We start from the raw sequence: 60,948 nt of genomic DNA, 5'->3' as shown, positions 1-60,948 counted from the left end.
CTCCACTGGTTATCAATGAGATCTGATGACACTTGACACACCCCTTAGCAGTGTGCGGTCTTCCGTGACGTCACTATGAGATGATGACAAAGGTTGTTAAGTATTATTAACAAATAAACAAACAAACAAATAAACAAGTAAATAAGTAAACAAGTTAAGTAAACCGGCGGTAATCTAAGTAATTCCATTCGATATACGTGCAGACTATCGGGTAGGTAGCTAAGTAGGTATTTCGTGTGTGGGCGAAAGAGATGACTTGTACTATTTTACACGTGAGCGACAGAGATAGGTTCCTTTACGATTCGGAACACCCTTGCTTATTTCTAAACGCAGTAAACGTCACGGTAAGTTAAACGGAAAAAAATAACCGCGAATTTAAAAGTGCAAGTAAAATTTTCCAGGGGTCTATCGCCTTCATTAGTTCCAACAAGTACCTACTTTGTGTTCCAAGATAAAAAGAAAAGTAAACAGTAATTATGCCCGTAAGTAAAGCGATACGATTAGTGCAGTGTGGTATTCCTCCCCCTCCTAATGCTTAGTGATACTGATAATAAAAGTTACATATAATTGTTTACTTTATGCAGTCGAACTTAACGCTAGCAAGAGAGTGCACGAGCGCCCGGGTAGTGTAACTAGTATAAATCAAGTAAAGGGTAAACTTAAAAGTTTCTTAAGATGGAGCTGAACTTTGTAACAACATTAATAAAACATGATGTGAATCACAATGTTAAACAGTGCTTCAAAAATAAAAAGTCGTTCGGTAAGTGTAATATCATTATATTTACTTGTACAAGTATTTTTTTTTTCAATTTAACACCGTTTACTAAATACCTACAATGTTTACCTTCAAAATTTTACTAGAATATCTGCAACGTGAGTAGAAGAATGTAATTTAATCAAATTAAATTAAAGTTACGTTCAATTAAAATACTCAGTGAGTACTTATGTAAGTTACATGTTAAAATAGGTTTAAAACCCTAGCTAAGTTGGATAAGACTATACCCACAATTTTTTTTATACGACGCTGGAATCAATTCTGAACACAGCACCGGTAAAAATATAGGTCAAATGCGCATAACGGTAAATCAAGCATAACGGAAATCTCACCGGCACACCTGTAATTGTAACCATACCTCGCGAACATGACCTTATAGTTATTAAAATACAAGCATAAAACACGGATTGAAGATTACAGCAAAATAAACGAATGCTACCTTCTTTTCGTGATTTGGGAAGAAATAATAAATAATAATAAAAGAAGTAATAATGTTGGGTCGTTATGGAATGGATCTTGGCTAAACAAAATTTCATGGACAGAGTCCAACTATTTAGCAACAATAACATGGTGTTCATCAGAACCGTATTTCTTAGATATGATTGTTAAGGTTTTTTTAAGTAAGTACTTAATAATGTCTTACAGGCGGGCAGTAAGTTTGAGTTCCATCAAAAATGCGTGGTATTCAACTTTGCTGTGACCAAGCTGTAGCAAATATAGGGCAAAATAAATTATCAGTACATACAAATTTTGTAACAGCAACAACCAGTGCATTGAACTCATTTTGTTTTGACTGTGTGCGTGATCGAATAATTCCATTCTCGTATAGCGATAGTATTTGTATCTACAGTCGAGTGCATAAACTTGCGAGCAAAAATTTGATCAAAAATATCTGAACACGCTTCTACGTAGAGTCGTGTTCAGATATTTTTGATCAAATTTTTGCTCACAAGTTTATGAACTCGACTGTTCTATAATTAGGTATAGTTATTAACATAAATATCATAAAAGAGCAATTTCACTATTGTATATTTTATTAAGTTCCCAATCCGCACTGGGCCCGCGTGGGAACTACGGCCCTAGCCCTCTCATTCTGAGAGGAGGCCTGTGCCCAGCAGTGGGACGTATATAGGCTGGGATGATGATATTTTATATAATAAGACCTAATCCTAGACCTATACGATAATACCTGTGTGTTTAGGTACCTGAAACTGCAATGGCAGTTTATTTCATGAATCGGGTTGCTATTTGTTTATTGAAGCTATACTCGTATGTATCGACGCGAAGTGACTACGCAAACACAGACAGGAAATAAAAATGCTCAAAAAGTGATCCTTTCCCAAAATCCTCTGCAAAGAACCTAAGTCCTTTTTTAATTTAAAGTACCTATCGGAGTATTCGAAAATTAAAAAAGACGACAAGACGACGATGGTATAGGTACCATCAGCCAAATATGTGGTCATATCATAAAACAATAATGCCAATAGACGTGTCTGTCAACTTGAAAGTTCGACTTTAGTGACATATTCATTTGATAGGAACTTGTTTAAAAATTGATAGACTACTTATTTGGTTGATGGTACCTAAGAATAAGATGCAGAAAAACGGCTATGTTAGCTACTTTGGCCAGACTAAATTGAATGGACCAGCAATTATTGGCTTGGTGATTGCTTCCGCATGCTCGTTTGACCCCTCGTATACATATATAAAAAATATTTAATTCGAGATTTGCTACGTAGGGGTTTTCGGGGGTGAACTATAGTCGATCTAGCTTAGTTTTAACTTAGTTGCACCAAATTAGCTCAAAGTTTGGCAAAATTTATGGAGATAGTAGTGTTTACCGCCGCGTCTTCGCACACCTAAATCATTAGGTCCAGCAGCTGAATTGACATTTCGGGATTTTTGAAAATTCCCGTGGGAATTCCCGAAAATTAAATCGTTGTTTTCATTGACGTTACATTAAAAACAATCATGGTCAAATTTCATGACTCTAAGCCCAGCGGTTGCTGTTTCGAGATTTGAACCCTATCCCGTGGGAATATCGGAATAAAAAGTAGGCTATGTTTTTATTCCAGATGTCTAGCTATCTACATACCAAATTTCATGACTCTAAGCCCAGCGGTTATTAGTTCGATATTTTATCCCTATCCCGTGGGAACATCGGGATAAAAAGTAGCCTATGTGTTATTCTAGACGTCCAGCTACCTACATACCAAATTTCATAACTCTAAGCCCAGCGGTTGTTACTTAGAGATTTTATCCCTATACCGTGGGAATATAGGGATAAAAAGTATCCTATTGTTTTAATCCAGGTTGTAAACTAACTTTTTGCCAAATTTCATCCAAATCCATTCAGCCGTTTCAGCGTGAAGTAAAAAAAAAAGAAAATTACTTAACGATTTAAATTGATATTCAGTGTTTCGTAGCGCGGAAACTACATACGAGTAGATACAATGACTTGTGTGTGTAGGTATACGACACGTTGATAGTACATTTATCGAGTATCATAATGGGATACCAACAGATAAATGCCGAATTTCTCATACATTGCAATTTAGTTTTACTCAACTATCTCTAGGAAAACGCGTTAATTAGTTGTTTTCGCCCGGGCGAAGCTCGGTCGCGCAGGTACTTGGTCATTAACTGCATATACCTAAGCTATCTAAAACGATAACCCTGTATTAATATTTATCAGGAATGTACTTACATAATTATAAATACCTATTCTAAGATATCTAACAGGTTTAGAAACAATAATGGGAGTATATATGTACCTACGCTAACACCACCAGCACAACAAAAAGTAATTGAGATAAAACCGGCCAAGAGCGTGTCGGACACGCCCAAATATAGGGTTCCGTATCCGTAGCCATTACGAAAAAAATAAGTAATATTTTTCTAAGGATTTCGTATCTTATACGGAATCTTCCAAGTTTAGGTATATTTTATCTCAAGCAAACTTAGCAGTTATAGTTTTCCTTGAAAGTTTGATATACTTACTACCATTCTGAATTTTTTCAATTTTTTCCACACATCGGTTTAGATTTTGGAGGGGAGGGAGGGACGATCGATTTTAATGAAAATTTGCACTTTAAAGTAAAATATTTCGCAAACAAATCACTGAATCGAAAAATCGTCTTGGCAAATCCCTAATGGTTTAAAAATACCTATCCAACGATACTCCACACTATAGGGTTCGAAGAGAAAAAAAAAATCACCCCCACTTTACGTCTATGGGAGGTACCCTAAAAAATTTTATTTTTATTTTTTTGTTGTACCATTTTGTCGGCATAGTTTATATCCGTGAAAAGTTACAGCTTTCTAGCATTGATAGCCCCTGAGCAAAGCCGCGGACGGACGGACACATAGACAGACAGACAGACATGACGAAACTATAAGGCCTTTTTGGCGTTTTTGCCATTTTGGCTCCGGATAGCTTGTCTAATGAAACATGATATATAGAAATTATGAACTGAAAAAGATATAGAATATTAATCAGAGCAAATTTTAAATTTTAATTATATGAAATTAAATTTTAAATTTGCTAAACCTAAGTATGTTAAGGTCGTATTTTGCATATCATCACTACTTAAAAAAATACTCTTAAATAGATAATTTTTCTGAGTGAACTTTATGAACGTTATGTCAAGATTACATTTTATTGACATATTGATTTTAGTAGTGACGATATTTTCCTGTAGGTACCTACATACGTGGGTATTGAGCTTCTCTCGGAGTTCTTAGGGTCCCAAACTTAAGTGAAAGTAAATTATTTTTTTAACGATTTTCATGTTTAGGTAAAAATACCTAACGTCTCGTAAGAAAAGTTGTTGGATTATTGTATACTTATCTATAATCTGTATTACCTATTTTCATCATGTGCCAAGTTTCATAGGCGGGAGAATCATTCGGAAGTCTCCATACAACGAATCTCCTCGTAGACTAGATCACAAGTAAATTTTCAGTGGTCGACTTGACTACGGGTTATGATAAATTATATCCATATCCAATGATAAAGTAATACCACCAGCAAAAGAGTTTGAATTAAAAATTTAAATTATATTAGAAGACATATGTATAAGTTTCTCTATCAATAATTTTGAGGAAAATAACGACGTACACTTTTGTTACAGTTAGCAGAAAAGAAGAGGTGATGGCGATAAAAACCAAATTTCCAACAAAAGTACCGGTGAGTATTTATGAATCACGTCATTGTGTGATTGGCTAGTGAGGTGGCTAATTAAATCGTTTTCTGTCAACAGATAATAGTAGAGAGATACCACAAAGAAAGAACTTTACCATCATTGGACAAATCGAAGTTTTTGGTACCAGAAGACATCACCATGTCGCAATTCCTGGTTATAATACGGAACAGGATAAAACTGAAGCCTAACCAAGTAAGTTTCTTATAATCCACAATTGATTTGCTTGTTCTAGAATTAGGTAAATCCGACCATGTCCTATATCTGAATTCCAATCGAATGGTAAATAAGATTTTGTTTACCAGTTACCTATAGATAAGTATCTATTACAATGTAAATTTACTCGTTGGTAATGATTATGAAGGACCATACCTACAGACTGTCCATAAGCTATAGGTAGTGCCACTAGAGTTGAGGTCACGCACACAAAAACATGTCATGTAATTTAACAAACTATAATAACTCATTAACTATTATCTCATTTTCATTCATTTCATTCATTCTCCTTTTATGCAATCACTTCTTCGTGTGTGTAATCATTCACTTCACTCTCGTGGCACTACCTATAAAGATCGTACCTATATTAATTAGTGTATTATTCGCAGGCTCTGTACCTGATAATCAACAACCGGTCGATGCTGAGCATGAGTCTGACGATGTCGCAGGCGTACGAGAGCCACGGCGACGAGGACGGCTTCCTCTACATCACGTACGCCTCGCAGGAGGTGTTCGGCTACCAAGACGGTGAGTAAGTATTCTAAAGCCCCTCAAACCATCAGGGCAGGAGGTACCATGGGCGTAACCAGCTTCTGGCCTAGGGGGGTGCAAGTCAGATTTTTAGGTCAGATCACCCGCGCTTGTTTTGTCATACGGAGCAAGTTCATACATTTTCTGCGAGTGCGAGTAAAAATTTTATTTATTCATTTATTTTAATTTTCCAAACTTACAATTAATTATCATTACAGCTTACATACCCAATGGAATAATTTAGCTAAAAATACACGACTTAAATATTTTATGTAGACAGAATACATGACAGAGTACAAAAAATACATGAACTCGCCCTAATCAAAAATGTAAACGAGGCGTAATATATTGCAGAACATGCAATTGCCGTGAGGGGGGGGGGCATCTGCACCCCTTGCCCCCCCCTGGGTACGCCCATGGGAGGTACTGCTATGAATGAGTGGACTGAGCACAATCGTAACATTGTGTCGCTATTTAGTTACGAGTTTAGAGGCACCACATTACTTTTGTCTCACCGCCGGCGAGGAAGCGATTGGCTATCGACTATTTTTTCGCTCAAGAAACGAACAAATGATATAGGTCCTGTGTGAGTAAAAGAGACACATATGTATTGATCGTTGTCTGTTCACACTGCCAGCGAGAACTTTCACTCTTTTGTTGAAGCGGCAAGAGCTATAAAACTCGCTGAGCCATAAAACACAAGTGGTGCGAGTAATCGCCCATCGTGCTCGAACACTCGCTTACAGCTTAGCGACAAAACTACACTCGCTTCTTGCCCACTCGTTTCTAGTTACTAGCTCTAATCGCTTCTCGCTCATCGTCGTCGGCGGTGGGAGAAATGCATGCGGGCACTGCCGACTGCCAGCGGGCAGAGCGCGCGGCGAGTGTGTTCTCAATTTATTGCGCGACCGGCATGCTCGCCGCGCCGCACAATACAATGGCTACCTGGCAGCATACGTACCTAAAGAACTGAAAACACCTTCGCCGCGTCCTTTTAAAAAATATAATAAAGCAACAATGAACTAAAAGAATTTCCTTGCTCACCCGCGACCTTACGATAGCAATCCTATCCTAAGGACGCGGGTGAGCAAGGAAATTCTTTTAGTTCATTGATATGGACCTCCGCAAAGTAACGCCTGATTCAATAATTAAAGCAACATTCAATTTTAATAAATATAATAAACCACAAATTAGTTTTAGTAATGATATATACCTACGTTTTTTGTCTTTGTTACAGATAAAAGTGGGAAAAAGGAAGTTGAAGCGCTAAGACATAGATTCCCTAACAAAGTACCGGTAAGTTATAATGTCTGTATGTGTTATTGTTATCCGGTTCGATGGACCTTTGTCGTATTTTATACAATAAATATCCTATGAACTAACTTCTTGCAGATATATGTAGAGCGATTCTCAAAAGAAAAAGAAGTCCCAGCATTGAGCAGAAAGAAATTCCTAGTTCCCCAAGAGCTGACCATGTCGCAGTTCCTTTTCATAATCAAGACCAAAATGAAACTGAAGAGTTCACAAGTGAGTACTTATTATAAGTTATTGCTGGTTTCTCTTCCTTAAACGTAGGCCCAGCTTCAGTGGGGAAAGTATACCAGAGAGAAAGGGCGAGCAGTCTGATGGGTAGCTTACTTAGCTTGCCAAGACTAATTCGTTTGGAGTCTTTATTAACTTTTAAATTAGTGCGTCTGTCGCGGTCGCGAGTTGTAAGGGAAGAGAACTAATCTAGTCTCCTAGGCCATCTTGTGACAGTTTGACTGTAACCGGCCAATCAACGTCGACCGCCGAATAATTAGAATATTAGAATTCACGCAACCCATTCCAATAACTCTCGCGCCCCGAATTTAGACCGCGATCTAAGGCCAGAAACACTGAGGTCTTATTGTCGAAAGCACTCGGAATCACAGTCGTTTTAACCACTTCTTTCTGTCACACGGTATGGGATGAGCGTAGAAATAGATGGTGAATTCAATCGCGAGCGCTTGGGCGTTACAAAATACGGTGACAGTCTAACCAGACAGGGCCGTCTTAAGCCATGCGGAGGCTCTGGGGCACACAATCTTGGGAACTTTTAGAATTTAAAGAAAGCGTTTATTTTTATTATATCTGCCTTTCGGGGGCCATAATGGGGTTGGGAGACCTCGGCACGGGCCCCGTGTGCCCTTATGGTAAAGACGGTATTTTAACCAGATGGTTTCCTTAGGCGCTGTATTTGTTGGTGAACGAGCGCATATTGGCGAGCCACAGTATGACGATGGCGCAGGCTTACGAGCAGTTCCGCGGCGACGACGGCTTCCTCCGCATCACGTACGCCGCGCAACAGGTCTTCGGTTGAACATGGTAAGCGCTTCTTTCATTCAGATCTTATACTACGATTTTGAAATTCGAACTTTGATCGTGCCGTTCTATAAGGTGTAATAGGAATTTCGAATATAAAATTTTGGAGTAGACCCCTGGTTTCTAGCACAATAAACCAAAAATATAATATGCGAACAAAATCAACAAACCCGACCTACTTTTTCCAAGGAGTTTTAAAGATAGCGTTCATGTGAGATAATACATAATTATTATTTGTGCACATTTAGAATGAAAATGACTCAGTTCGAATCGTCCAAATTTTCAAAATGAACTTTGTATAAAACATAATCTGGTCGCCTTCATTCCAAATGTGTGGCAGTTATTCTGCCATGCTTGTGTCAATTTCAGAACTTGGGCACTGCACTAGCATTCTAGATACATACGAGTATATGCAGTAGGTAGTCCCTTAGCGACAGCAATATGGAATATTACATATATAAGTATGTTATTATCAAGAAGAACGATCCTGATTATTTATGAACTTGTTATTATAGATGCTTGGAAGAAAACACGCCGTGATTTATTAGACGTCAATCCATTAACGAGGAGACGATAAAAACTCCAACTGTTAATATTAATTTCCGACATGCAACATTGTAATAAGTACCGGACCTAACTATCATAATGGATTATAACTACTTTCCCGGTGCATCTTTGGATAGACTTGATTGTGATTAGATAGAATTTATTTTTACAACGTGTCTACGACATCAGACTTTTAAAGCGATGCAGACAATTCCACAACAAAAAACAATAATCATTCAATTAATTATCGAGTGGAACTCGATACAGACCTAAAATACAAAAATACAAACTGAGACATGGATGCACAGAAAAACCAGAAAAAGACACCAGCGCTGGGAATCGAACCCAGGTCCTCAGCAATCCGTGCTGCGTGCACCAGCGCTGGACAGGAGTCTAGACACGAACTTCTCCTATGCACACATATCTCAGGTTGCTTTTTTTCCACTATGCTAGTTAAGCAGCAGCACTAGCGCCATCTGTGTTTCGCTCTCATGGAGAGACGTCACATTCTTTTGGAACTAACCGCTCACCCAGACAAGAGATGGATGTAGCTACTAAGCAATCAAATTATGATTGGTTTTTTGGAGTATTTTTTTGTATTTTTGATTTCAACTCCAAATTCGTTACTTTTACGGGTATCCCGTGAAACCATATCGAAAATACAATCGTCGATACAGACGTATACATAGGCGCTGCGCTCATCTACATTGAGTACAATAACAAGACCAAAGGGTCGACGACCAGCACGATTGCCAGTTAACGAATAATTAATAATTCGATACTTTGTATAATAATCGTTTGAACTCAAGGTGGTCAATTTATTCGCAAACTGCTAATAACAAACGATAACCGCGTAACATGTTACTAACATGAAATAACTTGACATTTATAATAATTCTTAATGTAACTTAGAGCTTTTTATCTATAATGTGCCATGCAAGCGGCATAACGGGCACTTCAGCTTGTGACATAAAGATGTTGACGCGACCGGCTGCTTTCACTCTAGTACCTACCTACTTTGATAAGTCCTTACTATCATAGGTCGGGTTCTTATACTTAAAAGGGCAACAAACAATACGTGTGGTAATTGGTAAAAGATAACTGCAAAAAACTTAAAATAATGTTATTGGGTGCATACACTGAATGTTACAAACAATCGGTGCACGTTCAGTGGTCGTTGACTGCAGATAAGTCGAGCACGTCTAATCAATAACCAAATTCGTCAATAGCATTAATTTGCGCTAGCGAGTGCGAGATATTTCCAGTAAAGTCCGTCAGACAGATCGCGTCCATCACATGAATGAGCCCGTAATATTCCATAGGCGCTGGCCGCATGTCATAATTATAATTTTATCGCGGGACGCAGAACTTTAATGATAAGCAGGATTTATGTCCTTTGGAGTATCGCGAGCCCCCCCGGGACTGTCGCTGGGCGACGTTACATTGCATCGGAACTGCTCATGGATACAACCCCGCAAACATTCCCTTATCATAGTTTGCTCGGCACGTTTACGATTGTTCTTAACAAACCTAATCATAATCATAGGCTAGTTATAACTAGGTATTGTCTATAACTACCTAATGCATGTTGTCACTAACAAAAGAGAAATAAAATACTAAAACACAACAGAAAATAAGTGCCACTTGAGTTTCGTCGGTAAAATGAAATCAAAAATACGTTTGCGTTTTTATATTAATATACTTACGTAATTGAATAAAAAGTATTTGTATTGTAAAACCATTTTTCCGATAAAAAATGATATTAATATTAGTATTGTCGTTTTACCGATGAAACTTCGTGACCTCTATTTTCTTTTGTACGAGTAACCTGCGAGATTTTGAGTTAGGTTTGATGCTTCGAATTTTGTGTCGATGAGTCTTTAACGAAAAAAAAAAAACATTTTATTTCAACCTTAATCTAACTTAATCTTTTTCATTTCAGTTACTTTGTGGCTGGCTTAGTGAAACTTTCTGCAGAAGCGTCTTCAAGAGCAAAAGACCGATAGTATTTCATTTAAGTTCCTATTGTGATATTTTACATGATTAGATTATTTTACTTTAATACCAAGTCCAAATATTAAACTGCGCGTGGTCGAGTCGCCCTGTGGTTCCCAGGACAGCGAAGGCGTGACACATTTAAGACTTCAAAAATAAAATGATCGAACTGTCTATTTACTTCTAAGAAATAAATGTTAAGTTTGATCTATTTTGTCTGACTTAGAATTTTGTTTAGTGTATTAACTAGATTTTGGAGCAGATTTTCGCGACAAATTTATATGTGTAATGATGTGTTGCTGTGACTTGATTGTTTGTCGAATCATGTTATGGTGAATTTATTGTTGCTTAGAATAAAATACAAATCTCAATAAAAAAAACTCGTGATCTCAAAAAAAAATTTTTTAACCAAATTAATTGTAATTCGTAGACATAGAAATGGATATAAAAGTTTGTGTAAAATTATAATTTATGGTAAATCTTTATGGGTACCCTGAAATAATTATAATTGCCATTCCATTATGTATCCATTAGTCACTGAAATAAAGTTTTTTTTTATAAATCTACTGTTTTACTCTTATCTCTTACCTATAAGGTGTCATTCCAATGTTGGCTACCGCGACATATAATATGACTGCGACTAATGAATACTGCTTAGTATGAACTCAGTCAACAGCTGTCGGTATTAAATAATTTATTTAGTTCGGTATGTATTTAGTTGCACGACCTGAGACGGTATTGCCTATCGTTTCTGATGCTCGCAATCGCAATCAAATGACAGATTTCGCATACAAAAACTGTCATTTGATTGCTATCGCGAGCATCAGAAACGTTAGGGAATACGGCCTCCGGTCGCAGTCGCGTATCGTGGTCGCCAGCTGCGGTCGCCAACAACTGAATGCTACCTTAACGCCTCATTTAGACGGTACGAGAAATATCGCACGAGTTGCGGACTGCGGTTGCGGTAGGTACATTTCCATCGATGATCGATCATTATAAATCCATAGCCGCGCGACCTCACCATACGTATTGAATTTAATAAAATCATCGTTTACGTTTATTTGAAAATACTTTAATTTAGTCTTATAATAATATACCTAATCACTTTTCTTACTTGCTACATGGATGAATATTAATTTTTCTTGAGCCATTCGGTTTGCGCGGCTGCCACCAGCGTGTCGTGGATGTCTTTTGCGTAGGAAATTTGTAAGCGTACCGTGTTTAAATACTGCGGGTAGCTAAGAGTTGTCTCCTGTAACAAAATATTGTAAAATGAGTCAATATTTTTCTGTTATTGTACGCACAGACATTAAAATTAAGATTTTGTCAGTGTGTAATGCGTATGTAGTGTTTTGCATGTTTTCGAGTTTATTCATTATAAAGAAACGCAAAATAAATAGTTTTGATTCAGATATAGCAACATGATATAAAGAAGTAAAAACTAATTCTCGGCCTTTGAATTATAAATTAGTTTTTACTTCTTTATGACTCTGCCTAATGGCAGAGAAGTGAGTGTAATAAGCAACTTACGGAGTTGGGCCCCGCGTCGAGGCGCGACGGGATGACGGGCGCCGGCATGTAGTGCGCCGCCGACTGTGCTTGCTCGATGCACGTTATTGCGGTTCTCTGCCAAACACGCCAAACAACACTCGGTTACAACCAAATAACTTATAAGACGTAGAAATATCAAGTGAGCTGAAAACACGATATTACTGGGTCTAGCGACCATAAAGATAATTTATCAGGTTCATCATCATATCAGCCGCAGGACGTCCACTGTTGGACAGGCCTCCCCCACAGACCTCCAGTTGGTTCGGTTGGATACCGTAAACCCGCGGCTTTAACCAGGTCACCCGTCCATGTCGTTGATGGACATTCTACGCTGCGCTCTGCCTTGATCAAGTGCTAGAGTTTGGCCTCTGGACGCTGACAGCGCTGCAAGTATTATACGCAGCTAAATACCCCACAAGAACACACTGTGGAACATTTTCACAGGAAATGTTAGGGACGTCGTATGCCAAGACCTACGTTACGTAGTATGCCTGGCCCGAAAAGGAAAATGATTACGATGTTTACTGTGAGAAAGTCCTATGATAGATCAAGAATACAGTTCGCTGTCTACACATATTGATGCGTCATATAAAATACCAACTGCTGACATGTCAGTAATGTAATGATATACGACGTATGATAGGAATCTGTCACCCGACTTGTTATTTATATGACCATGCACTGTCAATTTTGTAATATATTTCCGCTAAAGCACATTATGTGATTTATATGTTTTCAATTGTTGTTGACCGGATTTTCATGAAAGGTCACAAATGTACCTACCTATTAACATTTTTCATCTTTGCAATTTTGTTGATTAGTTTTGAAAAAAAAAATACATCTTTGGACATGCTTTTGCACTCAACTGCAATAGTTTTGGTTTTCCGAAATCCTCATCATCATCAAGATCTCCATCGTATCAGCCGGAGGATGCCTCCCTTATATACCTCCTGTTGCTTTGGTAGGAAGTACCGAGGACCAGCGGTTTATACCAGGTCATCTGTCCTACGCTGCACTTGCCGATCCGCAGTTTCCATTCGAGACCTGTTCGGCCCTAACGGCTGTTCTGCCCATTGCCACTTCAACGAGCTAATTCGCTTGGCTATGTTTCTGATTCGATACCATAGAGAAACCCCGAGTATAGCCCTCTCCATACTTCGTATCCTTCTAAGTCCTGACTTTTACAGACCGAACCGAAAGTTCTCGGTTTTATGATTTTGGAAATTATTTCAATAAATTTTAAGTTCACATTTCATTGAAAAATTTGTGCTCGACATACGAGTAGTACATTCGGCAGTTATTCTTACAATTGATTTGTACTTTGTGAAGTACACTAGGATTTATGAGGGTACAGCAACTCTGAGCCTATTTATAAAATCCTTTGATCAATTTAAATCCTTGGACTTATCGTTTAAAGATGTCCTGAGGAGCTTTCAGATAAGATCACATGATACTGCAACTGCATCATAAAACATTCGAATGTTTATAACTGATAAAGAGTCACGTAATGACATCGGAGATAAGAGGCGTTAGCCAAGCAGCCGGGTCAAGAAGTTAATTGTTAGATGAGAGACTTCTATGTATTCAGGGAATGTGATATGGTTCTTAGAGATTTTGGGAAAGTGCAGGTTCAACAAAGAAAAATTATTTAAAAAAAAACCGGCCAAGAGCGTGTCGGACACGCCCGAAATAGGGTTCCGTAGCCATTACGAAAAAAATTAGTAATATTTTTCTAAGGATTTCGTCTTTTATACGAAATCTTCCATAGTTTAGGTATATTTTACCTTATACCGTATTTTATACCTTAGGCTGCTCTTAAACTACTAATAATTCTCAAGCAAACTTAACCGTTATAGTTTTTCTTGAAAGTTTGATTTTTGACTTTCTACCATTCTGAATTTTTTCAAATTTTTCCACTCACTCCCACTTTACGTCTATGGGAGATACCCTAAAAAAAATTTGTGACTGAACAATCACATTATCTCATCTAAACTAGAGTTGGGGATAGAAGCCAGTAACATAAATTTGTCTGTACAGTATTTGCATTTTACAAATACTGAGTTATTTAGTATAAAAGACTAACTCACCAAGTGCAGTTCCATCTGATCACATAGAGAGAAAAATTCTTCAAAGTTTTTGTCAAATCTTGGCACAGGTGTGTCAATGCCTTTTCTGTAAAATAAATAAACTTACATTATACTTGGTTTGGATAGGTATTTAACTAAATGTAAACAAAACAATGTCAATTTGTGTCTTAAATATTGAAATTCCCCCATTAAACTAGGTATCTAAACATTTACAATTCTATATTGAAATACACTAGTCTAGTTTGTATGTACCAAATCTGAAGTTTGTTTACATTTAGTTAAATATCTATCCAAACCAAGTATAGTATCATCGAATATTACAAATCACCAAATCGAACCAAATCGAGTATCATCTGTAGTGACGCTGGCAAATTGTCAACAAACGCCATTATAACTTCTAAATCTATAGGTGCTATCTTTAGCTGGTATGATATTACATGGTAGACAATACAAATACACAACAGATACCTATCAGCCTGATCTATATGCTTAGTAAAGTATAGTTGAGGAAACTGAATCACATACCAGGACGGAACCTTTTCATACTAAAAACAATGCAATACAAAGGTTCTCCCTGGTACATGATTCATTTTCATCAACTGGAAACAGGCAATGATTTGTTTGTTTCTGCACAGTAAGCTAAACTTATTTTAAATGAAAATTCAGGTATACTTACTGCGAATTAGAATCAATATTGTGATTTTGATGCAATATTTGCGCTGCTGATTTCAAAGTCATCTGGAAAAGAGTGAAAACCAATTATACAAAAGTCAGAAGGTTTGCTTATCTTGGCAGATAGAGAGCCAATGTTGTGTCTTTTGATTACGATAATTCAATTACGAGAGATTATAGCAACTGACTGAAACCAGTTTCAAGTTGATCCATGGACTTAAAGAGGGTCTGAGATTGTCAAGTACATGGAATTATTGCTTGATCAACTAGCTGGAGCTTAGAAGAACTTTTCGAAATATAATATAAAATCTGTCCTCTAAAAATAAGTCACGGCCAGCAATAATACATTTGTACCTAAAATAGTAGTTCTGTCACCTAATAAATAGATCAGTTAATTTGATGCTTCTAATTCTACTAAGGTAGGTCTGGTTAGGTATGACGATGAGCGAAGCGAGGAGGACTGTTAGGTAGAACTGCGACCCTCAGCGCGCGAGCCGAGCGAGCAAAGCGAGCGTGCCGCGTAGCGGCCGGCGAAGTGCCAGAACCGAAAATTTCTTGCTAACAGTTGTATGATGAATACAAATGTTTGTAGTAGGTACTTGAGTCTTGAATATTTGTATGTATTTAAGTATATATGTATGTCTATGAAAGTGAAAGTATGTGTGTTTGTTTGTTAACTTTTCACGTTTACAAAATGAAACTGAAATTCAGATGAAATTCGGTATATAGTCCCAGGGAAGGTCATAGAATAGTTTTAACTCTGGAAAATTGCATAATTCCCACAGCATAGCGAAAAACGACCAGTGGACAGACTGGCAGGCAAAAGCTGGTTGGGACATAATAATATTATGTTCATTTCATGAGCAAAAAATGCACAATACGCTGCAGATGAAAGGCAGCAGGAGGGTTGCTTAACTTCTGTAGCTGGCTTTACATGAATAAAAGTGTGTGTAGAAAATATTGCTTAAGTAAGACTAAAGGTCACACCTCTAAGCGACTTCAATTCAATTAAAATTCGATCAAATTGTTGATGTTTCTGTTAATGTTCAACTTAAGAAGTATGATTACTTACAGGAATAGACTCGCGCAGAGATCCCATTAAAGTCTTAACTTTGGATATGTTGTCCATCTTATCAGGTTGAGGCTGCTGTGGCATTTGTGGTTGCATTTGCTGAGCGTGTTGAGGTGAAGGCTGCTGCATGATAGTCGGAGGTACTGCCATTTGCATGCCAACTCCGACGTTAGGAGCTGATCCGCCTGGATTTATCGGGACGTGCATGTTCATCTGATTCATGTTTGAGAAAATTAGGAAGAATAGGGATATCACAGAGGTAGTTTTAGTATAAATAACGGGACAGAAACAAACAAGCAAAACAATTCTCTCCACGACAATTGACAGTGACAGACATGTGACAGAATACAAACGACAAGTGAAATAACGTTATTATTCCCCATAATGGCGATGTGAAATAACGTTCAGAAGTGAGATTTGTTTACAATCATGTTTACAATACCAATGTGGTAGCTTTATTGTTATCTTTCCACGCAGTGTTGCTTCTAAAATAGGAAAACAATTCCGATGTATTATTGAATGAGTAAACTTAAATGAACAATAAATATTGTTTTATTATTGTTCGTTTCTCAAACTGCCATCTAGTGATAAGTAGTAAAACGAAAAAGTAGCGTTAGCGCCATCTATTCAGACAAGTTAAAACAATGTAAAAAAAACAAATCTACTCAACAATAGATGGCACTATCGGCAAAAACCAGTATTTAAAATTATTATTTTTTATCTTAATGGCAACACTTCAATATCAAATGTCATGTCATTGTCTGTCACAGTACGTCACGAAATTTTAAAAAGCCGATGGCCTGACGCAGTTTATGCCAACAAAAACATTAAATTTGTAGGAACGAAGTAATTAAGAATGTAATTAGTTAACATTTTAAGGCATGTCGGCTATTAAAATATATAATGCGACGGAATTATGGCAGGTAGGTACAATACTACTTAATACTTCAAAATTTGAAGCGAACTATAGTTATGAGTGCAAGTTTTTGTTAAACTTTAAAATTATTCTGTTTTATCTTCGAAGAGAGAGAGTGGTTCACCTTCGATACCTTCATTCAGCCTAGCCCTAGATAATGCACTTGGTAACGATGGTATCCAGTTGGGCTCCATGACAGAACTGATAGGACTCCCAGGCTCGGGTAAAACACAGCTATGGTAAGTTTCATAAAGTATATCATATCCTGTGAATTATTTGCTTAGTTTATTATCGTCACTAGTGTTCACTGCTATCACTGTCACTTCTTTTCCACCACTTTTCACTAATAAACATGCTTTTGCTTTTGCCATTCTCTTCTAGTTTGTGTCCTCATCATTTGCTGTCCATCTATTATTTGCTTCAACTGCTCCTAGTATATAGTTTGTGTGATCCCACTTACTGAATTTTTTCTTAAGTTTGTGTTACCTGCTGTTTTAGTTTACAATTTTGTGCATCTGTCCAAATACCAAAAATTCTTGGTGGGTTAAGTGCTGAAGCTCTGTTTGTAGATACAAACACAAATTTCAATATACATAGATTTAAAGGTATGACATTATTTGCTACTTTTAATAGCTACCACTGTCTTAAGTTGTTGTTGTTGTCTAAATCCAGCAGCTAAATAAGTGGTCTATGGCTCTAAAGTGGATTATCGTTTGCAAATAATAATGTTGATAAGAGATGTCAACTTGAAAGTTCGACTTTAGCTACATTATGCATTTGATAGGAATAGGAAGTTATTGTTTCCACTTATTTGGCTGACATACATATCTTTGTTTTACACTGAATGATTTATGAATGAAAATTGAATTGAATTTAATTTGGACCTATGTTGTGCTGGCAAGAATAATGAATCATTGGAATATTTCTTTCAGAAATACTCTTCGCAAGTCTAAGCAAATGTCAGAGTCTTTTGGATACAAGCATTGCTGTTCAGGAAGAGGATGCACTGAAAAAAATCCATTACATTAATGCTATTGGTTTAGAGAAGTTCTGTGCCAGCATTAAGCAATTACCTAAACTAATACAAGAACATCCAAATGTAAATACATTCAACTCCTTACTTTCTCAACCTCATATTTATCTGAATTGTATAAAACAAACCAATACTCTACTATACTTAACATAAAGGTGATTCTAAAGCAATTTAATGTGGCCAGATATGAGGTTGAGAAAGTAAACGGTCAACATACAGTCAAAACCATGCAATGCATTGAAGGGACAGCAATATTTGGTTGTTGAATATGGTTGGTCAATATAACCAGTGTTATTACGGTATTTATGATTCTGTTGGGACTTTGCTATAAACTGTTTTTAACCCCCGACGCAAAAAGAGGGGTGTTATAAGTTTGACCACTATGTGTGTCTGTGTCTGTCTGTGGCACCGTAGCTCTTAAACGGCTGGACCGATTTGAATTCAGTTTTTTTATTTGAAAGCAGGTTTTCTAGCGATGGTTCTTAGATGTGTTTTATCAAAATTGGTTCAGCCGTTTTTGAGATAATTAACTTTGAAGTGACAAAGTGGGATTTTCCAACTTTTTGTTGGTTAGGTTATTGACTGTATTAACTTAAATAAATTGAACTTATTGGTAGGAACAGCTTGTCATCATACAAACATTCTTATTCTATTTCATATGTCTTGTTTTAGATAAAGTTAATAGCTATAGATTCTATAGCATTTCCCTTCAAAGAAGGTATATCAGCTAAGCAGAGGACAGGGTTGCTGTTTCGACTGATGGCTGATTTGCAGCGATTGGCTATGGAACAACAGATTGCTGTAAGTACAACAATGAATGCAACATGAATGATGAACTAACGTAATTCATGATCAATCTATAGTCTGTTCGCTGCCGGCAGTTAAAGTTTTTAACAATTACATAATTGAACAAAAACACAAGAAAAGTCAATAGACCCACCCACTTGAACCTCATTCTAGAATACCCTTTCTCTGCAGCTGACTGTACATGCTTGCTGAGTCAGCGCCTATTCTCCTTATCATCGCATGGCTCTCTTAAATTGGTAAATGTTAGTTTTTAAGTCATCATAATTTTTATGTTACTTTACAATTGTTTGTTACTTACTAAGCCGTGTATGTGTTGTGGAAATTAAGTTTTTTATCTATCTATCTTATCATCTGCAACACACCGCTCGGCTCGCGCGGCTACAACCCTTAAACTCGATTTAAGACGTGTTATCCGGATTAATATTTATTCTCATGTGCTATGTTACCAGGTGGTGTTAACAAACGAGATGAGCACCCGCGTGGGCCTGTCCTGCGGCGCGGTGGTGGGCGCGCTGGGCGACGCGTGGGCGCACCGCTGCGGCCGCCGCGTGCTGCTCTCCGGCGCCGGCGCAGCGCGCGCCGCGTTGCTGCTCAAGAGCAATGACGCGCCCACTGCTGTCGCTAGGTTCAAGGTACAGGTACAGGACTAATACCGTTTTTGTCATGAACCAATAGAAACAGTCATGGGCGCCGGCAGGATTATTTTTAGAAGGGTGCATTGCATCTTGCAGCTGCATACTCGTATAGGGAGGTGCATTTATAGGTGTCATTCTATTTATATATCTTAGTCTAGTTTTAATTAATTTCTTTTATGATAGGTGAACTTCTTGCACCCCTATCCCGGCGCCCATAATGGTGATTTTCCACCGGCGAGGCGAGACGAGAATTGAAATATATACAAGCATTCTCGCGCGCCCGCGGCCGCGGGCGCTGCCATACAAATTTCAATTCTCGTCTCGTCTCGCCTCGCCGGTGGAAAACCACCTTAACGCTTCATTCGCCTATCCTCGCACAGCACATCTCTAGTCGAAACAGCTGAGCGGAGCGAGGCGAGGTAGGTAAATAGAGCGTTTCTATTAGTTCATGAAAAACACATTCCTCGCACATCTCTGGTGGAAACAAGCCTACAGCTAAGACTTATACTGTACCCTTAGTGTAATTTTTCGGTTACAAAATACGTCTCGATCGCGTTCGCGTTAAAATCTCAATTTGTATGGAAACACGAACATCGCAAACGTTCTGCTAGAGGCGCTGTTCGTGTTTGCATACAAATTGTGATTTTAACGCGAACGCGATCGAGACGTATTTTGTAACCGAGAACTTACACTAAGGGCACTGAGGTCTCGACACTTTAGCACTGTCGTAGTAGAGACCATCAGCCAAATAAGTGGTCTATCAATTTTTAAACAAGTTCCTATCAAATTAATATGTCGCTAAAGTCGAGCTTTCACTCTATTGGCATTATTTTTTTAGGACATACAAACGATTACAACTTTAGGGTGGTAGACCACATATTTGGCTGATGGTATCTCTATTAGAGACACATAAGAAACCTCCACATCTAACTGCGATATCAAGAGGCGTAATTAAACTACTGATGTTCAGGGTCGGGTGTCATACTCCTAAGAGGGTCGTAAAAATGCATGGTTAGGCAGGGATTCCGCCCTAGCTACCTCCGTTACATTTTTAATCCTCCCTTTCCATTAAAAAGCTATTGCCGGTTCCAACGCCCTCTGTTCGAAGTTCGAAAATCTCTGCTGAGAAGAAACCGGCAAGAAACTCGAAGTTTTGTTTACAAATCAATCCGCTTGGCTTGGTTAGAAGCGGGATAAACATTTGGGAATAATCTTTAGATCCCATCAATATGGTATCGTAAAGATGTTGCAAACTTTTGCTGTCATCATAAGATTAGGTAGGTATGGCTTATTGACGCTGAGTGCAAAAATATTAGTAGAGCCTTGTACACCGCGTTTCTAAACCAGCCATACAACTCGCGTGCGTATCGCGTTTTTACCGATACAAACGCTTCGGCGGCACGATTGAAAAATGTGGTGTGCAACGACCCGGGTGTATAATTTTATCGTCATGAGTTTTATTTCATAATAGCTATAAGAGTATATTAGCAGCCAGGATTACGTTCTTTAATTCGTTAGCAAATCATTTATTATATACAAATTGATAGAACAATAAACTTGTGCAAAATATACATATCTATTAATACCTTTTGCAGGTGGTAGGACCTTGTGCAAGGTCCGCTCGGATTGCTTGCACTGTTGTGTTTCGGCGTGGAGAGTAAGACAGCGGGTAAAATTACTGGCACTTGAGGTATCACATCTTAGGCCTCGAGGTTGGCAACGCATCTGCAATACCCCTGGTGTTGCAGATGTTTATGGGCGGTGGTGATTTCTTACCTTTAGGAGACCCAATCGTTTTCCATCCATTTGATAAAAAAAAAAATACCTACGGTTTAAATTGATTTGCGCAAATCATATTTTGCTGTGGATATCGCCAATGAGAGTCACTGTAACAGGATACGTTTCACTATCATGCGCGTAGGTCTGCCACAACTCATCCTCACGAAAAGTCGTGCACAGCGACAAAAAATACATTTGTACTTAACTTACATGCAAATTACTTTTGCTGTATAATAATACCAACTTTAGCTACTCGTTTCTTTTATTATACGACAATAAAAAACAGCTTCATTATTGTGCCGGTCTAAGGTGCTTATGCTATTAGTTTTTGTTTCAGATTACCGAGGACGGGATCAGGGACATAGATTAAACAACCAATTAGTTAAACGTAGTTTAATTAATTATGTAAATATATTGTAAACGAAACTACAGCATCAATAAATATCTCATTTTCACAAAAATATCAAGCTTTTCTAACATCTCAACAGTTATACAATGTAAAGGCAGTTTCAGATCGGAACTTAGCTTATGCAATACAATACAACACCAATTCATAACATTTTGTAGTCTTATTATGCGATCTCCTACGAAACGAGAGTGAGTAACACGCGTTTGTAGTCCCCTTTTGTATCGTCCTGGAAAACATTACATTGCACTTGTAACATGGACCTCAAAAGCATGCTCTAAAAGTCTAAACATATTCATACAAAAATAAATCTGCCTAAATAATATGCAGGCTCTAATAACAAAGTGCGACTAGCACATCCTTGAAGTCGCCGTTAAGGTCGTCCTGTAAACAATACCGAAAACGAAGCTGTAGTTCAAGCCAAACTTAACACAAAACTGTCCCACAATTTTATTGGAGTTTTTAACAAACCATGCGTGTAAAGAAGCACGAGTAAGAATCAAAATATCATTCACGAGATTACTTGTAAAAGATTAGCTTAAAACAAGAATGTCTTTAAAATGCACATTAAAGTGATCATACATTGATATACAATAATGATAGTAAAATATATTGTGACACGACTACTTTCTTCACACAGCACTAGATTATACAAAGAAATGCCGCTCGTAATACTGAGTTATGACTGTATTAGCACGCGGGGCTCTAGTAACTCATTGTCGAAAGGAGGTAGCCCAGATTGCCTGCTATTTCCTCCTGAAAAATTAATAATTACTCATGAGAACACACTCAACTGCAGAGACGGGACACCTCTCCGCATGCATGTAGTGTTAGCGAGGCAATAATGTATGTACAGTGCAAAGAAAGTGTTACATGACTATGAACAACAAAATATACAGATCGTTATTAATAAATTAACTTAAAGGCGACATTGGCCGCAAAACTGGCTCACAACTGTCTTGTAATGTGCGAGGTGGCAGTTTTGTTTACAATGCGCCGATGGCCTATCAGATCACATTACAACCCAGCAATTGACGTAAACTTAAAATATTGGAACTAGCATGTTATTTGTATCGTTGTCCTGCCCGCGTGCCCACAATTATTCGACAACGGTCAATAAAGCCTTCTTGTAATCCCCGGAAGTGTCGCCCTGTAATCAAAACGGATATCTTCTAAACGCCAGAACAATTTGGACAAACCACATACATTCGAAGCCAAATTTACGCCACGTTCGGTGCGCGCCGACACGCTTCTTCACGTGTTAGCCAAAACCAGTCGATTTTGAAGATGAACACAAATTAATCACAAACAATGTCGACAATGTTATTAAGTACTCCCTATAGTCGATTCTAGAGATTCAGTCAAAAATCCGAGCCATTTTATATAGCAATAATAAATAGATCTGTATATTGATAAAAATTATAATTCCATTGATGATTTTATAATGAAAAGTAGTGAATGATGACTTCTTTCTGCTGGTGAAGATACATTGATTCATGCTGATTACTTCATATTAGAAAGATCTTTCTAAAATTATGGGTCAGTTTCTTAAGTTATAAAAGTATTTCGTGCAGTCGGAAAGATATACCTAATTACCTACACCATTACCAGTAACACCAATATGTGGACTCTTTTTATGTGAATGTGATTTTGATTTAATTATGATCGAATGGTTTATGAAACGTTAGTAATCAGTTAGTGATAAACAAATATTTGTTAATTTAATTACTGTAAAAATTTGAACACTTGTAACACGTTAGTAATGAACCAACATTTTTAATTATAATAACAAAATACAAATAAGCAGAAGCGAGTGATATTTATTTGCGTTAGTGTTAATTAAAACGTTAATTAATGGCATACAGCCTTGCCGTTACAAAATTGGTGTTAGTACAATATAGCAACACAAATAGGTAAAAATAAATATAAAATATCAAATCAAAAATAAAAGTACTTAAATGATAGTACCTTTTACTTTGGAGTTAATAAATAAATAAATATCATGGGACAATTGACACCAATTGACCTAGTCCCAAACTAAGCAAAGCTTGTATTTTATGCTAGGCAACGGATAAACATAATTATATAGTAAATACATAGTATAAAACATATTAAACGTCCAAGAACCGAGAACAAACATTCGTATTATTCATACAAATATCTGCCACGAGCGGGGATCGAACCCGGTCGTCATAAGTAAAGTAATAAAACTTTAGTGCAGAAATACACCAAATATTTGACAAGAAGCTTTGACAATCGCCCATTTAAGGAAATCATTACCACCTTCAGATTATTATGATTAGCATGAATTTCCAAAAATGTGTAAACATAAAGAGTTTACTTACAGCGATCCACTCCTCAAGGGGCTTTCCGTACTTCTCGAGGAAAGCTTGCTTGATGTCTCCGAGGTCGATCTCAGAGCGGCTCACGATAATTCTGATGAGCGTCTTATCGTTGGTGCCGAGACCCTTCATCGAGTAGTACAGACGTTCAGCGAAGAAGCCCACTTTGCTCTTGACGCACTTAACTGTACAAAAATAATTAGATTACATCTCTGGCAGAAGTTGAAGAGTTTGGTGTAAGTTTACTAAGTTTGTTAAATCAAAACGCACGACGCCGTCGCGACGTCGGGGACGGTGACTGACTCAACGGTTTCACGCCGTTTTGTGACCTAATTAGTTTTAAATATTATTGATTATAGGTATGTATGTTAGTCTGTAAGGTATTTATTGTATTTTCGGGGATCTCGGAAACGGCTCTAAAGCATAAGGCTATAAAGGCTATAATTCAATCCTGCACGATTGTTTACAAATTGTTTAGCGGAGCCTTGAACTTTGAACTTAATCACGCTACCAAGTATCAAGTTCTATTGTGTTGTGACCCCGCAGAGTTAACGTCTCAATCGTCCTTAGTCCTTATCCAATTAATATCAATGTCAATATGACTCAAGTCTCTTTGATTGAAGACCTGTGATGTTGCGAAGTTTGTTTCGTCGGAAACGTGGAACGATAGGTATATATATGATATGTATAGCAATACATCATATGTGAGATGTTCTTTACGATTAACTTTGTGCTTCGAGATAGATAGGTGCTTTGATTGAACATTAATCTAACGGATGGTATTGCAACTATGTACGTCTGCGTCCCGCCCGCGGGAATTTTGGTAATTCTCGGGTCTTTCTGTCCTTTAGAGATTTGAAGCAGTGTAGGTTTCTATTGTTTTTTTTTCAATCGGTTCAGTGTTTCCAGAGATTACCTCCGATATACAAAGACATTAAAATAGACGTGCAATACACTATTGATGACGTCCTAAATACCTGAGTTTGTGGTTGTGATAACTCAGCGTCTATTACAAAATCGTAACAATCATACATCATCGGCCGGGATCATTTGTTTTTATTTCTATTTTTTTGAAGTGCGACCTTTTAATTCAGGTAGTATTAGGTTCACAAAAAGTTGAATGTTTCTGTGGTTTGAATGCAAGGCCGCATCAACTTCGCTTCCTGCGTATGACTAACAACATTGACCTTGCTACGTCAGTCATTTCAATTGTTCGTTGCTGTTTGGAGATTCTAGAATATTGCTCTTTTTGGCACTAAAAGCGACAAAAAATAGTTTCAATCTTTCACTATTCGTGGGAACCAAATATCAAAAGTTTGTTCTCTTTGCAGCTACCTACCGCCATTTAAATTATAATCAATCACACTGGACTCTGGCCAGCTAACGCTTTCCACGAGAAACCGCGACAAATAAAAAAGAATGAGGCTGACAACACTTGCTGTAAGTACACTGATTAAACGCTGTTGATACTTACTTAAATATTATTTAAATTTTCCAGATATTAAATTATACTCTGGACTCTTCAAGCTGCATCAAAATTCATGTAGTACCTAATGTGTGAAAGTTGATGATGCACTTTAGGAGACCCTTGTTTAATTTTATGACCTTTGTGGGTGACTATTTACGTACAGTCCAGATGCATCAATTTTTGGACCATTTTGACCAGATTGGCAGTGAATATATATATCTTCTAACATAATCTTATAACATTTTGCATTTTGAGGATGGTAGGAGGTTGGATTAAACAAAAAATAATTAATTTATTCCTTATAGCACTTCTGCTATATCAAAATGAAAGTATCAGAATGGCAATATATCAATTTTGACAGTCTCAAAAATGATACCAGATTAAAGTTTCGTAAAAAATGCGTGGACAGCTTTCGTCGACCAGAGTCTATCATTCGCTTGACCGTAAATTTACGATGGCAAAATATTATTATTTAATTAATAATACCAAGAACCATATATATACATGTATATATGGTCCTTGATAATACTCAATGAACATGTTTAGTTGCATGGCATGTGTGCAGGGCAACCACAAAACACGTCATATTATTTATCACATTTTTTTTTCTATGTAGTGTAGGCGGACGCGGTTAGTTTGTCTGTGCGAGACAAATGAATTTGTATTTCTTATTCAAACTATACTAATAAAAAATCTTGGAATACTCATTATTCCTGGACAAAGTCTATGCATAAAAAATATCTCTAGGCACTTTTGATGAGTGAATGTTCATAATAGTTGTTGTAAGTTCAAATAGGTAACCAGCTCAATTAACTTACCAATAGCGAGCATGCCCTTCTCTATGCTTCCAGAGAATTCCTTCTTGATGGATTCTTCGATGTCCTTGCCAGTGATGGTCTCAAATTCAACAAAGATCTGTTTAAAAAAAGATTTATTTAGAGTTTAGAACAACAAATTTGCTTGTAATGTCGTGATTCCCAGTTTGCAGTAGTACATTTCGCCGTTTTAGACAAATTTCTATTAGCTTGATCGAAAACCGTAATGAAAAACTGAGTGAGTCAGTAAAGACTAGACAAACCGATGTAATAAAAGTGACTGGCATATTATGTCAAGATTACATACAAATAACCGCTACCTAACGTATGTTTTATTCAATCATATTGTTCTGTGAAACAGAGCATTCCTGCCTAATGCCACATTTGCAACTTAAAAGAATACATAATTGATGATCTGCAGTCTGGGCATTCAATGAAACGAATGACACACGCCACGCTTGTGATAAAATTGATTGTTCCATTTATTTGGTGACATTGATTAGGTAAACCAGAGGACAGATAGACGTGTGTGCAATAAATTTTAATTCATAAATACGAGGTGTCAAAACTAAAGCTTTAATGTCAAATTGTAACAATTCAATGTAGGTACTTGTATAGCAACCTACAATTCGAATAGATATTTACGCCGATTTTCCATCGAGCTGCGTAACGATTTTTGCAACACTTTTTTAGGAGAAAATGTTACCTAATGCATAAATGTAAATAACAAGAATTGTAATTGTATAGTGATTTGATATGATCGTTTAATATAAAGTTTATGGACCTTATCACATACCAATTCGCTTAGCCGATCATTATATATGAGGCCGAGATGAAAATAGAATAGTAACGTGTTGTAAAATAGTAGAATAGTAGCGTATTGGTCACGGTCTGCCTGACCGGCAACAAAAACCACTGAGATGGGAATACAAGAAATACTAGTGGATTTCTCAGAAAGAAATATACTTAACAATATGAAGTAGTTTAGTTACTAGTTAGTAAGTATCCTTCGAATTGCGTTAATTATAAATAGACCGGATGCACCGGATCCGTAGCGAATATTTAAACTGTTTCGAGGAAACAAAAAAGCTAGATGGAAAAGTGGAAAATAAACTTTGTTGAATTTGAAAAGAGTAGGAAAAAATTAAAAATACTGTCTTTTTCACGACAAAGAAGTCAAAAATGTATGCGCAATCAAGGCTTGAACCAACCATGGTTTTTTTTACTTATAAAACATTAACACAAAATAAAACGGATGTTACCTCTGCTTCAAATTTCAAATTTAAACAACTGGCATTTCGTTCCAGTGTTTCTACAATAAAAATATTCAGTATTAATTCAATTGCAAAAATGATGCCCTGTTTACTTGATGTAATGAAGGTTACCGTTTTCGCGCTCACCAGTTGGCGCTACTGTACACAAAGGTCCTGCCTGAAGTATAGTGGTTAGTTTGTTATTACGGGCGAGAAAACAAAATTTACATTTAAATCATATTGAATACCTTAAAACCGTACCATAAAATATCGAGCATGCCACAGTGTTGCGTAGTCTCGTTTGGTTCAGAAAAAAGGGAAGACAAAGGTTTCCGAAAGACAAAACTGTCTCAAAACACAGGCATTCATTGCCCCGTAACGCATATTTGCCATAATTAATTTCAGGTAAGTATTGCAAAATATTCACAAAATTATTCTAATTGTAAATAAACCCGTGTAGCTCACCCATAAACTCTCAACTCTAGCGGCGAATTTACACGCGATAGCCCTCATTAGCTAAATTAAGTATTTCTTACCTGTCTCAGTTGTTGATAAGAGCGGGTGATGAGGATAGAATTGAAGACGGACTCGTCAGTGCCCCACTGGCCCTCGCCGGCGGAAGCCAGTGCCTCGGCGTCGGCCCTCGCAGCCCCCTCGTCTACGCCTTGGTTCTCGTCACGGTTGGCCATGCAGAGAGACACACAAAGCCTCTTGAAATGGCCCGAGGTGTCACCCTTCAGGTCTGACTCCAAGCTCTTGCCGTACACTGGTGAAGAAGATTTTTTTGTTTTGTCGAGTGGTCTTGTATTTTTAACGTGGCGACACTGTTAGATATATCCAATAGGTATTTCCAATATAATTGTAACTGGAATGTCCATAGACCTAGTTTTTTTTAGCAGAAATATACTCTTCGGCTTTAATGCCAGTTTAAATTTTCATTAAGGGAAACTACCTACAAAAGTAAGGTCAAATCACCAGGAAAAACATATTTAAAAGCAATACGCAGTATTTCAAAGAAAAATGAAAATACTGTAAAGAAACTGATTCAACAAAAAAAAGCCTTTTTAGCCGACTGCCCGAAGGAGGGTTACTACATACAAAATCCTCGTACCCATCAATTCCCAATTTTTTTTATTCATAAAAAAAATACTCACGCTGTTCATAGAAGGCGGAGATAGTTCTAATCCCATAGTTGGACAGGGTGCAAAGGATCTCAATGATGGCTTCCTCATCAGTGCCCATCCCGGCAACCGCGTCGTGCAACTCCTTGGCGTAGAAGTGGGGGAGGGGCGTCATCAGGGCGATGATTACATTTTCGAGGTTGCCGCTGAGCTCGCTCTTCAGTTCGCTCATCAGGTCCTAGGGATAGAAAGATGGGTAAAGGTTGTAGCGTACTTTGCTCCTCTATATTTAGGTACATTTTCTCTTTTTCATCTTAGCATGAACATGTTTGTACTTATATTTATGCGAAATACAGATTTTCTTATTATTAATATTAATTTTGGACTTGACTACAGTATATATCAGGCATTTTGTAAATAAAGTAAATGTATGTCCTTTCCGAATTCTTATTCTTATATCTTCATACCAAATGTTATCTAATTTGGTTCAGCGGTTTAAGCGTGAATAAGTAACAGACAAACTGACAGGCAGACAGTTAGGTACTTTCGCGTTTATAAATTTTATAATATTAGTACCACGACGATGAGACGATTAAACGACCAGATGGCTTAGTGGTTAGAGAATCTGACTACGAAGCTTGAGGTGCCGGGTTCGATTCCCGTGTCGGCGCAGATATTTGTATGAAAAATACTAATGTTTGTTCTCCGGTCTGTGGTTCTGTGGGTGTTTAATATGTATTTTAGTATGTATCCATCTATATAATTATATTTATCCGTTGCTTAGTACCCATAACACAAGCTTTGCTAAGCTTACTTTGGGACTAGGTCAATTGGTGTGGATTGTCCCGTGATATTTATATATTTAGTAAGGGATACAGGGTTATTTGTATTACAGATTTATTTAAAATTAGTTTGTTTGAAGGGTTAATAATTGTAAGTACCAAACCTTTTCTTATAGCTAATTTTATTCTACCTATACTAATCTCTAATCTATTAAGTAGGTAGGTGGTAGGCGTACAGACAGGAATGTCACGAGAATATCCCCCACGTACCTACTTCTGTTAGGTTTTCCGCATAGTTTAACAAGAGTTGTGTTATTTTAGTTCAATAACTGTTTTCTAGAATACTTGATGATTAATGAGCCATTAGGTACCAGTTCTGAACGTTGAGGTTAATTTTAACAATCGCATGCTACGACAAGCGTTAATTGTGTCGTGCGGTGGTAGGTATATTAAAAGAGGTAAACAATTGGAAAATATGTTTTTAGAGTCTCTAGCCTCATGTGACGTTAAAGAAAATGACGACGGTATTTATGTTTTTCATAACGAGATCAAAAAGAACATGCGTGTATGTGTTTGTGTGAGTGTGCTTTCGCAGCGTTGGGAGCATGTTTTTCGGTTGTTTTGTGAGCATAATATAACGCATCTTTAGTTATAAAATCATTGGTGTCCTTATTTTTCTGTCAGATTACTTTGTCAACCTAAAATAAACGAAAACAAACTAGCTTTTCTGCAATGATGTAGGTAAGGCACAGGTACAATAACATCCTTTACTTCCAGGCATGGGATAATGTCCTAAACTGACCTTTCACGTTAGAAAGAATTTACAGAATAAAGTTATTGTTAACGCAAACAGAAGTTGAAGAGTTAGATATTTCCGTAAAACGGGTTTTAATTTTAATTATATCCTCAACCAGTTTCTATAAATCGGGCGCTTTCCGCGGAAAAACCTAGCACGAAATATTAATATGTAATTATTGTTTTTTTAAACGGCTGACGAGTCATTGCAATTGCAAGAATATTGAAGAATATGACGCTTGAAATACGAGGAAAATGACATCGGGTACGCATGGATAAAAATGTACCTACTGTGGCTGTACTTACCTAGGTATATATTGTCATGCCAGTAACTCTGATCGGATGTCGATAATTAATTTATAAGACAGTAGGTATATATAATAGTAGCACCTTAAAACCATTATGGAATCGTGATAAAAGCATGTAAATAGAGCCAGAAGACTAGAAAGATAGCTAAAATACGATGATACGATTTGTTTGCCCGCTATAAGTACATAATTATTGTTTTGTTTCTTTTTGAATTAGGCCTCCCTACAAATACCCTACCCCCTAGTGTCCCGGCCACGACTAAATAGATTCTAAATAGATATTTTCTGTAGTCACAATATATCTGTCTCATTTCAGTCTCGTAGTCATCATTCATGATCTATTATCTGCACAGTAGTGGTTGCCTTTACCTTAACAGGCAGCACACGCAACAAAATAAAATAAAAAACACGCCGCCTGTCTCGCGTATTTATGGCAGGGCCTAACATAATCATTAGAGACTTCATTCACTATTTACGAGTATATCAGATGGTTCCATTCATAATCTTATTAAAATTTGATTACCCGATAACAATATTCTAATACAACCATCCATACAAACTGTAAAGTTAATTACACATAAACATTCTTTCATGCGATATAGTTTCGCGAATGGAATGTCTCTTTTTAATACATACGTCTACTCGTAGATAAAGTGTAGGTAATCCGAGACTGAGTCAAACATTGTAAAGTTGGTGATAGGTACGTGAAGGACATGACAGCATAATGTAAACATTTGATAACCGTTCAACAACAGATAATAGGTACATTCACGGAGAAAACGCGATTAAGTAGGTAGGTACCTTTAGTTCATAGTCATAGGTGAGTATTTTACTTAAATTACTTAGTATAATTATTAATTCATAAGTTGATTCGGAACAGTAGGACGAAGGTCGGAAAGTATATGCACTAACTTTTAGATGATTGTATGCTGCTGTGGTCGGTATCCTGCATAAATATGTCATTTTAAATTCGGTGACTGACAAAATGTTGGCAAATTTCCCAATTTCCCTAGACGCAGCTGCAAGTAGGTAAAACAAAAAGAGCGATAAACGAGTTCTACGCCGCGGGTAACAGTTATTTGCATTATTATAAAAAGTGCAGCACATGCAACAATGCAATGTTTTTACAGTGATAGACACATTTTTTTTATAATTTACCTGGAACAAAAACCTTTGACAAACAACTGATAACCTGCATAAAGTATTAGTATAGTAGATAAAAGTGTTTATAAATACAAATACTGTAGAATTTTTCGCTAGGTTGAACAGTTTTAAATGATTCACGGTAAATTACGTCAGACTTATTTGTAGGTATACTTAGGATCTCAATTATGTTTGAATGGGGATTACATTTCATATCGGGACAATATCGCGTCTCTCGTCACGTCTATAGGTTGGTATACATATCCCATAGAAAATGTCTTAAGTTAAGTTTTGTATCGTAATTGGCATTGTTCACTTTTTTACTACTCTTTTTTTTATCACTAATTTCAAATTTTATATTGTTATTAATATTTTTTATTATTATTGCTTTATTTTGTAATTTGACATATACAGGAAAACCAATTTTATACAAAGTTAAAACTTAATATGAAGACATAATCTTGATTTTAATATTATTATTATTTTCTACCAATTGATTCACTTTATACTTATTATTATAATTTGCATGCTGATGTATCGGCTGAATACTGTAACCAATTTTGTTTAAATATCATCTTCTTGTACGTGTTCTAAGCAAACAAACATTTATTTATTTATTTCTTTCTTTAAGTGGTAAATGGACGATTGTTTTCCTAGAAATAGTAAACTGATTCACGCTTATTTCACCCGTCTCATAGTTCCGTAAGTTCCTCATTCAAATGAGTTTTGCGTTTGTGTGAATCAGCCAGCAATGAGTAAGGTTGATGATTGTCCAGGGTCACTGAGGCTGGCTGATGTTATCAGTGACTGGTTTTTGACTGGTGTTTTTAACGTAAAAAACACTAAGGTTATGGTTTAAATATTTTATGATTACTACAATTCCGGTATGAGTTACCGACTTGAGTTTTTGTACGAAGGAATTTTACCTAAAGAAGTAAACGTAACTAGTTTTTTACGCATTAACGAGAACCAAACGACCTGTTGTAAATGTTGAGATCAATTTTAATAGTTGGAAACATTAATTATTGTACGTAATGTTTCTGATGTGGTAACTTGCACCTTGCAGTCTTGGGTTGGGTTCCGACAAAACGCAAAATAACACTATTCCCCACTATTCCAGTATTTTAAATTTAAACTGAATACTGTTCCTGATGATATCTACTTGTAAGACCTTATGCAAACGTATTCCAGCAAATAAATATTTAATTTCATTTCATTTAAAACACACAGTTAAACATTTAAATTGACCATTTTGACCATTTTTTAATTTGAACCAAAATTAATATCAACCATTTTGTCAAAATGTAATTGTGCTGAAAAATATTTAATACCAAATTTATTTTTATTGTAAATTAATTGAGCCCAAATTGAATATTGTCCATTATAAATTAGGAGCAAAATCAAATAAGCAATAAGTGAATGTTGCCTAAATCAAGTCTTAACTTTATTAATATGTAGGCCCAAAACAAATGATTTCGGGTGGAACATATTTACAATTCGTCATATTTCTGAGCATAGGTACGTAAATACAAGTGGTCGTTTTTTTCCGGCATACATCAAAGTTGTAAATTTTACCATACAAGATTCCATTTTCGACGATATTCAGGATGGACAATTTTCTTTGTTGATGTATTTCAAATTGTTATTTTTCTGCTTTGACGTATAATTTCGCGTAGTCCATTTTTCATTTGCACCAAATGACAGCAAATAAAATGTTTGAGCAATATATATTTTCTTGTCGCTAAGATTCTGCACTTGTAGCTGGGTACGTTAAAAGGAAATTATTTTGCCTAATTTAATGTCCAAGTATCTTACTGACCCTTCGTGTCGCTTGTTTCGTGGCGTGGAATTTTAGAAGTAACCTAAGTGAAAACAATTATGCCATGATTGAACTTGTTGTTTACCTATGTGTTGTGTGAGGCATACTTAGTAAGCGGTTAGTTGGATATATTTAATTTTGAAAAGGTACTAGTGTATTGTGTTGTATTTACCAAGAAACTTTTTTTGGATATGTAGGTATATGCCTTCTAACAGCAACCCCGTTAATTTAATATTTTGTTGCTCTGTCACCAACCACCATCGTGGTAGCCCCGTTCCTCTAGATATGTGATGTAATTGTGGATGTAATCATCAGCTAAAGGCTTACTTATAGGACCTAAGGGTTCTAATTGAACTTAGTAAAAGTTAGGAAGGTCCTAAAAGTAACGCCTGTAAGTTTTAGGGTTTGCTGCAACATACCTTGCCATAGCTTGTCTTGAAGGTCTCTGCAATCTCGAGCCTCTGGACGATGCCGCGGCGGCAGAGCACGTCGATGATGGCCTTCTCATCAGTGCCCAGGCCCTTCATGGCCTTGCGGAGGGTCTCCGCATCTTGGACAGGGTCGAAGGGTTCAGCGGGGTACACTGTGGGGGTACACTGAAATAAAAAGAGGGGGTGAGCCAGGTATTGAAGAGAATGTGGACTGCAGCCCAATTTTTGCTTCGTGGCGTTTCCAAAACGAAAAATATGATACCTATCGTACCTAGTACTTAGACGCACATCCTTTACTTTCAAGATTCTGAAGTCGGCCGAAAATGTGGATCACAAGGTTTAAATAATTGACTGACTCAGGTGTTTATGTACGGAGATCTACACCTATTAATGAACTGAAACCCTTTACCATTAGCAATCAGTTGCCTCCTGAAATTTGCGTAATTCCACAGAATGACCTTTTGTGACTAGTAAATACCATTCAACCTTTGGATGGTAATACAATTTCTAAGTGGGCTACCTTCTTTTGGCATTATCATTTCATTGCTGGGCCGACCGCGCGGCTATGAATTTATAAATGATGAATCTCGAATTCGTCGACGCAATTTAGCACAACTCCCACGGATATTTCTATCAACATGTTGTAACTAAACGAAGCTTAAGTAAATATTTTCCCTACCCTATAAGTAGCGCAGTGCGCAACTCACAAACCCCGACACGCCACAAAAAGGCGACTTTCCGTCGCCAGATACCTTTCCATTCACTACAATAACCGAACCGTAAACCTCTATCTATTACAAGTAGGTATACGGCATTTTCGAATAAGTCCACTCTTTATCAGAAATATAATGAGTCGATTGTTTTTTGTTTGTTCGTAACAAGTGACGAACCGAACCGAACTTCAGAAAGTGCAGATAAACTGGTTACAGTTGTCATGTATTTGTTAACACCTATAAGTATATTTCTTTAGCTAATTTACATTTATAGCTATCGTTATTTTGTGTCATCGTCGTGTGTATCGTCTATCAATTTTTTTTAAAATGTAAAACGCTTACCTACTTAAAGAGTAGTTTTTTTTTCACTATTAATTAAATTTGTTTGCTTCAAATTTGATCCACTTCTGGTAGGATGTACTTAAAATTTAGCACATGTGGATTAGATAAGAATGCAAGTACAGTCAACAAAAAGTACGTCCTCAAAAAGGGTTGTACTAAAAATGTTTTTTTTTGTACTTAAGTAATAACTAATTAGAAGTAAATACCGTAAGCAATTTTAATACTAAGTTAACGCTGTCTTTTCCTATATGATATCATACTTCAATAGTCATAGTTTCCATGGTCTGACTTTGAATTATGCATAGGTATTACAAGCATGCATGAACACTATGCATTGTGCCACCAAGGTAAACTCACTAGGCTAGACGTGACGTGCATTTCTTTGCACTGTTCGTAACTAATTATGTACCTACACGGCCTAAAAGCTGTGCATACAAAATTAAATGTTGATTTTGTTCCGTCGTTCATTTGAGGAAACTGCAGCGTAGCGATGTGTAAAGTTATGAAACATTAGCGACCCGCCCCGGCTTCGCACGGGGAAAATAAATAAAAAAATCGTCCAAGTGCGAGTCGGACTCCCGCACGAAGGGTTCCGTTCCGTACCTATACAACATTAGACATTAGCATAAAACGGCAAAATAACTACGTTTGCTCCCCCCCCCCCTTAAATATTTGTTTTATTTTTCTGTGAATATTTCAAGCAACTACCTATGTACCTATCAATAAATATTATAAGTTTCGTTATTATAGATTGGAGGGGTAAGCTAACTAGTCTGCTTTTAACTTAGGCATTATAGGTTATACTAATACTTAACTACACTGACTGACCCATCCCCATCAACCTAGTAGCTTATAAATAAGTACTTGCCTATTATGTAGCTATTTAGGTCAAAGTAGTAACGTGTACGAGCATTTGTGCATATATAATAGCTTTCAGCTTTATTACTAGGTGGAGTCCATGACGCATTTTTAGGGGAAATCTACACAAAACCTTCACTTAACACCTTAATTAATTAACGCTAATGCAACGTTAACACGGTTTAAATCAGTTAACAAGTTAATCACTCTGCGCAAGTAGGTAACCTACCTAATATTTAATTACAAAGTCAATTATAAAAAAAGTTGGATGCACTCTAACAAGGTTCATATAAGAATTGAAAGTATAAGATTTTTAAATCTTTGCAATGTGTTTGGGCTCGCGTAATGTTAATGTTAACCTTGCCCCGAAGATGACATCATCCCGTGAGAATCGATGGAACTATCCAAAAGTAGGTGGGTATGTAATTATGTGGGTCTAAAACTTACCTTGTTTGGGTAGTATTGCTGGCCGCTCATCTTGATTGATTTCTAGAAAAACAAAGTCTGTTATTAACACAGTTTCTCAGCAGATATGTGCTAAAAATAAGTTTCCATTAGAAACCACCTAGCGGGCCGGCTTTTGCCGATTAGCAAACACTGTGTGTACCGGCCGGCGCGTTGCGGAATTTTATTACTGTACAATAATTTATTTTTCAATCGATTTAATCCACCAAATAGCTTAAAAGTTCTCTAACACTGTGAATAAAAAATCACGCAAGATAAAATGTTTCGTTTTCTAAGGTAAAATATTAAAAAAATACCCACTTGTTTTTCCTCAAAAGTGACACACCCAATCCACTGGGAAGCAACTCCGAAATAAACACGATCACGAATGAGACGCGGCGAGGTCGGTCGACTGCGCGCGTATCAGCGTTTTTGTTTCTCTCTCACTCTCCGACTGCTAGGGATCGGCAACTTTTGGCCTGATTATATTAAAGCTGACTGACAGCACAGAGGGCCTACCCCGAAGTTCGAAAATCAAAGTTCGTATCGTACCGTCCCTCTCGCTCTCGTATTAAATAGTATAAGTGTCAGAGGGACCGAACGACACGAACTTCGATTTTCGAATTTCGTAGTAGCCCTGCAGATTTCTTGGGCCTGTCCTTGGCCTGCCTGAGGGAGGAGTAAGCGTGAGCGTGAGGATGTAGGTATGTTTTATTACAAACTAATGATTTAAGAAGTAATTTTTAGTAGGTAGCGTTATTCACTGGTATTTATTGAATTAGCGAATTTACTGTGCTAAATGCAAAAAATAGTATGAATTTTGATTTGTGGTTAAGCTTTTTCATCTTTTAATTTGAATAAAGCGAAAAACTGGCATCGGTCACATGCATTAAGTATAATTTATTTATTTATTTTTAAAAGATTACAGTGTATTTACAGTAAAAACCAAAGCATTCACAATGTCAGTTGTAGTAATTATATACTTACAAAATAATAGATAACAATTATTACTTACACACTAAATTACAATACCTACCCACCCACAATCAATCACAGCTGTTAAAATAAATAATCGTATTTATTCGTTATGGTCACGTTACTTTAGGTACGGTACGAGTACCTATATCATAAAAGCCATGAACATCTATGCAAAGTTTTAAATTTGGACAAAACTTTTCTTTTTTAGGGTTCTGTACCTCAAAAGGAAAAACGCAACCCTTAAAGGATCACTCGAGTGTCTGTCACAGCCGATTTGCACCTAAACTACGGAACTATGTGTTGAAAATTGGCACACATGTGTAAGTCCGTACCCAAATTCGAAAGTGTAGGTACATAAATAAATATTTTTTAATATGGGAGTACTATTACTTATTCTGTGACATGGGGTCTAATTTTGGGGGTTGAGAAAAAAAAACGTGAAATATTTTGTAAACCGATTGTATGTCAAGTGTCCCGTGATTTTTATTTATTTATATATTTTTTATTTTATGTAACACTAAAAGTCCCTAGATCAAAATAAATCATAAAACTAAAAAATTATGATTATTTAGCAATGCATTAAAAACAAAAGTATCTAGTAAGCGAACAATTGTTTCCACTGTTGTAATTTAATTTCTTCTCAATCGAAGTGAAAAGCAGAGTGTAAAACTCGAGCATTAAATCCATTTTCCCCTCTACATGTCTATCCTCCCTCGCTGTACTGGCTCGGGTGGTTATAAGAATGCCTTGGGTAAAGTGGTTTGTTTTATGCTCTATCTACTATTTTTTATCTCTTTGTCATATGCTGACATATGCTCATACAAAATTACAGCTTTCTAGCACTAACGGTCTCTAAGCTAAGTCACGGACGGACATGCCGATTTAGCGAAACTATAAGGGTTCCCTGTAGGAGTCCTACATTAGGACTATGGAACCCTAAAATATATCATTTATACTGTGACATCACATCATATTACATTAAAACATTAAAACATTTTGCACTTACTACGATACGAAAAAGTACAAATTGGTATCAAAGTTAATTCTAACAAAAAGTTTCTCAACCTCTGCTCCACGTAATCTCGTCTGCACCGGCGGTGATGTCATGCCGCGGTCGCCGGCCACCACTGGGGGAATACAAGATGCCAGGTTTTATTCCTTTCAAGTTTCTATACTGACTCTCCCATACCAACACTACTAGAGTTTATGTACTTATTGTTAGTAGCCACTTTACTATGGTATCGCACAGCAGTTGAGTAGTTACTTGTGTTGTAATCGCTAATTTACTTTTTTTATTTATTGCGAAGGTGGTTGAGTCTAATTCCATTGAGCCAGCCATGTGCAATGTGCACAGCACTGGATATTTTGCCGCCATAAGTGCAGTTGGTTTTTATTGAAATATTTTTGTGGCAGGAGTGTTGTGGATACAATAGTGAATATTTCTCTACGAATAATCTTATAGCCTTTTTTATAGGTACCTACCTGTATTTAATGTACCTAATATCTCAGCGAAAACTTAGACAACTAAGTAAGTATGCACCTATAGTGTCGGTAGGTTTGTTTTGTTGGACCGTTGGACGCATAACCTTGTATTTTTTTAGCTTAACCTCTATAAATAATGGTGTCAGCAGGGAAGGGCGGGGAGCAGCACACTGCATGGTTTTGATGTGAGGAGCATCCCGAGGCGTCCCACAATGGCGACGAGGGAACTCGTGTTGTTTTTAGTGGGTATCCCTCCCGTGGCCCCGTGGGTTATCCCCACATACACAAACTTACTTACCTCCTGTTTCCCCGAACAGGGCTGGATACATAAAGCGCATTTTCCATACCATAAAAAAAACTGCGGCATCCCCGAACTTATGCGGAGCTAGGTAACTTTAGTACCTAACTAGTTCTTACTTCTTCTGTTTCTTCGATGAGATAAAATAACGTTCTCGTAACTAGGACTCTTTTCTGTCCTAAGTATTGGCCAAAGTACCTACTCAGCTATAATTAGGGTTAATTGTCATCAATGATTGCTCATCGTCATTAACAGAGGCTGATTCATGACGCCGTATCGAATGGCATACCTATATCTTCGTCCGTTAAGGTATAACTATGACTTGACTAAGTGCCTATGTAGGTATTTTGTGACTAGTGTCACTAGTATATGTAGACTTGGACAGAGTTTTTTGAATCATAACTTAGATTTACGCATAGGAAGTAAATAGAAGACGTATCTACCGTCATTGATGCATCATAGTTGGCGCATTCATTAATTATCTAGCAACAAGAGTGGGAATATTAAATAGGTGGCGGGCGCTCAATGGTGACCAACGATCTTTCTAGCGGCTTTAATCCGCTCTTTGCCAAACTAGTAGGTATGCTTGGAAATAAGATAACTAGGTAAGTTGTATCGAAATATTAAATATCGCACAAAAATATCTATACATTAAAAATAAAACCGGCCAAGAGCGTGTTAGACACGCCCAAAATAGGGTTCCGTAGCCATTACGAAAAAAATAAGTAGTATAAGTTTAGGTATATTTTAAACCTTAGGCTGCTATTTACTCTAACTACTAATAATTCTCAAGCAAACTTAGCCGTTATAGTTTTCCTTGAAAGTTTGATATACTTACTACCAGTCTGATTTTTTTCAAAATTTTCCACCCACCGGTTTAGATTTTAGAGGGGAGGGGGGGGGGGACGCTCAGTAGAATGTTTTGCAAACATATCACTGAATCGAAAAATCGTTGTAGCAACCCCCTAGTCATTTTAAAAGACCTATCCTAAAATACCCCACACTACAAGGTTGGATGAGAAAAAAAAAACAACCCCAATTTACGTCTATGGGCGTACACAAAAAAAAAGTTTTTTTTTTAATATTTTTTTTGTAGGGTAACCATACAGTAATTGGCCACGTTACAGTAATTGCTCACTTGATTTTTTATATGTAACAACAATAATACAAATAATAAAAGTGACTAGATTATTATAATTAGCACGATATTTGTTATGATTTATCACCACTTTTCTTTGTAAAATTTTGATTTAATTCAGTGGGCAATTACTGTATGGTTTACCCTACCATTTTGTCGGTATAGTTTACATACATATTCGTGAAAAATTACAGCTTTCTAGCATTGATAGTCCCTGAGCAAAGCCGCGACGAACAGACGGACAGACAGACAGACATGGCGAAGCTATAAGAGTTCCGTTTTTGCCGTTTTGGCTTCGGAACCCTAAAAATAATATCGATATTTTTTCAACAAGCCTAAATTATTCCCGAGTGTGCGAAATATTATTTACCTACTTATAGTTAATTAATACGGACCTCCGCGAGCAAAGTAACGCCTGATTCAATATTGTTAGATTTCATTTTCATAATCAACTACATTAAAGGGTAGAATCCGTAAATAAACGGCCGGTCAAGGTTCGCGAATGAATTAGATCGTTCAGAGAACTTGACGGTGACTCACAATGACGTACCGCGCAACGTAATGACTTGATCAAGGTGATGCTGTAAACAAGTTGCGATCATATCTATTTGAATGTTGTTATAGTTCCTTCCATGGATAGTTTCTCCCACAAAACAACACTAGCAAATTAAATGAAGTTCCGTACTTTTTAACACGGCGTGACGTCACGGGCTCCCACTCCTGACCTTTGACGCGCTTCATCGATTGACAAAAGAAAAAATACCGTGTCCAACATTTCCTGATAATCTAACTTACGGGACTGAATAGTTTTAAATTGAAAATACAAACTGAATTGTAGATGCACAGAAAAACCAGAAAAATAAGACCAGCACTGGGAATCGAACCCAGGTCCTCGGTATTCCGTACTGCGTGCTATACCGCTACACAGTGGTGTTGACCAGCAGTACAAACACGAATTTCCCCTATGCACCTCATATCTCAGCTTGTTTGTTTCTTATTTAGCCACTTAAGCAGTGACGCTAGCGACATCTATACCGTAGCCCTCGTCGAGTAAGTTTTTCGGCACTCCATTGGAACTAACCACTCACCCGGACAAGAGATGTCGTTACTAAGCAATCAAATTTCAATTCCAAATTTTTACTTTTACGGTCATCCCGTAAAACCTAAATTGAAAATTGTTGATATTCAATTTAGGTTTTACGGGATGACCGTAAAAGTAAAAATTTGGAATAGAAATAAAAAAAATACTTACAAAAAGATTCCAAAAAAACAATCTTAAATAGTTTTATTTTACCCAATAAAGTTCTTATTAATATTGAAAAATTGTAACCCAAATACATACCTATTTTTTTTTAAATTGGGTCGATCAACTTTTTCTAGTCACTTTAACCGTATGTTTCTAAGATTAAAATTTGCCAAACATGCATTTTTGTGGTAGTTTTAAAGTTCCTTCTATAATTGGTCATTTAATAAGAATGTTAGTATAATGTTACACATTTCTTCTGTACTTATTTTGTCCCCTCGCTGTCGGGAGCATAACAATAAGTTGATCCACCCAATTGTAATTTTTGGCTGCCATTTAATTTTATTTCGATTACTCCAAACTATTGTTTTATTTTGGCTTAAAAATATGTATAGGTAAGCCACAATAATTAATAAGCATTTAACATTTTATTACTCGCGTGTACCTGCGCGATAACGGTATTTACAACGTTCCAGGATACAACCTGTCTTTCTCTGAGACTTATCTCCATACTAAATTTCATCTGAATCGGATGATTGAGCAACAAAATAAACCAGTACAAACGTAACTGAATCTCGTTTCACCCTTGCTATTTTAGCAAGATGTATTTTGTCAATGTCGACGTAGAGACATTACACACATGAGGAGACTGTTTGGTTTATATAATTTTGATTTTGGGGAAGGAATAGACAGGAAACCTAAAATAAAATTAACGTCAACTTGTTAGGACCAAATGTGGGCAAAGGCTTGGTAGGGAGTGTGTTAATATAATTAGACAGCACATACACATTCAAAATGATTTGGTGTTACAGTAACTTTGTTTGGTTTATTTTTATCAAACAAATATGTTTAAATAATCTTCAAGTTGAGGTTGTATAAAACTGATTTTTATTACATCAATACATTGGAAATACACGGATGGCGGGCCACCACGGTTGTGACAGATATAATTGCGGTATATATAAATATCATAGTAGTGCTGCTTCTCTAGTCCTCGAGGAAGAAGTATTGGCCTGCCCGTTTCTGCTCCATATCCTGCAACAAAAATAAAGGCAAAGTTGTAATATTATATTAAAATTTATCTGTAACATGGTTAAGCTTTCTATGGATGTTATTAGGCTTTCTTGATTTTTTTTATCTGCTTCACTGTATCTACTGTTTTCTTTTTCATCTATACCTAACACATTAATTTGTTTAATAATAATGTATAATGTAAATCTACCACTGAACAGAACAAGCAAGGAAAGAAAATAAAAAAGTAAAAACTATACAATTTCTTCAACAGTTGGGAACATGATATTTAATGATAAAAAATACCAAGTAAAACTATTCATTCATTCATAAAAGTAGCGATCATTACTTTTATGAATGCATTAATTAACAAGGAAATAGTAATGACTTTTCCTTTAAAAAGGTTCCATGGTGGCTTATGAATTAAAGTCTTGACCGTACCTGTGCATAAAAGAAAGAAAAACATCTTACCTTCACAGAAGAATGCTTATTGATCCTAGGTCTGAAATTGTTAGGGTCTCTCCGGAAGGTGATGCCCAATAGCTCTAAGAATTTGTTCATGCCATTGAGAAGGGACTGTGGCGCATGCGCGGTCGCGTCGGACGACGGCGTGCCTTCGAACACGATCACGCGGTCTGCCAGGTAGGTTGCCATTATGAAATCGTGCTCCACTACGAAACCGGTTCGCTTTGCATGGAGGATAAACCTGAATAAAAAAAATTGTCCTTAGTTGAAAAAAATGATCCACTGCTTACTGCATATACAGTGAAAACCATATATTAACAACATTGAAGAGATGGCAATATATTTGGTTGTTTAACATGGTTGGTTGTAAATACCAGTGTTACTTTGGTATATAAGATTGTGTTGGGACTTTTTTCTTAGTCATTATAAGATTATAACTGGTGTTGCTATGAATGGTTTTGACTGTAGTCCATTGTAGGTTTTCAACATTTATTCAACCATAGAACTACTACTAAGACAAGTAGTGCCTAAAAGCAACTACATGGCTAAAAAGCACTTGCTTTATTTTTTTAGCTCAGTGTTTGTGCAACAAGGTTAAATGCCAACCATATCAGAGCCCATAATAGGCGTCATCTAATCTAATATATAAAATTCTCGATTCAAAAATGTTTGTGACCCAAGTCCTTTGAAACGGCACAACCAATTTTTGTGAGTTTTTTTGTGTATTTGGTAGGTCTGAGAATAGGATGTAAACTATTTTTCATACTTCTTACGCTGTCGGAGTCGCAGGCAACAGCTAGTAATTTATAGAATAGTATTTAGGGTCATATTTAAAAGTTGGGTATTGTGATTGCAGAGGTTGTGTTCAAGAAAATGATTAAATTACATATACTAAAACCTATGAAAAGGATCTGAAAGAGTGGCAAAATTGATGATGAATGGATACATAACATTTCTATTTCTCTTATTGTTAGTTCTGTCTATCACACTGCTAATCTGGGGTGCAGTTAATGTATAATTCTGATTGTATGGTCATGATAGACATCTTGTGAAAAGGCTGTTACTGAACCATTGAGATACACTTTTGGCCTCATCTGCATTTTACATCAGGTGAAATAGGGGTCAATCATGGTCAGTTTTATATAAAAAAAGATCTTGGTAATATGCAGGGAGCGAAACTTTGATGCCGGTGACAGCCGTATGATGTCAAGCTTCATACAGTGTTTTTATCTAGATTATAGATAATCACTAACAACTTATTGGCCTCTTTAGTTTAGGGATATTTTATTGACACTTGAGTGAGACGGCCAGGACTTTTATAAAAACACCCTATATGTCAATTTGCATCATAATGACGTCACCAGCATCAAAGTTTCGCTCTCTGGTAATATGTATGTAAGTTGGTACTTTTATCAAAACACTTACCGCTTAATAACTTTAGCGGCAACCAAACGCTGCTCAGAATCAAGGTAAGCAGAGGGTTCATCAATGAGGTACACATCAGCAGGTTTGCCGAGGCAGAGAACAAGCGCCACTCGCTGCAACTCACCACCAGACAGGTTCTGGACTTCCTGGTCCATGATCTCCTCAATTTTCATTGGCTTCATCACATCCGTTATAAACTGTAACCATAATAAGGATATTTCAGTACATTAAGGTACTATGCACCGAATATAAATGAAACAATTTCAATCACCAACAAGTTTTTCTTTCAATATAGAAGAGAATAAACTGATCAATGAATACATAGATCACTTTTGAAGTTTCTTGAAGTCTACCAATACGCTGCAATATTGATACTGCAGCGTTTCGCATCATTAAGTTTTATTTTAAATTGCATTTACGTCATTGTTGCAATAAAGGTGCAACATAGTCAGGCTACAACTTATTGAATACTTTATAGGAATATACATATTTAGATGCTGCATTCCCTGTGCAAAAACCAGAATATGACAAATGACCAGTAAAAAAAAAACCAGTAAGTAAAGGAACTTAGGAAGTGTTCATTTTCCACACAATAACAGGATAGGTTTAGTATTCATCAAAGTTAATTAACATCTTCAAACTTTGGAATCTAAGACTGCATTGAAATTATAAATGTACAAAATAAATACAAAAAATATCACGCATGACAGTCGAATATCGGAAATTCACCCGACAGCGAATAGTAAAACAATTTAAGTCGGAACTTAGGAATATGTAACCTAAAGACAGGTTTAGTATTGTCAAAAGTTGGGCAAGTATTTGGCCTTTTAACCTTCCGAAAATAATAAGTTTCCTCACACATTAACCTTTCAATCTTCATATCATGTGTTTGGTATCCAACATACAGAAAGGGGGACAACATATTTGATGATCATTGGTACAGAGGGGTTGAGTTAGTAAATTATTTGAAGAATTTACCTGAGGATGTATGTAGGCATCTCTTATCTTATCATGCAGCAAGCTGCGGACTAGGCCCTGAGACTTCGGGGATATCTTCTGTGGCTTATAACTAATGTGCAACTGTGGAAGCGTCCCCGAGCCTGCAGAAACAAAGGGTATTTTTATTCAATATAACCAAGATATAACTAAAGCATCAACAATTTGGTTCGTACTAATTTGTTAGCAGGTAAGTATTGATGTACAGGTGATGAACCGCTACAGACACTAAATAACAGTAACTTCCGATTTCTGCAGTTGAATTTGTTTCAATTTCATTTATTTTAAACAGCAAAGAGAAAGATTAAATGTTGTTTTTATCGATAATAAACTAAACTTATACAAACACTGCGTTCTTGCGTGCAGAAGTATGCAAATGATTTGAGCGTTATAGATACGTATATTACACATACTTTTCTTCTCATCTATATTTATTACCTTCAGTGGATATCGTAGATTCTGCGTGCCTCAAACATTTTTGAAACACAGGATGGAAATACAGATCAAACAGTTCAGTTCTAGCCATAACAATTTCTATTAATTCATTTAACTATTCTTTCGATAACACACTTATAACCTCAACACGTCAGCAAATTCTTTGTGGTTCGTCATCGAAACAAAACGTAATACATAGAACGTAATAAATATTTCAATATATCGCGTCGATTATCACGTAGATTGCATTACAAATCTAGTAAAAATCTTTTTCACTGAAACTAACTAAAACAGATTGACAACTTTCACAAAAGTGACATTTGGTTTTAAGTGTTGCCATATAAATTTGTTAAAATCAATAAAATACGAAAAAGTTTAAGTAGACCACTTAGTTACCAGTTGGAACGAGCAATAGTGTTTTAAGGATATAGATGCACAAAAAAAAACAGTTTTAGGTGGAAGCCCACACTATCAGCATATATTGTGAAACGAAAATTACGAAAATAAAATTTCTGTACGAAAATTTCGTACACATGTATTTGCCATGACGATTTTGCAAATAATTACTAGTTAGTGTTTAATTAGCGTAAATTAGTTTTGGCACGGATTTTCAGTCAAAATATGTGCGTTAAACACTGTGCGTGTAACTGTTTGTAGCGAGTCCTCTGTTAAACATGGTTTAACAAGCATATAATTTAAGATTACAAATATTATTGATAGTATTTGCAACATACCTTCATCAGGCTGTAAGTTGCCAGCAAGCATTCTAATAAATGTGGTCTTCCCCGTTCCATTTTCTCCGAGTAAGACTAAAATTTCGGAGTCAGAGAATTCACCAGGTTGAACCTTCAGACTGAATTCGCCCATTTTCTTTGTCATCTCAGGGTAGTCATAGTGGTTCATTCTTTTAACCTGTTCGAACATGTCATTATATTAATGGAAATGTGCTTTTCGCGGAAAGAAACTAATAATATTTCAATGATATATTTTCAAAGTATCTTACTTCTTCTTCAGTGGCTGATTCAGCAACTTTGAAAACCAAGGATTCGGTCCTGAATCTCATGTTTTCAGTTGGTACAAATCCATCGAGGAAAATATTGATACCTAGGAAAAATTAATATGTGTAAATAGTCATTACATAGTAATTAATGTGTATATAGTGATAGTTGATTTATGTCATTGTAAATTTTTTGCTTGTTTATTTTTTAAATATGGCTCTGTCCATTGGTGGTCAATTTTGCCAGTGTCTAGTTGGTTTTGCCTTGTACGGTAAAAAATGTAGAAAACGAAATATGACAGATACCTAATGGTGGATGAACGATGACAGCGCGAAGGAAGGCTTTGCTTTAGTTGCCAATTCTATGTATAAGTGACTAAGGGGCTGTTTCACCATCCATTGATTAGCATTAACCGACGGTTAAATGTGATGCCGTCTCCGTCTATTCGAACAAAACAAATAGAGACGGCATCACACCTAACCGCCAGTCAACACTAATCAATGGATGGTGAAACAGCCCCTAAGGCTCTTACAATATTATTCAACATCACACTGAAGCATGACAGTGCATACTTAGATGTCATTTCGATAGAAAGTATAGAATGTTGCAGACATACATAATAGTACCATATACAAAGTAGTTTTGTAGGCATTGTAATGCATATTCATTAAACTGTCTTTAGGAGTGTCAGATGCGCCATTCCGCGGACTCACGTCACTTTTGACGACAGACACTGAATTTGAACACAATATTATTTTAAGGGTTACAGACAGAAATGAGACTATTGGTGGGGCGTGACAAATATAATTAATTTGCGCCTTACAAAACTGCGTGAAGAATGATAACTGTCTAGTGGAACAAAGATCTAAATTGTTATAATATACTTAGTCTAGATTATTAATGCAGATTGGTATAAAATAATACATACCTTCTCGCACTGAGAAGGGCATAGTCACAACACCATAAGCACCAGGCACTCCATACAAACAGCAAATAAAGTCAGACAGGTAATCCAGGACTGACAAATCGTGCTCTACCACGATTATGAACCTAGGTCAAAAAAAAATAAAGATTTAATCTTAAAGTTACTGGTATTCTGTATAAAGGTGTTTATAATTTTGCTGTGAAAAAAAGGTGTATTAAGTTAATTATTTTAATAAGTTACAATATACATATTCATTCTCATCCATCATACATGATACATACATTATATTGTCGATGAAAAATCTACAATATCCACAATCAACATTTACATAAGTAATATGTTTCTGAATTGCGAAACGCGTATTTTCTGTCGCGTAATTTTGGTTTCATACTTCTGTGTGACTGCAAAAGCGAATGCAGCTGAAATCACGCAACTCAAAAAAATTACGCTCGTCTGGCTTTACCCAACACATAAACTTTTTTTTGAACATGTATTGGCATGGGATTATTTAAATTAAAACAATTATGCTCGTGTTTGTATGAGACGGGGATCTTACAGAAAGAAAAATATCATACTTATCAGGATGAATGAGCGACCGGATTGTGCGGGCAGCGTTCAGACGTTGCTTCACATCTAAGTAGGAAGATGGCTCGTCAAACATAAAGATGTCCCCATTTTGGATGCACACCATGGCAATGGCGAAACGCTGCAACTCCCCTCCAGAGAGCGCAGCAATCTCGCGGTTGCGGATGTGGGAAAGGTCTGTGGCAAATGTAAAATGACATTAATCCTTGTGTCAATCAATCACTCAATTTCAATTGTGATTTGTTTCTCAAGAATGCAGTAATATGAAGGCTGAGCTGCATGATCAGTGATCACTGATCTGTATTAGAATGCATGTAACAGTACTGTAATCAACGTTTCTAACTGTTGGTATTGGTTCCTTAACAGAGTACATCTTTGTTGAGGTTGAGTTTAATCAAATAGTTTGTCTTGGTTTTTGGATTGTTATATTTTAACTGGGATCAGTCAGCAGTTATTAAAGCTCTGACTTAAGAAAATGATCATAAGAAATGATGATAAGAAGATGATGGAACAACTAATAAGGTTATGCAAGTTACTCTGGTCAGAGCTGAGAGAAAATGCAAATTAAAAGTAATTTCTATAAAATAATGAAATTTAAATACATTTCACAACTGCATTAGTTTATTGATAAAAAGAAAGACAAAAGATTGATCTTATCTACACTTAATCTAAAAGGTGAAGTAACCTTATAAGTGATATTAATAGTTGTAATAACCTCCTCCTTTTTTTGAAATCTGTTAAAAATACCTGAACAGTATGACTTGGAACTTTAGATAGATGACCATTTCTGCTAAGCCAGAAAAGTCAATCAATTGTTTAAAAGATACTTAGTCATTGTTTGTGGGTATAGTTTGTACTCATAATATCATGCCTCTTAACTTTATTAGTGGCTACATAGATTTTAGAGTATTACCTAAACCAAAACAGTATCATGTTCTAGGTATCTAGATCATTCAATTATGCATGCATTCAATGAGGACCGGATGGCCAAGTGGTTAGGGAACCTGACTACGAAGCTTGAGGTCCCGGGTTTGATTCCCAGCCGGGACAGATATTTGTATGAACAATACAAATGTTTGTTCTCGGGTCTTGGATGTTTAATATGTATTTAAGTATGTATTTATCTATATAAGTATGTTTATCCGTTGCCTAGTACCAATAGTACAAGCTTTTCTTAGTTTGGGACTAGGTCAATTGGTGTCAAGTGCGCATATTCAGAATCAGATGCAGAGGCAGAAGTAGTGTGGCATGAATTGTATAGTCACTTACCAAGCATCTTGCATATTGTGTCTATATTATCTGTATCATTTTTTCTGTCCAACAGCGCTCCCACTGTTCCTTTCACAGCCTTAGGGATCTGGTCGACATATTGGGGCTTGATCAGCGCTTTCAGGTCATCCTCCAGGATCTTAGTAAAGTAGTTCTGCAGCTCAGAGCCACGGAAGTGAGAAAGGATCTCTTGCCAGTCCGGAGGATCCTAGTGCAAAAGATAAATGTTTCAGGACAACATTAATAAATATTTCTAGAACTGTATTTATGTTAAAACATGCTTGAAGTGCAATCTAAAAAGGCAGGGGTTGTTAGTGGCCATGGCAAACTGGTCCAACATTGTACATCAAGTCAGGCACAAAAATATTGATAAAAATATGTGAGACTATTAATCTTGTTTTGATCAAACCATCATTACTGATTCTACCTACGGTAGGTTGCATAAGATCTGACTACGATACTCAAGATCATGACATATACTCATGATCAAATTCGCCGTCTCTTTCTACCCTCAGAAAAAAGTAGTGAATGTGATTCAGTGTGTCACACAATATAGTGTACTTAAGGCTTGACAGTTTCTCGAGTCTAATTTAGGTTTTTGTGACCAGAAGCAAATCACTTCCACTACAAAAAATACACGATTATAGTGCTACTTTACACATAAAATGATGTTAAATCAGCATGCCCATGAAAACTGAAAAAATTACTTCTTACAGAATAGCGACCCAGATTGGGCTTTTTTTTTCCAGCAAGAATTTGCAGTGCTGTAGACTTCCCGATACCGTTCTGGCCAACAAGCCCCAACACTTCACCAGGACGAGGAATGGGCAGCCGATGTAGCTTGAAGGAGTTCTTGGAGTAACGATGCGTTGTGTGCTTCTCCAAGTTGGATGGAATATTGATGATAGTTATGGCATCAAACGGGCATTTCTGAGGAAAAAACATTTTGAAGCTACAAAAAAAATTTGAGATGTTTGTGTTTGAAAGTGAAGGTTTGTATTCACTTAAATATAGGTTACAGTTTTATTGTTATTATTTATTTTATATATGTGTTGTCATGACAAAATGCTAAGTTTTACATGAAGTTATTCAGAAAATTTGACCACATCTGTTTGAATTTAAAGATCAAGAGGGCCAAGACCATCAAGCTGCAGTCAAGATTATCGTTTTTTAAGATTATTTACATTTATTCTCTTAATTGATTGGTATGCTCTTCCTGTAGGTATGGCGTGAAATAAACCTTAAACTGCGATCATCTTAAGATTTTTTGAAATGCTTTCTTTACAAGGTGTTTACCTGATTAGGATTTGATTGATGACTTACCTTGACACAGATACCACAACCGATGCACAGCTCTTCAGAGATGGTGGCGATCTTGTCGTTAGGCGTCACCTCGATGCAGAGCTTGCCCATTCTCACCACTGGGCAGCTCTTTTTACACTCCTGCCTACATCGTTTTGGCTTACAACGATCCGCATTCACGATAGCAATACGCGTAAGCTTGTCTGTCTCCTCATGTTGTTTATTTCGAGACATAACTGCAAATGAAACTACGAATCAACACAGCCTAACACATTTATATCTTTAATAATTCAAAATTTTCGTTTCATATGTGGCACAAATTTCACACATAACCTCAACTTGTAATTTGTGTTTGCGAATTTTCTAAGTTATGTGATGGACGGAGGAAAGGAAATCAAATAATACGTTTATATATTTAATAAAATTTGAACGTGATTGTTTAAATAGGCATATACCTGGTAAAAGAAAGCGAACGTTGGCAAAATCTCGCCTACGTTCGCGTGTCCCTTTACTTTGATATGTCAAAAGGAAAGGAAGGATTTTACCCTCTCCCCTTCATCAAAAGCGTAGTTGACAGTTTAGAAGTACATTTTAAGGTATATTAAAAAACGCTGACAAATACCTACCTAACTCGCTAAGGCAATATGGTAATGTCTCAAATAGTTTTAGTGATGCTACACACCGCGTTTTTTAAACGCGATTCGAATTACGACCGAGAACAAAACGAGAGCGCGGTTTACTTTCTTTTTTTTAAAGTAAACAATTTCGTAAGTAAATTTATAATATCTATCTAATCAGATACGTATATATGCGCGCCGACCGTTAAATAGAGTAGCTACCACATGGCAGACAGTGGGAGACCGCAGAAGCGTCACTTCACTCTCCCTAGAAACCCTAGAAGAAGTGATATTGAGATTCTGGCGGGAACTCTTAAACGAAGCGCGCGCTCTGAGTTTTATTTAAGTTGTTTTTGCGATCTATATTTGATTTTATCAGCTGAAAAGTTATGAAAGTGTTCAAAACGTTTCTAAACATGATTGGTGACGAAGGAGGAGGCGATAGCCCTCCAGTTATCAAGGCCAGAAAAAGGGCATCAGTGCCCGAGGAGAATGGAGAAGGCTCCAACGAGGATGATTTGTATTTACCCTATCTAAAGCCTAATTATAAAAGGTTGTATCCCGAAAATTCGTTAAATGTCGAATTTAAAGTGTTCATTGAGAGCAAGGACAATAAGGAAAAGCTAGGTAACAAAAGTCCAATTTACCTGAACCATATTTTTGCTGCGGAGGTGAAAGGTGTGGTGGCCATTCGCAGAATAAATGCGAATAAAATAACAGCGATCTTCAAGCAGTATAATACGGCGAACAACTTTTTAAACAATACCAAATTCATGGAAAAATATAACATGAAAGCTTATATCCCGGCTGCGCAAATAGAACGAACGGGCATAATACGGTATGTACCACAAAACATTTCCAATAAGGAGTTGTACAGTAAACTGTCTTCCAGCTTCGACATCGTCGCGGTACGGCGCTTTACTAAAAAAGTCGGTCAGAATAGGGTACCTCTACAGACAGTGAGTATTACATTCCTGTCAAATACATTGCCAGATAGTGTACAATACGATCTGTTTTCCTACAGAGTATTTGACTATGTCCCACCCTTACAGCAGTGCTATCGCTGCTTCAAATTTAATCACTCTGCAAAAGTATGCAACGGGAAGCAGCGATGCAGCTGCTGTTCAGGTGAACACTCGTACAAAGATTGTGACAAACCAACTGAGCTCTGCTGTATAAATTGTGGTGGAGCTCACTTAGCTATTTCTAAAATGTGCCCATTAAAATGAGAAAAATCCAAGAAAAGAAAACCAAAATAACTTATGCAAGTGTTACAGACTCTAAAAGGGATGAATTTCCTCCATTGATCCAAAAACCTATCTCGAAACAACCACAAGACACTACAATAAACAACAATTCCAAAAACCTGGCATCCACAAGCTCTCCCTCAAAAACAGTTGACTTAAAAAATCTTTTAATGACCAATAATGATTTGACAATGACTATTGTGCGCACTCTAATAGCGATTGCTAACAAAGCAGACGATTCTCCAGTTACGACGAAATCTATCAAAGATTTACTTTTCAAAAACCTGCCTTAATTAATGGATCTAGCTACAACTTCACAACTTCGTATCGCTCAGTTTAATATTCAAAGTCTTCATAAAAAAACCCTTACTAATAAATTTTTTACACAAAAATAAAATAGATATATGTCTTCTTAACGAAACCTGGTTTTCAGATACCCGTATCACCAACATTCCAAATTACAATTTACATTTTCGCAATGCTGATAATGGTCATGGCGGTGTCGCTATTTTAATAAAGCCATCATTTAAGTACAAGCCTCTACAAACTACTTTTTACGAAGATATTCAATCTATAGCAATATCAATCTCTACAGAAAGTGGTGACCTTACCATTTTATGCGTGTACTGGCCTCCAACAGACAGAAATATAAGAATAGATAGATTACGTAGCATAATAAATAATTTACCTAAACCAATCTTTGTATCAGGAGATTTTAACGCACATCATATTGCCTTTGGCTGCGTATCTACAAAAGGTCGCGGTCAACAATTATTCGATTTAATCGACGATTTAAATTTGTGTATTCTTAATGATGGTAACTTTACTACAATAAATTATCCTAATTGCAACCCCTCTGCAATAGACATCAGTTTCACAAGTCCGAATATAGCACCACTTTGCGCGTGGTCTGTAAGCGATGACAACATGGGTAGCTACCATTTTCCTACTATAACAAATATTATAATGTCTGTTGATAAATATCAAATTAATGCCCCAATGGAAAAGTTTCTATACAATAAAACTGACTGGAAAAAGTACTGTGAACTTTCTAAAGAATATTTTAAAGATATAGTGTTAGATGCTCAAAATCCACTCAAGACTTATGACCAATTCTGTTCGCAGCTTAACTCTCTAAAATTAAATTGCATTCCTAAATTTACTAAAACTTCTAACTTTAGAAGTAAGCCTCCTGCACCTTGGTGGAACAGTAAATGCGAACAAAGTGTCATTGATTCATATGAAGCATTAAAATTCTATAGAAACAATCCTAGTGTAGAAAATTTCATTAAATACAAAAAACTAGATGCTATTAAAAAAAGAACAATAGCAGAAGAAAAAAAGTGTAGTTGGAGAAGGCTTTGTAGCAGTTTTAACAGAACTACCCCTATTAGTTTAATTTGGAAATATATTAAAATGTTTAAAAGAATTAAAACTACTAATAAATCTCTTAATGATGAATTTATTGGCCCTTTACTGGATAAATTAACAAACAATGATAATCACAATTCCACTGAGAATCTTGAAAATTATTTTTGCCTTAACAACAATCGCGATTCATCCAAGTTTTTGCTTGATCCTTTTTCATGGAGAGAATTCATCCACAGTTTACAGTCTCGTAAAAATACAACGCCTGGTCTAGATGACTTTCCTTATATACTGATTAAGAATTTGGATCTTTCAGTTCAAAAGCTATTTCTAAATATCCTTAATTCCCTTTGGGTACTGCAAATCATACCACAGTCATGGAAAACACAATGTGTCATTCCAATACATAAGCAAGGAAAACCACCTGAAGACGCAACTTCTTATCGCCCAATTTCTCTGTCTTCATGCTTAGGTAAAATCTTTGAGAATATGATTAAAACTCGGCTCGACTATTTTATAGAAGCCAATTCCGTTATCCCTCCAATTCAGTATGGTTTCCGTCGCGGAAGAAGTTGTGCCGACAGCTTTGTCTCTCTCATCGAAGACCTGAAAAATGCAAAATGTAATAAATCTAGTGTTGCTTGCGTTTTCTTAGATGTACAAGGCGCTTTTGATAATGTAAGTCCCTCAATTCTTGTACAAGTTATGTCTAGCCTACAAATACCTGGCTTATTGTGCAAATGGATTTATAACTTTTTAACAGATAGGACTTTGTATATAAGACATAACAATAATATGTATGGACCTCGAGCTGTATCCAAAGGTACAATGCAAGGAGCCACATTATCTCCATTGCTGTATAACTTATATACAAGTGAAATTTGTAAATATGTAAATATGAATAATGTTAAGGTACTACAATTTGCTGATGACTTGGTCATATACAGCATTAATTATAATATTGATCAAGCTATTAACTATGTTAATAAAGCCCTCAAAGATCTGCACTCTTATTATAACAACATACTAAAATTGAAAATTAACCCTTCTAAGAGTAGTGTATTATTGTTTACAAAAGACAATCCAACTGATGTTATAACTTATAATGATGAGATCATTCCAAATGTTCCCCAACATAAGTTTTTAGGAGTGGTAATTGATACTAAACTAACTTTTGAAATGCACATTAAATATATATTATCCAATGCATTAAAAGGATTTAACATTATGAAATGCCTAGCTGGAGTAACATGGGGCGCTGATCCCCAAACATTATCTTGTTTGTACAAAGCTATTGTAAGAAGCCACTTTGACTATAGTTGTTTTGCTTATATAAATAGCTCACACACTAAAAAACTAGATATTTTACAGAACAAAGCTATCAGAGTAATATCAGGTGCCATGTGCTCTACACCTGTTAGAGCAATGGAAGTGGAAACTGCTACAATGCCACTCATCCTTAGAAGATTATTGTTGTTCATGAGATTTTGTGCCAAGATTATTTCACAAAATAATAATTTAGTTATAGAAAGTATATTACCTGGCCAAAGGGCAATCGCAGCTCCACTGCTGTCTAGCAGTGATCTTCTGGCTTGTAAGTCACCCAAGCTCAGTAACATCATTCTGGAAATTAAAAATGTTTGCTCTAAAATTTACACTAGTAGTATTTCTCCTTGCTACTCATTTCCATTTACCAGTGTGGCCTTTGAAATTTCAGTTATCAGTGATAAAGTTCATAGTAATCAGGAGCTTCTAGAATTTCTACACAAAAACAGTAAATACTATACTCTCTATACTGATGGCAGTAAGGGTGAGGGGTATGTTCGTAGTGCAGTATATGATCCGCAAATTAAGTTTTCTCAAAGTTTTGTACTAGACAGCAATTGTAGCATATTCACTGCAGAAGCATACGCTATTATTGAAGCGCTTAAACGTATCTCATGTGTAAATAATTATAAGGATTTTCTAATACTATCTGATTCACTTAGTGTAATTAAATCGCTAGAAAATTTCAAAATACATTACAAAACTAATTATTTGTTATACAAAATTAGGAATATTTTGTACAGCTTCTCCCTAAAACAGATCGAAGTATCTTTTATGTGGATTCCTTCTCATAAAGGAATAACTGGTAACGAAATCGCAGACCAGACTGCTTTCAAAGGATTAAATATGTTGGATGTACAAAATATAGTGCACGTCCCTCTGACCGACTTTTATAGTACGTTTCGCAGAGATGTAAGAAGATACTGGACAGACATGTGGAAGAAAGATCAAGAAGAGAAAGGAAAATGGTACGGAAATATTCAAACTGATTTACCCGTCAAGCCGTGGTACCATGATTTGAAGATTGCCAGTCGGGATTTTATAACTATCATAAACAGGCTTCGGTTTGGTCATTGCAATGCACCATTCCACTTGTACAGGCTCGGTATTGTTAACACTAATATTTGTTCTGCGTGCAATAACGCCGTTGGAGACCTAGACCATATTATATTCAAATGTCATAGCTATGCACTGGACAGACTGATACTTGCCAGCGAAATAAATCAAGCTGAAGAATCCTCCCGCCGCCTCACTGACCTATTGAAAAACACAAATTGCTTCGTTCCTCTCTACAAATATATCAAAAATACAATTGGAAAAATATAGTGAAATAAGTGAATTCAAGTGATCAAAAACAAGACTTCTAAAATAAAGACTTGGCTTAAAGGTCTCGTTACCAAGCCACAATCTCCAAAAAAAAAAAAAAAAAAGAAGTGATATTGACATTGACAATATGTCAATTTTGACATTAGGTACATCAAGTTCGTTAAACATCAAAACAATTAAAATATTTAGGCTCAGTCGGGCCAATTATCAATATTAGCATATTTAGTTGCGATAATTGGTCCGAGTGGTTTCCGAAATTATATAATACTTAAAAAGTTAGTTTTCTTATTTAGCAGGAAAAAATGAAAATTCTGTGAATGAAAGGCGTGTTTGTGAAAGAAACTTTCCGCTAGCTGTGCCGGTAGTCAGGTCAAGTAGGTACCTTTTCAATTTAATCTAACCACATTTCTATTATTTCTTCATTTCAGTGTCAAAAGAATCATTCATATCATCGGCTTCACCAATCGGCCATAATAACAACCAGATTTTATTAAAATTTTGGTGGTTTTTAGGAGCTTGCTTCCAAATCAAATATAATGTTAGAGGTGTGCATAGACAGTCTACAATCTGCAATAAACGCAATTCATGGTGGTGCAGACGAATTAGAATTATGCAGTTCTCTAGCGGAGGGAGGACTCACTCCATCTGTTGGCCTTGTAAAACATGTTATGTGCCTGGTAAGTCTTTCAGTTAAATTTACTATGTTTGTTTTAAAGCGAATGAATTATGATTTAAGTTGATTTATCACATGAAAGCATCTATCAAATTTTATGTTGTTCCCACCAATGCCTTTTTGCCTGCCAGAAATGTGTGCGACCAAATTATTTATAACTTTGATAAGACCATTGTATACACCACATTTAAAGCGAAATAAAGTAATTTGAATTTGAATGAATATTTGATTAAGGCAAACAAAGCAACAAATAAAGAAATATACTTACCTGCTAAACTGTTTATATTACTTCTCTTAAATTTTATATTTTGTTATTATGACATATTGGCCAATAGATAATGAAATCAACTTAATACTTAATCTCTTTGTAGGTAAAAAAAATTGGCACTCCACAACCTATACACGAAGAATGTTTACATTGTAAATGCCCTGAATTACATAAGGTAATCCATTCAGTTACTTTTATTTACACTTACCTTCATCTTGTGATTTTAACTAAACCCCGGGTAAATTTTCAGTGTTTTTGCAGTATTTTCCTTTGTCATTACCATTTTGGCAATTGGCAAGTATTATTAAAAGAGATGATGCTCAGGGTAAAATTTTTATGAAAACTTAAGTCCAACCAATGCTAACTCTAGCATGATCAAAATTTTTGTGACTTATTCTTCCATTGTGCTATTAAATGTGGGATGGTAATGATATTTAAGTAGCCAGTCAAAATGCTTAAATATTCACCCACTAATAAGTGCTATTATTGCTTTTAATTTTTTTCCAGAAACCAAAGCTGAATGTAATGATAAGATGTCGAGCTGGTTCTGATTTTTGCTATTCAGACACAGAAATGAGCACAATGCTGGCAGATGTGGCCATTTTCAAAGCCATGGGTGTGGACCGACTTGTATTTGGAGCTCTCACTGATGTCCAAGAAATTGATGAGGCCAAATGTACTCTGGCAGTATTGGCAGCATATCCTTTGCCTCTAACTTTCCATAGAGCCTTTGATATTTGTAAAAATCCAATATTTTCCATAGAGAAGATAATAAAACTTGGTTTTAGTAGAGTCCTCACAAGTGGGCAAAGGTCTTCAGTTGAAGATCAACTAGCATTCAAATGTATATCAGATTTGATGGGGTTATATAAAGATAGGATTGAAATTATGCCAGGAGCTGGCATTAACATTGATAATGTTGGGAAATATATTGAGCTTGGATGCCCAATAGTGCATAGTTCTTGTAAAGCAGTGAGGAACTTACCTAGGATTGAAAACAATTTGTGCATGGGAACTGGAACTACTGAAAGCATTTCATATACAGATGAAAAAAATGTTATTAAACTTCAATATGTGATTAAAAATGAAAAACAAAAATTGTTAAATTTATGAAATTTTAATAATATATTTTAAAAAGTGAAAGTAATAAGTGTTATTGCATCATCAATAAAAATAACGGACATGTATTTCAAGTTTTATTTGTGCGGGTAATATTACCCAGCTAGCCAGCCTATCGTCGATTTTCCCGCCATCGTAATATCTAATAACAATTAACTTAAAAAAGTTGAAAACACTTGATATTACCATTTCGAAGTTCAATTTCCAAAACGGCAGAACCGATTTCTATCAAACAGCTAAAGAAGTACCGCAAGGAAACTAGCTTTCACAAAAAAAACGCATTGAAATCGGTTCATCCGTTTGAGAGCTACGATGCTATAGAGGCATAGACAAACAGACATTGGTTTCAAACTTATAATAGGTACCTCTCTTTTTACGTTGGGGAAGTAATACATAATTTTTCAACTAATATACGTAAGTTGGTTAGGTTTTAATAATTATGATGACGAATAAATAAATGTATAGGTAATCCATTTATTTTAACATTTAAAACTTAACGGTAAAAGTTGCACACGTTTTTAAATGAAATAACGAAACTATTTAAAATTGTGTTTACTTCTATAGTAAAAAAATAAATGGACATGTAAGTATTTTTAAGGTGCGACCAAACCGCTGCTCAAAAAACGTTGATTCCGTATTTTAAGCAGCGCGGTGTGGAGAGCATGCGATAAAAACGGTGCGCATACGGTGCGTCACTGCGATTCCGTGCCGTCACCGTTTTTTAAGCAGCGGTTTGGTCGCACCTTTAGCCCATATTTGTGTTCGAAATACCGAGAAACGGGTGTTACAATTTGACCGTTGATTCGAACTTTAAATTAAACGGAGTATAGGTATATAAATATAGGCATTACTTTAAACGTGATGTCAAGGTCTGCAGTACGAAATTCGTAAATCGAAGTTTGTATCGTACCGTCCCTCTCGCTCTCGTATGAAATAATACACTCGAGATTCTTATTTTGCTTCATATAAAGAACAAGGAGTGGTAAAAAAATATATCTGGGCGTCGTTAAAATTGATAAGTGTAGCGCCATCTGACGGCTCAGCTAGGGACTGCACGAGCGACGGTTATGTTGCCCGCTCTCGCCGCGCTCGAACCGTTCGCGTGCCCGCGCGTTTTAGCCAATAGTATAATTTATTTTCTCCCCACTCTGATATCTTGTCTCTGGGCACGCGCCATGTTCTTCTTCCGAGAACTGCTAGACGCTAAGCTTACAATTTCGTGTGTGACGCTCTTTTTTTCTAAAACTCTGTTTCTGTCTGATATTATATAATATTCTTTGTACCTAAACTCTAAATGTGGTGTGTTTATGCTCGTGTGTGTATTGGATGATTATACGCTTTATTGCCCTGGAACCTGCCCTTTTCTTCTACTCCATTCCACGAGGACGCCCCGCTACACTGGCGCCCAACGTGGGGCACGACTCCAAAAAGCCGCCTTCTCAGTTTGCACGACGCTTTTTACATCATGCCTCGCACGCGCCGCAATAGATCGCTCGACGACGACGACGATACAGAAGCCCGCCATGATTGGAGCCCTGGTCACGTCACTGCTATGTTCGAGACGCTGCAGCGATCGCAGATGGAAGCTTTCGAGAAACTGATAAACAGAGTAAGCGATTCAGTACCACGAATGACGTCGTCTCCGTCTCCGACCTTCACGAGCGCCCTAGAAGGCCGATCCGGCGATTTTTCCCGCTGCAAACAAAGTTACAGTGGTGCGCCGAACGAATCCTTGGAGGGTTCATAGACGCCGTGGAAAGTTACAAAGAATGCGCTCACGTGTCCGACAGCAGCGCGCTGCGCGGCCTGTCCATGTTGCTAACGCATGAAGCGGCGACGTGGTGGCAAGGCGTCAAGCCGCAGATCGCGTCCTGGCCAGAAGCCATCGAAAATCTGCGAAGCGCTTTCGGCGACCGCCGCCCGCCCCAAAATATACAGAATTTTATTTTCTACGGAACAAGGTGAACAAGAAAAAACAGACATCTTCGTTGCTAAAGCCAGAGCGCTGCTCGCCCGCATACCTACTGGCGATCTCAGCGAGAAAGTGCAACTAGATATGGTTTACAGTCTCCTCCATCACGATATCCGTAAACGATTACGACGCGAGGAAGTTGTGAGTTTCTCCGAGCTGCTGCATCGTGCTCGTCAGATTGAAGACTCCGTGGATGCCCCGAAGAACGCCGCCGGAGCCCTGACATCGCGTGCGCCGCGCGCCTCCGGTAACGTGTCCGCCGCGCGCTCCACGCCCGCATCG

The 60,948-nt window shown here is 36.7% G+C and overlaps 6 protein-coding genes and 1 pseudogene across 13 annotated transcripts; 4 read left to right on the top strand and 3 right to left on the bottom strand.

Moving 5' to 3' along the window:
• Window positions 1–233: 233 nt before the first annotated feature.
• Window positions 234–11,165, top strand: LOC141439198 (uncharacterized). Of its 4 annotated transcripts, XM_074103379.1 has the most exons (9): window positions 351–482; window positions 585–760; window positions 4,909–4,964; window positions 5,038–5,172; window positions 5,583–5,721; window positions 6,962–7,020; window positions 7,117–7,251; window positions 7,934–8,070; window positions 10,556–11,165. In XM_074103379.1, the coding sequence occupies exons 2-8, from the start codon at window positions 676–678 to the stop codon at window positions 8,063–8,065; spliced, it is 741 nt and encodes a 246-aa protein (XP_073959480.1). In that variant the 5' UTR covers window positions 351–482; window positions 585–675; the 3' UTR covers window positions 8,066–8,070; window positions 10,556–11,165. The 4 variants fall into 4 exon arrangements, with proteins under 4 accessions (XP_073959482.1, XP_073959480.1, XP_073959481.1 ...); XM_074103381.1 differs by lacking the exons at window positions 351–482; window positions 585–760 and adding an exon at window positions 234–344; XM_074103380.1 differs by lacking the exon at window positions 585–760.
• A 493-nt stretch (window positions 11,166–11,658) lies between these two features.
• Window positions 11,659–16,373, bottom strand: ix (mediator complex subunit intersex). The gene is made up of 5 exons (XM_074103382.1): window positions 15,991–16,373; window positions 14,923–14,984; window positions 14,247–14,331; window positions 12,139–12,234; window positions 11,659–11,860 (listed from the first exon to the last, which is right to left on the bottom strand). The coding sequence occupies exons 1-5, from the start codon at window positions 16,210–16,212 to the stop codon at window positions 11,741–11,743; spliced, it is 585 nt and encodes a 194-aa protein (XP_073959483.1). The 5' UTR covers window positions 16,213–16,373; the 3' UTR covers window positions 11,659–11,740.
• Window positions 16,374–16,742: 369 nt separating this feature from the next.
• LOC141439197 (DNA repair protein RAD51 homolog 3-like) lies at window positions 16,743–21,587 on the top strand. Of its 2 annotated transcripts, none has more exons than XM_074103377.1 (7): window positions 16,743–16,913; window positions 17,015–17,145; window positions 17,405–17,511; window positions 17,839–18,005; window positions 18,612–18,740; window positions 19,196–19,378; window positions 21,498–21,587. In XM_074103377.1, exons 1-7 carry the CDS (start codon window positions 16,872–16,874, stop codon window positions 21,528–21,530), a joined length of 792 nt encoding a protein of 263 aa, XP_073959478.1. In that variant the 5' UTR covers window positions 16,743–16,871; the 3' UTR covers window positions 21,531–21,587. The 2 variants fall into 2 exon arrangements, with proteins under 2 accessions (XP_073959478.1, XP_073959477.1); XM_074103376.1 differs by having other exon boundaries at window positions 19,196–19,384; window positions 21,498–21,539.
• On the bottom strand, window positions 21,539–36,628 carry AnxB9 (Annexin B9). 4 transcript variants are annotated; one of them, XM_074103371.1, is made up of 8 exons: window positions 36,522–36,628; window positions 36,204–36,245; window positions 33,832–34,008; window positions 28,599–28,803; window positions 27,981–28,210; window positions 26,195–26,291; window positions 23,912–24,093; window positions 21,539–22,322 (listed from the first exon to the last, which is right to left on the bottom strand). In XM_074103371.1, exons 2-8 carry the CDS (start codon window positions 36,231–36,233, stop codon window positions 22,272–22,274), a joined length of 972 nt encoding a protein of 323 aa, XP_073959472.1. In that variant the 5' UTR covers window positions 36,234–36,245; window positions 36,522–36,628; the 3' UTR covers window positions 21,539–22,271. The 4 variants fall into 4 exon arrangements, with proteins under 4 accessions (XP_073959472.1, XP_073959473.1, XP_073959475.1 ...); XM_074103372.1 differs by having other exon boundaries at window positions 21,539–21,950; XM_074103374.1 differs by having other exon boundaries at window positions 21,539–21,795.
• A 5,576-nt stretch (window positions 36,629–42,204) lies between these two features.
• On the bottom strand, window positions 42,205–51,316 carry pix (ATP-binding cassette sub-family E member 1 pix). The gene is made up of 12 exons (XM_074103546.1): window positions 51,206–51,316; window positions 50,772–50,986; window positions 50,163–50,378; window positions 49,449–49,656; window positions 48,170–48,356; window positions 47,598–47,719; window positions 46,675–46,775; window positions 46,406–46,583; window positions 45,219–45,340; window positions 44,241–44,437; window positions 42,822–43,056; window positions 42,205–42,374 (listed from the first exon to the last, which is right to left on the bottom strand). The coding sequence occupies exons 2-12, from the start codon at window positions 50,982–50,984 to the stop codon at window positions 42,327–42,329; spliced, it is 1,827 nt and encodes a 608-aa protein (XP_073959647.1). The 5' UTR covers window positions 50,985–50,986; window positions 51,206–51,316; the 3' UTR covers window positions 42,205–42,326.
• Window positions 51,317–56,519: 5,203 nt separating this feature from the next.
• On the top strand, window positions 56,520–58,762 carry LOC141439291 (PF03932 family protein CutC). The gene is made up of 4 exons (XM_074103547.1): window positions 56,520–57,008; window positions 57,147–57,311; window positions 57,679–57,750; window positions 58,083–58,762. Exons 2-4 carry the CDS (start codon window positions 57,171–57,173, stop codon window positions 58,686–58,688), a joined length of 819 nt encoding a protein of 272 aa, XP_073959648.1. The 5' UTR covers window positions 56,520–57,008; window positions 57,147–57,170; the 3' UTR covers window positions 58,689–58,762.
• Window positions 58,763–59,982: 1,220 nt separating this feature from the next.
• The window catches only part of LOC141439404 (uncharacterized), a 1,197-nt pseudogene continuing 231 nt past the window's right edge, over window positions 59,983–60,948 (top strand).

This window comes from Choristoneura fumiferana, chromosome 20 (genome assembly GCF_025370935.1).
Source record: "Choristoneura fumiferana chromosome 20, NRCan_CFum_1, whole genome shotgun sequence".
NCBI lineage: Eukaryota > Metazoa > Arthropoda > Insecta > Lepidoptera > Tortricidae > Choristoneura > Choristoneura fumiferana.
This window is presented reverse-complemented; position numbering and strand designations above follow the sequence as displayed.

Coding starts and splice junctions, on each gene's coding strand:
- pix (XM_074103546.1), bottom strand. CDS start 50,984: ATGTCTCGAAATAAACAACATGAGGAGACAGACAAGCTTACGCGTATT. Junction 49,657..50,162: donor CCAATCTGGGTCGCTATTCT/GTAAGAAGTAAT, acceptor CTTTTGCACTAG/GATCCTCCGGACTGGCAAGA. Junction 44,438..45,218: donor ATGCCTACATACATCCTCAG/GTAAATTCTTCA, acceptor TTATGGTTACAG/TTTATAACGGATGTGATGAA.
- LOC141439198 (XM_074103379.1), top strand. CDS start 676: ATGGAGCTGAACTTTGTAACAACATTAATAAAACATGATGTGAATCAC. Junction 5,722..6,961: donor GGTGTTCGGCTACCAAGACG/GTGAGTAAGTAT, acceptor TCTTTGTTACAG/ATAAAAGTGGGAAAAAGGAA. Junction 7,021..7,116: donor GATTCCCTAACAAAGTACCG/GTAAGTTATAAT, acceptor AACTTCTTGCAG/ATATATGTAGAGCGATTCTC.
- AnxB9 (XM_074103371.1), bottom strand. CDS start 36,233: ATGAGCGGCCAGCAATACTACCCAAACAAG. Junction 34,009..36,203: donor AGCAATACTACCCAAACAAG/GTAAGTTTTAGA, acceptor TTTTTATTTCAG/TGTACCCCCACAGTGTACCC. Junction 24,094..26,194: donor GAAGGGCATGCTCGCTATTG/GTAAGTTAATTG, acceptor ATTTTTGTACAG/TTAAGTGCGTCAAGAGCAAA.
- LOC141439197 (XM_074103376.1), top strand. CDS start 16,872: ATGTCGGCTATTAAAATATATAATGCGACGGAATTATGGCAG. Junction 16,914..17,014: donor ATGCGACGGAATTATGGCAG/GTAGGTACAATA, acceptor TTATCTTCGAAG/AGAGAGAGTGGTTCACCTTC. Junction 17,512..17,838: donor CAATATACATAGATTTAAAG/GTATGACATTAT, acceptor TATTTCTTTCAG/AAATACTCTTCGCAAGTCTA.
- ix (XM_074103382.1), bottom strand. CDS start 16,212: ATGAATCAGATGAACATGCACGTCCCGATAAATCCAGGCGGATCAGCT. Junction 14,332..14,922: donor AATATTGATTCTAATTCGCA/GTAAGTATACCT, acceptor TTTATTTTACAG/AAAAGGCATTGACACACCTG. Junction 12,235..14,246: donor ATCAGATGGAACTGCACTTG/GTGAGTTAGTCT, acceptor CGTGTTTGGCAG/AGAACCGCAATAACGTGCAT.
- LOC141439291 (XM_074103547.1), top strand. CDS start 57,171: ATGTTAGAGGTGTGCATAGACAGTCTACAATCTGCAATAAACGCAATT. Junction 57,312..57,678: donor TAAAACATGTTATGTGCCTG/GTAAGTCTTTCA, acceptor ATCTCTTTGTAG/GTAAAAAAAATTGGCACTCC. Junction 57,751..58,082: donor AATGCCCTGAATTACATAAG/GTAATCCATTCA, acceptor ATTTTTTTCCAG/AAACCAAAGCTGAATGTAAT.